Source organism: Platichthys flesus, chromosome 1 (assembly GCF_949316205.1).
Source record: "Platichthys flesus chromosome 1, fPlaFle2.1, whole genome shotgun sequence".
Lineage (NCBI taxonomy): Eukaryota > Metazoa > Chordata > Actinopteri > Pleuronectiformes > Pleuronectidae > Platichthys > Platichthys flesus.
In genome coordinates, this window is record NC_084945.1 from 6,209,854 (window position 1) to 6,281,942 (window position 72,089).

At 42.0% G+C, this 72,089-nt stretch overlaps 2 protein-coding genes across 6 annotated transcripts; both read right to left on the bottom strand.

Annotated features, from left to right (window-relative positions):
- Positions 1–19,626: 19,626 nt before the first annotated feature.
- Positions 19,627–59,488, bottom strand: uacab (uveal autoantigen with coiled-coil domains and ankyrin repeats b). The gene is given in 20 exon segments (XM_062403510.1): positions 19,627–21,950; positions 21,953–21,983; positions 22,420–22,485; positions 22,756–22,908; positions 23,158–25,863; positions 26,241–26,290; positions 26,406–26,436; positions 26,749–26,841; positions 27,065–27,097; positions 27,447–27,554; positions 28,083–28,139; positions 28,630–28,667; positions 29,493–29,674; positions 30,469–30,575; positions 30,922–30,992; positions 31,293–31,350; positions 32,952–33,016; positions 34,238–34,326; positions 37,859–37,989; positions 59,281–59,488. Coding segments are annotated over 20 exon segments (4,302 nt in total). The 5' UTR covers positions 59,329–59,488; the 3' UTR covers positions 19,627–21,765.
- Positions 59,489–63,229: 3,741 nt separating this feature from the next.
- LOC133967965 (mortality factor 4-like protein 1) lies at positions 63,230–71,990 on the bottom strand. Of its 5 annotated transcripts, none has more exons than XM_062403834.1 (12): positions 71,823–71,990; positions 71,441–71,487; positions 70,625–70,692; positions 70,419–70,505; positions 70,217–70,297; positions 70,017–70,042; positions 69,325–69,413; positions 68,564–68,665; positions 68,094–68,182; positions 67,474–67,646; positions 66,511–66,595; positions 63,230–64,041 (listed from the first exon to the last, which is right to left on the bottom strand). In XM_062403834.1, the coding sequence occupies exons 1-12, from the start codon at positions 71,860–71,862 to the stop codon at positions 63,699–63,701; spliced, it is 1,230 nt and encodes a 409-aa protein (XP_062259818.1). In that variant the 5' UTR covers positions 71,863–71,990; the 3' UTR covers positions 63,230–63,698. The 5 variants fall into 5 exon arrangements, 4 of the variants coding, with proteins under 4 accessions (XP_062259818.1, XP_062259729.1, XP_062260026.1 ...); XM_062404042.1 differs by having other exon boundaries at positions 63,898–64,386; positions 71,823–71,985; XR_009924095.1 differs by lacking the exon at positions 71,823–71,990 and adding an exon at positions 64,242–64,386 and having other exon boundaries at positions 63,902–64,041; positions 71,441–71,775.
- Between the last annotated feature and the right edge of the window lie 99 nt (positions 71,991–72,089).

Here is a 72,089-nt window from a genome sequence, read left to right on the forward strand (position 1 = left end):
GGTTTTGGTCTATGTACTTTATGGTTTCTAGAACTGAGGTTTTCTGGAGGTCCTGGGTGTTAATAAGGGGGTGTGAGGGTGGATACACAAACCTTTACTATAAGTGAGAGCATGTTTGGAGAAATGATGAGCTGTCAGGAGCAGAGGCTGGTCTGAAAGTAGATTCCTTCTTAGTCTGAGATACCTGTCAAGCTCCTGCAAGTACTGATCGACATCTCATATTCAAATCTGATTGACAGCCAAATGTGCTGTTGACCTGATTGGTCTGAGAATCTAAATTTCACTGCCACATGCACAGTAAAGTGCACAAGTAATTGGACCTCAAGCCAGATTGAAAAGAAATGTTGTTATCGCAATTGGCATAAAGTGCGATGATTGACATCGACAAGCAAGGGCTGCCGTCCCAATAATCTCACCTTAATAAGAATTCACGAGGGCGGAGGCCTCATTTTCCCCTCCAAGGTTTGTGCGTGTGCGTGTTACTAAGAGGAAGAGTGTGTGGGTACACATTCGTATATGTGCATGATTTTGTGTGAAAGAACTGATGGAGGAGTGGGTGCAGGAAAGACAGACGGCGAAAAACATCAAATATCTTATATTCACTCGTGGGCTGGCAGACGAAAAAATTATTAATCAAAAGGAAAGCAGAAAAGGGTTATTTTCAGTTCTCCTGTGTTCAGACACCAGGGCGAGTGCAAGAGAAACTAATGACACATAAGAAAACAGCCCTCTTTAGTCCCATTAGCGCTACTGGTAATGAAATGAGACCTTTACCACAGCAGTGTAAATTCCCTTCAGCTCCGGGTGCTAACCCATTACACATCTCTACAGTTGCCCTTAATCAGCACTGGTCCAGTGTGTGTGTGTGTGATAAATACTGGTTCATTTAAAATGGATGCTTCCTCTTAGCAAACTGCCAGTTAGCAAACAAACCCAGCCACAGACTCCAGTGAGCTAATTGGTTTGTGACTGGAATCACAAACAAACACACACATGTGAACACGTCTGCATGATATAAAGTATTGATCTAATGACTGCCAGTATAAAGAGACATATTGGTGATAGAGAATATTATGTTAAGAGTCTAACAATTCTCATCAAAAGACCAAATACAGGTCGAGGCATCTGTACTTAAGATGCTGAAAATTCTCTCTCAGGAAGCGACGTCTGGAGCAGCACATGCCTGTCGCATTCCTAATGTTTTTTATTTTTTTTTATATATATATATCTGAGCTATATACCCCCCCCCATCTCCTTTGGCCCAGCTTTTATTGTAACCCCATCTGTCACAGAGAGATAGACATCAACAATTCCCCTTTTATATATTGCAGAAATGCGGCTGGATTCCTCACACGGCAGCCTTGTTTACTCTCTTGTAACATCGGCCTTGTTCCTGCGTCTTCTTTTATTCAAATCTGAGTGCTTGTGAAGATAGGGGAGGACGGATGAGCAATTCTCTGGCAGGATAGGAAATTAAGCTTCCTGCTTTTTATTGGGATGCTGGTGGGATCACACGACGCTGCCGAGGATGTGCGGCTTGTGGGAGGAAGAAGAAGAAGTAAAACCCTGGTGGCTTTGTCACGTGTCTCTCACGTCTCGGACGAACATGTCTGTGAACATAAAGGCTGTGGCTTTCTGTAATTAAAACATTAAAACTGTAAATTATCTTAAACTAACATGTTACTAAGTTATTATTTTATAGGAAAGCTTCTTTTGGTGGTTTCTGTTTAAATATTTTTATTTGCTCATTTAAGTTTTAGAGGCCAACTAGGAATATGATAGATTTGCAATCGCTATTTTATTTAAAAACAATCAGTAAACAGTTTAATTGATAATACACATGTACACACACAATTAGTTGATATCAATACACATGCAAAGACATTACTCGCAGTTACTTTATGGCCAAGGTTTAGATAGTACTATAAGAGGAAAGACACCAGGACATTAAAGGTTACATCCAGCGTCTTGAAAGGAGTTATTTTAATAAATTGCCTGTCACTCACTGAGATGGCAACATCACTCATGCTGCTCACTGTAACATCAGCATTGCCAGGTAGCAATCTGTATTCAGCCACTGCAAAACGATTTCCTAAAAGCTTTCAGAACTATCTAAATAGAGAAAATATCTTTGGAGAGTACAGCGTCAGTGTGACCTTTTCCTTTATAATGACTATTATCCTGGCGTGATGTGGCGACACCGATGACTCAAGAGTTTTACAAGAGAAATGACGCTGTCGCAACGAAGCTTGGTTGTGGGTTAGACTTGAAATGACACAGCAGAGGGCGAGCGGTGCAAAAAAAGGGAAGCTGAGGTCGAACAGAGGCTCCTGGGATTAACAGAAAGTCCAGTAAGGGAAAGAGACATTATGGAGTAAGAAGAGACAGCGAGAAGAGAGGACGCAGATGAGAGGGAAAGGAAGGAAACGAAAAGGAGAAACGAGAAGGGGGAAGTTAAGAGATGAGCAAAGAAGTGGGTGTGAAATGAGAGATGAAGTGGTCATTTTGTTGGGTATTAGTTTAAGCATCATGTGGTTGTGGCGAGTGCACATGGGCGTGAAAAGTCGGTTGTGAAACATGCTGACCCAAACCAACCAAGTTCCGCAAAAGTTAAAAGTGGTTCGCGCAATCACACAGAAACAAGAGCTGAACATTCAAGTTTACGAACATGTTGTGTTTCCCTTTTTTCCTTTTAGTGCCAACACTATGGGAACAATGGGAACAATTGCCACTGCTTGTACTTAATCATTTTTTCATCTTTTAAAGGAGTTTTTCAGGCTTTGTCAGTTCTATTTACTTTAATGTGTTTTTCCTCCACCAAGAAGCTTTTTGTACGTTTGTTAGTTATTTTTCATGAAACACCACTAAACGGGTTTCTATACAATGTTGCCCTCACGTGCACCAGATTAAGCTTGCAGGTGTGTGCACAAGTGCAGCTGAAACTATGAGGACCGACTGTCTGCGTGGACGGTAACAACTTTATGGATGGAAGCACAAGTGAGGCGTTTGCAAACAGCAGCACACACACACACACACACACACACACAATGCAGCAGTGGAGCAAAACACCACGTTAGAGATCTCTGAGGTTATTGGGAGAACTGGTGCAATATAAAACTCTGGCAGGACAGATAACAATATGGTAGGCTGCCACAGTCTGGATAACTAATGGGAGGTACAGCTTTGAAATGGCGAGATGAGCAAAAGCCGAGGCGGAGGTATCCACCATCAGAATCAGGTAGAGTTAACACCCCCCCCCCCCCCCCCCCCCCCCCAGTCACACATTATGTAAGAGCGGAGGCCATAGGGATCAAGTGTTGTATCATCCGTTCATCAATATGATGTTAAAAGGAGGAACATGACAACCTGGTGTCCTGGGGTTTTCCTCTAACCAACTCAAACCACCACACACATGCTAATCAACATAACTCTTTTCCTCACAAGACTGGAAGTGATGGAGCAGACCGACACCATGATGTAACAACTCAACAGGAATATTAAACCCTCCCAACACCACCAGACCTAATTACTTTCTCACTGGTAGGGTGCGATGTTTGCATCACTGAATCTTAACACTTTTTTTCCGTTTCTCAAATGCAGCGCCGGCACTGCAACGAGTACAGAACGCAGCCGCCGCCCCCCCGCCCCATGACCGCCTCTGCAGCCCACCATAAATCCTTAACGACAAACTCTATAAACTTCTCCCGGTTTGAATATTTATGGGTGCCTGTGGTTCCCCAGAGTGCCGTTTTCCGTCTGGGGCTCAACCCATGACAGGAACTTCTCTGGAGCAGCTCTGACCTGTTACAGCTCTCATGGTGGAAAGAGCTTGTGAACACAGACGCGGTGGTCTACCCCGGCCTGGGCCATAAACAAAATGGCCCCCCTGCGGTATAAGAGAAGTAACATATCAGAGTTTATACAAATACCGAACACGAGCATGAAGGAGCCTCTTCCAGCGGCCTGCAGCTCGGACCCCGAGCTTCCTGGCTCTAAGTCTTTTAATCAAACAAGGAGTAAAAATCACTTCAGGCTGTTTCTTCTCATTACCAGATCTTTTTAGGAAGTTCAACTTCCTACATGGTTCAGAGACAGAGCCCAAGCCGCCATTAAAGTTAAACTTCCAGGATGAAAACTTGCCAGTGTCAGGCTACATTCACTTAAAACATACAAGCTTCTAATAATACCCTTTGTAACCTCGGAGAAGAAGACGACCTTGAAGCTGAAGACACATGAGGAGAAGTCGTGAAATGTTAATTTGCACATAATGTTGCCAGAGATTCAGTTTTAACTTTGTAGCAGCCACGATGATCGATGTTCACCTGAAGAACATCGTCCTCTTGTTGGAGAACTTCATATGTCCCTGGTGTTTTCAATATCAAGAAGTGCCCCAAGTCTTCAGCCCTCGTTCACTCTCTTACCCTTTCACGCCACAACTGCCCCATCAAATAAATGCAAAACTGCAGTAATTTGGTCGTAGATACAATTGGCTCAATGTGCTCATAGTGAATGATCCTGAGTGTAACTGTATTTACGGCCTGGACTGTATGAAGAGTGAAATGACACTTCTCACACTGGGGAGCGCTGGACCTTTAAATGTTAAATCAGTTGTAAACATAATGTACAAAAGCTGTGTTTGGTTGATATTATGTTACATGTTTTGATTCGTTCCATTTTCCCATGGAGTCAAAATTAAAGTTAAATAATTGGGTGAATGAGAAGTGCACAGACATGTTTACATCCCTAAAGCCGTTTCCCTCTGGGGCCAAATGTTTTTGTAGTTATTAGAAGAAGATTAGAAGATGAGTTATTAGAGATTAATAGAAAACGTTTGATACAAAGAACTGTTGAATCCTCACAATCTGTCTTTAGGTCATAAATTACAGTTACTCCAGTTTTTTTGGCCAGAAATAGTTTTTGCATCCATAATTTACTTGTGGGTCACAACGGGGGGTCATGACTTCCCCAGACTTTACTTCAAATTCACTACAAACTCAACCATATGTGTCATATCTTTTTGTAAAGGCAGCATAAAGGAGCCTTTTACTTGTGGTTTGATGATGAATTTGTTTCTAGATTCGACTTCACATCCCTAGGAGAACCACTACAGGCCGTTCTGTTCCCGGGGCCTCGGCAGCCTTCAGCTCCTGTGGATAATTTGAGCACAGGAAACAGATCCCCTGCGTCACCTCGTGAAACTCTGACACCGCACAGAGCGGACACAGACGTTTTACTGTGCTCTCACCTGTTTGCAGAAGTGTTAACACGTGGTCCGGCGGAGGCGGCGCAGCCGGTGCTACCGTCTGATCTTAAAAAAACCTCCGACCTCCTGGGTGAAAACACTGAAATAGGTTTTAAAAGTCTCTTAGCCCCAGCCCCCCCACCAACCCCCACTTCTCAGTGCTAAAGTCTCACTTTTCACTTTTTCTGATAACTTTCACTCTTTTGTAATAAAAGTCTGTACCCCCCAGTTCCCTCTCTGATTCATAAGTAATATGTCTTTAAGGGGGAAAACAATACGGAGGTCTGCCAATACTCGGCTTGCCAGTAATTTCCCCGCGGAGTTGGTGGATGTACTAAGCCAATCTGACTGAGCTGGAAGTTAATGTGCGTTAGATTCTGAGAGGAGGGTGGAGGATGCCGGTTGGCTTGTGTATGTATGTATGTATGTGTGTGTGTGTGTGTGTGTTTTAACGTGTTGACATGATTGCAATAACAATCAACCAGATGCCGATAATACTCAGCCTTCACTCCCAATACACTGCTGCTTTTTCCTGCGAAAATCCTTGATCGGATGCTAAATAACTGAGCTAAACAGTTTTTTAAATTCTGTTTCCCATTTGAAATCTTGTGGTAAGCAGCGAGGAGTTCATCAACAGCCAGTGTGTCAGTGTTGCAGGGCAATTATGTAGAGCTGCTCCAGCGAGCGTGAGATTTCCACCGACCAATCATCCGCAGCCTGCACCGACCTGCTGTTTTTGAGCTCTGGCCCACAGTAACATTAACCTTGTAATGCTAACATAAAAGTTCACAGAGTGTGAAAGCTTTGATTGTCCGCTGCACTCTCTCTCTCCTATGGCAGCCATCCCCCGGCTCTTGAGTGGCAGCTCTGACAAGCGCAGGAGGAAATAATTTAAAGAGAGTGCGGTATAATGTTATCGCAGAGTTAGAAAAACATCTCGGTGAAATATATATACAGTGCACTTCAGTCGGCCGGCTCATGTGGAAAAGATTAATGTGTGAATACAGAAAATGCAGGGGTTGGTGTCGGGCGTCTGGGCTCCGACCTCGTCACTCACCGGGAGCAAACACCGCACTCGGCACAGCGGGGACTGGATGGTTATAATCATGAACCCCCCCCACCGACCAAAAATAACAAATTAGATGCAGAGAACCAGAACCAGCCGTTAAGTGGAATCGAGTCCGTGTAGGAAACAAATGTGTCACTGAAACTTTTTCTTTCCTTCCTCCAGTTATAACCTGTGGATGGGCTCTTAAAGGACTGAAGCACAGTGACTGGTTGATGTTGATGTGAAAGAAAAATCATCTTCCTTCCAGGAAAGAAAAATGACATAGCCTTCTCACAAAGTAATATTTGCCTTCATTGTTAAAGTACTCAAGACAAACAGCAAAAAAAAAATATCAACAGGAAAATCAATCTACTGAAATAAACCAGTGTATAAGGACCTTTATGTAAAACTGCTGCAGGAGAAGAAAACACAAAGTTCAAGACTTCGCCATCTATGTCTAGAATTATTTGAATCCACAATATACAACAACAATTTACTTTAACAGTAGTTTAACAATGACTGAACCAGTTTCAAACTGAAAAATCTGTATCTACAAACACACACATGTTGTCAAATCTATACATTGACTGTATAATATCACAAAGCTTTTTTATTAACTCTACCTCCGTCTAACCACACACGCACCAGTTGCCTGTTACACATCAAATAGCGGAGCCCCTTTGAAATACAGCTCGGGCACAATCTACTATTTTCAGCACGAAGGTAGCGAGCAGATCAAACACTGCAGGAGTTTATTAGCATCCAGAGTATCTCCGCTAACAACCGATGGATAAATAATTTATAGCTTTTACCCAACTGATGTCCCACAAGGAGCTAGAATGCAAAACCACTCGGCTGGTTTCTGGAACAGAGAGACTTTTACACACAAGGAACAAACAGAGACGACTTGAAGGTAAAGACTGCATCTGAGTTTCTTATGGTGTTGAGCCGGAGCGACTTCCTCGTGGCCACTTCAGGAACCTGGGAGAGCAGCAGCTTCTCACCGGCAGTGTTTGCCTCCATCTCTTTGTCGACATATGGAAGCTGAAATCCACAAGGCGCCGTGCGGAGGGTTCTTCATGATGATTGGAGCAGATGTTGTGGGACAGGAAGCTGAGGCGTTTTGGACAGAATTTAGGACCAGGACTCTTCCTATTTGCCAAAACTGATGCAAATGTGTGAATCGGTTATCGGTATGTGAAGCTGAAAGCTGCATATATTTGATATAATTTAATAGAAAACAAGATCCGCACTCAGACCACATACCCCAACCAAGGCTGATTGGCTGCTCAATCACCATATTGCATATTGATTTCAGATATATCACATTCACAGAGGAAAATGTTCTAATTTAACCTGTTCGTAGATATTATAACTACACATGCCAGATTTTTTCTTTACATAAAAAGATAAATCCACTGAATCTACATTTTTATTTGGATCTGCACCAAATTCTAATTTATAAGAATCTGTATTCTGAATTATTTTTGTCTCCATCAAGATCCATGAGTTATTTCCCGGGATAACAAAGCAAAATGTCCCCAAAAAATAATGTTCTCAGAATAATTGGCTTCTTTCTTGTTCTATACCAGACAACAGAAAACATAACCTGCTTGGCGGCGGTCACAACATTGTGGGGATAAAGTGTATCCAGCACATGCAGTTGTGAAAACAGTGCTGATGAACATATACTGTGCGTGACAACAAGGAGACATGTTCCCGATGGCAGCATCAGAACAGCAAGATTAAGATTAAGATGCATTTATTAGTCCCAAACACATGCACAGACATGCAAAGGCACACTCATGCAGGTAGGGAAATGTAATTTCTGCTTTTGACCCATCTGGTGCAGGACACACAGAGCAGTGAGCGACCATGTACGGCGCTCTGGGAGCAGATGTTGGGGGAGTAAGGTGCCTTGCTCAGGGGCAAGGCACCTTACCCAACTACACAACTTTATCAACCAAACTAGTGTCAACCCAGATAACTCTGCAATTTGCTTTTCCCGGAAATCAGACTTCATGCAGGGTTAGTAACATAGAGCTGTTAGAATATGTTATACAAGTTGTTGTACTTTAAAATGCAGTGGAATCGGATCAGTACTCAGGAATCAGCCGATACCCAAAGTCCAGGTATTGGAATCAGTATCGAGAAGGAGAAATTGCATCTGAACATCATTAATTACAGGTGACAAATTATTAAAATATATTATTAATGCAGTTTTGTTTTTAAATGTGCAGTTAATGTTCAAAAATCACTGATACACAAACTTTTAACCGCAGGTCGACCTCTTGTTGTGTTAAGTGCAGACGTCAGGACCAAATATCAGCTACTGTGAAGGTAATTATAGTAACTAAAGATTAACGGAGTAAAATTTGACAGTAATGGTTTGATCCCAGCAGGGGATATTCAAGGCCCCATTACCATACACAGGTTTTTCTTCTCAGCTCAAGAATGGACTTCATCCCTGATCACAGCACTGACAGCAGTTCAGTACCTGCAGCAGTCAGCTCCTGTTCCAGCTCCGCTCACAGAAGACTTTAACCACAGAGGTGTAACTTCAACAGCGAGGAGTTTAAATACAAATGAGGGATTAAAGAGGCTGAGAGAGAGAGAGAGAGAGAGAGAACGGAGGTGGAAAGAAAAAAAAACGCACAGCGCGCTAATCTAATTAAGATCTCAATCACTCAATTAGTCTGGAGCAGGAGAAACAAATGGCAAATAAATTCTTTCATCATAACAACCGGTTTAATTGCTCCAAGACGGAGCACTGACATCTGGCATGTCCCCTCCAGACTGCTGAGAGAGAGAGAGAGAGAGAGAGAGAGAGAGAGAGACACACACACACGCACACACACACACACACACACACACACTCACACACACACACTTTGGTACAACAACATGAAGGGATTGGGCGGGCGGGATGACTGTGCTCTCACTGAGCCCTGACTGCGTTTATGAGCGTGAAACTGCCCGAGTGCTCTGGAGCAGCGGCCTGGTTTATCCATCTGCACTTCAGCCACATGGTCAGTGGAGAGTGGTTGAATTAATGGGATTGGGGGGGGCCCGTTTTACTCATGAGAGCTCGGCGTTCAGACGCAGAATGAGGTCACCGGCGCTCAGGGAACGAGGAGATGCGGTTTAAGGTCGACACACAAACATGCAGCCGGGTCGTCAGCAGACAATCCCACAGAGTTTGTGAGGGACAGGAACCGGCGGCCCGAGGTGCCGTGCCAAAGAAACAGCACTTCTCTCCCTCCGCCTCGGCTCCTCCGCCTCGCTCTCTTGTTATGAGTCTGTTTAACCACTTCCTCATGCTGCTGGCACAGAGGTCAGGGTTCAGGCAGGTCCTCTGACAGCCAGAACAGGCTGCAATAACAAGAGTGCTGGAAACAAGAATCCTCTTTTCATTTACTCTGCTTCTCAGCTCCTACCCTTTTTCTTTTTTTCTTCTTCTTCTTCTTCTTCTTCCCACAACCTCTTTCCTGTCCTTCCTCTATTCAGAAATCACACTTTTCAGTGAAGTGCTCTCAGGTGGCCTGGTTATTTACGGCCTCTGTGCACGTCAGCATCTTCTTCACGCTTCATCTGACCCGTGTCTCTGAGTGGAGAAAAGGTCAATGTGTGAAAATCATCTGGACGTGTTTTAGAAAACACCCAAACAGCCGCAGATTGGCGTTTCATGCAAGAATCAGGGCGTGTTTCACAACAATGATGAAATCTGTGAAAACGATTGTAAATAATTAAAACGGTTGAGCGCCTGCAGCGTCACTGATGGATGCTGCTTCCCTGAGCTCATCCCTCATCAGCACAGTCTCCAGTGAGGGTGACGGCACCGTCACGGAATCAATCCACTCGTTCTGCTGCTTTGAAAGTGGAGCTCGCCGCCATCAAGCAGGGAACAGATGGGCTTCTGCTGCCCTCTGCTGGTTACGACTGATGCTGCAGCCGGGATAGAATTGCAAACCTATCAGCATGATATGCACTCGTCAAAATAAAACAAGTAAACCTGCACAAGAAGAGTAAAACCACTTCTGAGAACATTTCATTTTTAAGGGAATTAATGGCACATTTCATTTTTTGTTTAAATATTAATTTACAGTCCGCGTGTTGTATTTGATTAATCCGTGGACGTCATTAAACTGAAGATGAAAGTCTACTCTATTTTTTATGATTTCTAAGGGGAGAGCTTAGTGTTGTTATTCTTTTCTTATTACGTTTTTATGTTGTGTTTTTACTTGTGTGTTATTAATTTGAGAAGCACTTTGTTTTGAGAAGTTCTATATAAAGAAAAGATATTAAAAATGTTGTTGTACGTGAACAAACAAAACGATGTAAAGATGCAGATTTATATCAAATTTTACGGTTAAATCTATCAAGTCTAGATTTCTGTGTCATTAGGTTATCATCAATTGATCTTAGGAATTATTGACAATTGTATTTTTATCCGCTGATGTAGCTGCATCTGAACCTTTCTTTGTGTAGTTTGCATGTCCTTCCTGTGTTGTGTGTTTTTTCTGCAGGTGCTCCTGCTTCCTCACACAGTCTAAAGATATGCAGATAGTTAGGTTGATTGGAGACTATGAATTCAAACCATAGGTGTGAATGTGAGCAGTTGTCCCTGAATGCTGAGGCCCTGTCTAGGATGTAACCCACCTCTCGTCTAATGTCAGATTGGCTCCAGCTCCCCCGACGGATAAGCAGTATAGATAACAGATGGATGTAATATATAATACATCAAATCGGAAAAAACTGAGGGAAACACGGCTTCGGCTGATACCACGTTACCATCTGAGGCATCAAGTGAAAGTCAAATCGAATGGCTCTGACAGGAACTAGAAAAACAACAGAGAACAGATGCAGTGTGGTGCCGAGCGGCTGCTGGGATTAGATGCTGGAGTTGTTTTCATCGCTGAAGTACCAGATGTTTACATTTGATCCTCCGGCAGCAGGCAGCAGCTCACAGTCCCAGAGGGAGCATGTTGGTATTAATAGGTCCAAATTGTGTGTATCATATATAAGTCGGATAAGTGGGTCAGAGATGTGGTTGCATTGACACACCAGCGGGTCGGCGAGCGGCCTCTGAGGTGTGTTTGCACATTTCTGGCGAGGGTGTCCATCGAATGGCTTTGACCTCACAGGTTGGCTTCAATATTAGTTGTGCGGATGATATATAAATATTTCCTTTTGGTCTCCCCAAGGGCGAGATATCTTGGCAGGGGAAAAGCTCTCTCTGAAGTGAGGCCATGAAAGTCAGGTCTGTGAGGTGCCGGCTTCCTTGCACACACCCCATCAACTGTGAAACAAACACACACACAAACACACACACACACATTTGCTCGCTCACACACACGCACGCCTCTACAGATTGTCAAAGACAAATAACCCCGATCAGGAGAACAGGAGCACTTCCCACGAGACTACAAACTGGAATGGAGGAAACCTCCAATCACTGTGAATTTGCATCAAAGCTCAGAGACAAAGAGGCAGTCAACTCGCAACCAGGCCGAGATCACAGAGAGGCAAACACTTCAGTATCCTGCCATGAAAGCAACAATTTGAAGAACACTCTGTGTTTTGAGCCTCGACTCGTCCCTAATGAGGAGAAAAGGGCATCAATTAAATACGGATTCTGTACAGTGGGAGGAGTCGTTATGAGGTTAAGTGACAAGACGTGTCTTTTTCTGCCTGAACATCAAAGGTTATAGTCAATGATTAAAAGAACGTGACATTCACTGAGTGGAAACATCTTAAAATCCAATTAGGACGTCCTCATGTATTTATTTTCTTCAGGTTTTTTCCAGGTAGACTAAAAAAGTGGATCAAGCCGAGAAGAGTTCATTCTCTGAAGACGTATTCAGTTGAGTGAAGCCTTTTCCCACCATCACATAATAATAATAATAGCTTGAATTGATATAGAGCCTTTCAAGAGACCCAAGGGCACGCCTTGACATTAGGGATGATGGAAAAGCTGATTATAAAAGTTTATAAACGTATATCTGACCTAGAAACACTGAACTCAATGATGTTGTCAAGACATAAGGACACTGCAAAACAAGCAGGCGTTTGATGAAGTCCAGAGTTTTATGAAATTAAGATAAATGTGAAGTTGGGAAATGTTTGTTTTCACACCTGAAAGTAGAAAACAAGGTTCATGTCATTGTTATGAGGTTTACTTTTGATCCACTTAGTTTTGGTTTCACATTATAATTTAATGAGCACACTAAAGACTTTTGTCTGACGTCCTGTCATCATCAAATACGTGAGCTGAGTCATGTGCTTGGCATTGATTGTGCGTTATTATAATTAGCTAATATTTTCATACTGTTAAACACATTGTATATTATATTTCATAAGATCATCATTTGGTTTGTATTTGCTTTAATCTTACCATTAAATATAACATCAAATAAATCCAGTACAATCAAGTAAAAAGTATAATATTACCCACTGTCAGTAATAAACCATGAGTATTTGAGCTCTGCCTTCAATTCATTAAAACTTGGCACAAAGAAAATCCAAACATGAGTTGTTGATTCTTGAAATGTACAAATGCCGACGAGAGGAAAAGATGGAGACGGACGTTTTACAGCCTGTTTACATCCTGTGAACTCCTGCCCAAAGAAAAGAGTTTCCCCTCATGTGTCTAATTAGATGCTGTGTGACAATATGGCCTCGTATAACTCGCTCAGCTCTTAACCGCCAACCACCGCGTCCAATAAAGTTGATTTGAAGTCAGTCTGAGTAATTAATCTACTGTAGGCCCCGGCGAGACAATAAAGCTGAAACCACGGCTGGGACAAGAAAGAGTTTTTGAGTGTTTGACCCTTTGACCTCTTGGCTACTGAAATCCCAGCTCTGTTGAGGAAATGAACCCCTGAACCACTTCATCATCATCAGTTCGCTACAAAGCAAAACCGAAAGCCCAGCCAGCGTCAGGAAGAGAGGCGACAAATTAGACCAAGACGTGGACGCTGTACGAAATCAAACAGGGACTGTTGCTGGGTCAGTTAAAGAACACCAGATTTCTATAACATTAATATTTCAAACACAAATCGTCTTTCCAGATATCTAGTTGATACTGACTGTATTAATTCCCATGATACTGCAAATAAAAAACTGTGCAGGCTTTGACAAGTGCGTGAATCTACACACCAATCCGATAGCACGTCTTTAAAGTATATCAGTTTCACAAAGATAAAAACTGCTACTTTCCTGTCCCAGAAATCACTTCATCATCATCTCTCCAAACAGCAGTACTCCCACTGACAGGTTCTATTTTTAGAGCGGAGAAGAAGACGTGATTTCTGGTCGTGTTGCGTTAAAATGTCAGAAATATTGGCAACATATTTCACCCTGGAAAGTCCCCCAAGTGAAAACAGATTTCAGCTTTGAGGTCTTCAAATGGTTTAACCTGAGCCAGGCCGGACAGCAATGATAGTATCCACACTTCTAAACTGGGCTAGTAGCATACAGCTGGTAATATAAGTTATATAACTGTTATATTACGATCAGTACTGTGTAGGGGCCGATTCCTGAGATCTCACCTGAGTCTGCAGCTTTCCTCTGGGTTTTTTTTACGAATCCTTACATCAAGTCACAGCTCATAAGCTTCTGATTAGAAATCCCCTCTTTTCATCCCCTCTTATTGATCTCACATGGTTTGGTCACAGGCGGCAGCTGGTTTTAGTTTGGAAAGTTCTAAAAGACCACTTTACACATCCTGTGGAGCACTGACCGGGAAACAGACGCGGTTAGTGCTCTAACTAGCCGGTGGACACGGTGCAGCGTTTAGAGGCTTAGCACGCAGAGATTTCCCTGAGGAGTTGGCAGAGACCAGAACTTTAAGAGAGAGAACATGAGAGCTCCGTTTACCAGGTGGACAGAGACTGGACACTTCTGCTAACAAGGTTTTCATATCAATACTGAACAGTTAGTAGCGAGCTGGAGTCTTATCTTGGCTGTTTAAAGCTGTGAGACACTCTAGCACATAAACCATGTAAAACAATATGATATCAACTTTTCTTTTTGTCCATAGATCAGACAAACAAGATAAGCCTCTTTCAACCCTGGACTGAACTTCAGATAAGCTCCTGACATTATCCGGAGGGGCTAGAACACAGCAGTCTAAGAACGTAATCGTCCAAATCCGTGTCCCTTGATGATGTGTCGAACATGAGACAGATACATCATTGAGGAAAGAAAAAGAATACAAATATCTAAGAATGTAAAAAGGGGGTGTCATGCATGTAGAAAAGGAGATGACAACTCTGAAAGCCGACAATATTCAACGTTTTGAAGACATGAGCTCTACAGTGGACGTTGAGTAAATGCCTTACGCCTGCTGCGCCACCCCTCATCTGAACGCTCCAGAGATTTCTGTGTTGTTCTGAATGTTTCTGAATCTCCTGCTACATTCTTCATGTGTGAACAAACTCCGAAGAAAGTCCAGACCCAATTGTGCTGACTTCCGGAGTCCACGTCTGAAAATGACGATAGTATTTTAATTCATAAGAATGTTGTATCCTGTTATTTAAAATTCATAGACAAATAGAAAATGGGTTTAACAGTGACCACTCATTCCCAAATGCAGTTTTCATCTGTCCTACATTGTGGGCCCTGGCCTTCCGACAGTGAAAATGCTGTTGAAGCGATACATTCAATTACAGCTCCAGGACGTCAAAGCCTAAATATCCACACAGCTCAATTCTCTATCTGAATGTAAACTTATCCCATTTGACTGTAATAAATCTTCGCTGTAGCTCTGAGGCATCCTTCATGTTGGCGGTCGGTTTTGGCTGAAGTGGCTTCCCAACCAGCACGACATCCCGAGTCACCGCAGCTGAAGACAGAGCCACTCCCAAACGCCAAATATCAAATCAGCGTCAGCCCTCCAGACTCGCAGCTTTTCATCTGTCCTCATCACGGAATCAAACACAGCCCTTTTCCAACCACGCTAACAAGCTCAAGCTAACACCCCCGGGCCCTAATGTCTTTAAGATGACTGAATCAACCAGAAGTGGCCTCTGCCATGTTTCCAAGCACCCAGCAACCCCAAAAGCCTTATCCCATTAAACCACACGCACTGTCTCGTATGTTACGCCACAAACAGACGTGCAGAACTTGGGCGATTTTCCGTTTGAGAGAAAGGGATTACTGTAAAAAGAAGCGGTGGGAAGGATGACAGTTCGGAGGGGAGCGGGAGATGTGGCGGTTTGGGGCTCCATCTGTTTCTCGCTAAGTCAATGGAGGGAGGAAGAAAAGCTGAGCAGATACACTCAGCATTAGTGGTTAACCGACTACTAATGAGGGAGAAGAAAAACATTGGGCTCAGATGAAGCCGTTTAGCATACAGCGGTGTACAATGTCCTTACTGGGTTTCAGGGAGAGACGGCCAACGCTTACGTAAGCCTCATGTGTAATAACCGCCGGAGATAGAAAAGAGGTGGAGGCGTGCGTGAGCGTTTCAACTCGTCCTCACACATCTGTTTTAACGCACGTATCCCAAACATGTACTTCCACACCTTCCACATGACCCAAGTGTCCGGGGCACTCGGCTCTGGTGTAGTCTCAGAATGTAAAGCTTGACCTCCTGCCAGGTTTTCGGGGCTTGTGGGTTTTTTCTTCGTTCCTCTGATCGCCTCCCCCCCCCCCCCCCCCCCCCCCCCCCCCCTCGTCCACCCCCCCGCCGCTGCCCCCTCAAAGCTCTGGAATAAATCCTGGGAAATGAGAGGCCCCGACCCCCCCCCCCCCCCCTCGCTGCTACTCATTCCCAGGTGTGCAAATCCCAGGTCGACACAGGATCAGGCGTTACACAGCCAAAGTGTTAGAAGGAAGAATAATAAATGATGGCGGATCCAGAGTACAGGGGATAAAAGGTGAGAAAAAGGTGAGAAGTGGAAAAAGATGAAGAAACGAGATGAAATAAAAAAAGGCAGAGATGGAGAACAGGCAGAGAGACAAGTGAGCTGGTTTTAGGAATGTGACCCAGGCTGAAACCATTCAAGTCAAATCAGCACCATGTGTCCTCCAGAGCCTTATTATCCCATAAATGAACTTTATTGAGGCAACAAAGTGCTTCGGAGCTCTGCAAAAACATTAAAAAAAGGGCCTCGCCTGTCTCGGCCCGGAGCCAAGAGCGGTCCAATTCCTCAGGGGACTAATGAAAAAAAAAAGAGGGCCCCCCCCCCCCCCGCCCGGCCTCGTGTTTGCTGCCCTCAGCGTGGCCTCACAGGCTGGCCGGACAGTACCGCCTGGGTAATGGCCTATTAGTGACAGACACATAGTTAGCAATTACACCAGGGAGACAAATATGCCACAGACCTCTGGACTGACCTGACCTGCGGGATTAACCAGGAAGGAAGGATGAGAGACGAGAGGTAGAATGGGAGGAAGGAGTGGAGTGAGGGATGGAAAGAACAGAAAGGCCGACACTGCAGCAGCCTATTAGAACTCAAGGGGCCCGAATTGTCCCAGTTTCATCATGTTCTCATTGGTCGTTTGATTATCGGGGGGATGAATTAAAATTGTCAAATTTGCCCACTTACACACACAAACACACCTACACACTCCTGCTCTGTGCAAGGTGCTGGTCTACAGTTTGGGGTCAAGTGTTTTTTCTCCAATGAAACTTCAATTTGTGGACTGGAGCAGCTGGGAAACGAACCAGCAACTCCAGTGCCAGGTTTTGAGAAGAGAGTAAATTTCGGCTGTTGGGCCTCAGCAGGTTAATCTGTCCATGTAGGACCGGAAGGATGGAGATTAAAAAAAAAAACAGGTGAATAAAGAGAAGAAAGGAGGATGAGAAAAACGATTTGACACGTGGAGTCTTCACGACAACAACAAAACAATCTCACGATTACTGCATGTTCAGATAAGAAGGCACAGCAGGAGCGGGAGGAGAGAGGAGCAGCTGCGGAGGTGGAGGACTGCAGATAACAAATGTTCGTGACAGCTCACAGGACTGGAAGCAAAGATGTGGGCGTGTATCTGATGTGTATATAACCACCCGGGCTGCTTCCTCAGCCAGTTTACCACTCGTGAGGCATGTGGTGGACGGCCGGGGCTTACTCCAACATAAATAACATCTCTGATCCTTCTGGGGATGACGAATTTTATAAAGATGGGATTCTTTGCGGCCGGGGAAGGGGTTACGACGGTTAACCAAATGGCCGCAAGTGGATGTATGGAACTGATTAGGACCCTGGAAATGAGATTAAAGAGAGATCTACCAACAGATTGAATTGTATTTGCCATGATTGCTGAGAACAGCTTATTCAGTGCAAACCGCAAAAAAGGGGGAATCATAAAACCGAGAAAGGAGGAGGAGGAGGAGGAAGAGTGCAGGGGCGGGAGGGCTGCCACTTAAACCCAGCAAGCGTTCCTCACCGAAATCAAACCCAGGACAAGTCTTGTATCAATTTGAGGGTGTGTGCCTGTTGTGTGTTTGTGTGAACACAGGATAGGAAGAGGGATTCATTAGCTCGCACTCGTAAGCTTGGAGTTCTGCTCGAGGGTCGTATTAAATGATATTCTTTGTAGCATTAGTAATCTTGATTATCAAAAGCGAAGGCCAATTCCCTCATATTGTACCTTTTAAATGGAAAATTCCCCCGTGCTCAGTCACCGTGCATGCCATGAATTTATCTGAAATGAGCTAACTGAAATAGCCCTGACGTCTGCGCTCAGCATCCTGCTGAAGAGCTTTAATGAAAAATAAATCTTGCGGGGGGAAAGAAAAGAGAAGGAGACAAATCAACAGAGGCACGAGTTCAAAGATAAAAGTGAGAGCTCTGTGCCAAAGAGCTACTCGCTCTCATTCCTGGGTTGATTGTACTTAAAGTGAAACCACATGAACCGGGCTGTTCCCACAGGGGCAGAGTGTGGGGAGCTAAAAACACACATATACTGTATGACCTGGAGCCCCCCCGACAACTCGGCAGGTCAATGCAACATGAAACATGAACTGAATGAGATGGCCGTCAACACATTTAATTCAGAAAGAAACAGTAAATCTGCTTAATCATAAATGTACCTTCATGATTAACAAAGTGGTGTTGTATGATTTGATCCCATTTGATCGTCTGGCATTAAAGAAAACACATCTGTCATCAGATTTTGATTTAACTCTATGAATCCTGATTGGTGCAGAAATGTGTGACTCCACATGTCATCAATTTCAAACCAATGAAATAAGTAAGGACAAAAACACAAAGCCTGAAATCTCTCATGTAAAATAATCTGTGGGCAGAAGTTTCTTTCTTCATGTAGAACAACACGGCTCAGAGTAAAATGCTGAATGAGACCTTTATACAAAATAATGGCCTCCTGCAGCTCGTGTGATTATATTCAGAAGCAGTGGTGCTTTGACGCCGAATAACGTCAACGACTTTTAAAACAAGCACATATAATATTTTGAACTTGTTTGTGTTGCTACCCTCATTTGTTGTGTGTTGTTATTTCAATGCTTGATGTGAAGTGTAACATGTAAAAGATTCTTTACACCTAAACTTGACCTCTAACCTCTCTGAGACCGCTGCTGCTTCTCGTTGGTGATGAATCTGACGTCAGATGGTAGTGGTGATGATGGTGGTGATGATGGTGATGGTGATGATGATGATATTTCTTCCTTGCTGAAACATATCCTTACCTCTGGCAGTAGTTGTTGCTTCTGTTGCTCCTCGCAGCCCAGAGAGAAAAACAACATTTCTTGCGATGCCATTCGGTGTTTTTCAATATCTTGTGTCATTTCAGTTCTTCAAGACAGACGGACACTTTGTAGTGACCTAGCTGTTAGCCGTCAGCTCACGCACCACCGCTAACATTGTCCGAATTTGGTCTAATGGAAGCTACTCAACACAAACTCCTCTGAGGAATAACCGTTTGTCCATTTCATCAGGAAGGTTTCATATCAGTGACGAGTAAAGCCAGACCAAAGCAATCAATCAATGAAGAGTCATGACTTTAGTGACTTTTTATTAACCATGCAGTGACTTATTGTGAAGAGAGTTTTGTGTGAACCTCTAATCTCATGCAATTTGTATGAAAACACTGTGTTTGGCACAGTTTTTACAGAGTTCTGGTGTTTGCGTCATATTTTGTGCAGGTTTATTGCTCATTATTTGTTCCTTTGTCATTGCATTTAACATGAGCATTGAAACGCTGCTTTTTACAACAAAAAATATGTTGAAAATGAGCATTTCAGTGTTTAATTTATGAATCACACCCAGTCCCTGATGAAGCATGCTAGTATTTGCAAATTATTCAATGGTAACCAAGCTAAAAGTTATTTCAGTAGTTCTGTGGTGATGTGATAACAAAATACACTGAAGCATTGTGTAGTTTTCTATGTTAGGCACTTTTATTAATTTTGTATTATTGATTCACAAACGCAAATAATGTTGAAAACAACACATTTAAACAGTTTGGTATACAGTGTATGTATATGTAGAGATTTAACTGGATTCAATTTACAGTTAATGTAAATAGCATAGGGAAGAAAGTGATAGATACCTGAAAAGAATTATTGCTACTCTCTAATATCTGCATGAAGTATAGTTTTCATTAACTATCTGTTGTTGTAAACAGATTTTTTGGCCACAGTATAAAAAGAGAAAGCAAAAACCTGGTAAAGTGTGTTAGCTTTAAAAGACAGGAGTGCGTCAAAAATACTAATCGTTAAAAGGGATGTCTATCCTCATAACAAAGATCTGTTCTAATCCTATCAAATGGATTCCTACAGTAAATGTTACCCTGAACGTGTTTTGTGCCGTTCTACTTCCAGACCTGCTGAATATCACAATTGTCACACTGTAGTACATCAATTAAAGTAGTACAAGCTATGAAAAATATATCAGTGTAAAGGCACAAGAGACTCGCTCAACCATCACAACACCACTACACGACACCATCAAGACTCACAAAGAGCCGGCTCAGGGGAACGCAACCATTGCTCCAGGAAAGCTGCAAAGTCCAAACATTAGGTTTTACACAGTCAAACTCAAGCTGGAACATTTGTTGTAAATAACAAGTGAGTTTGGTTTGAATTAAGAATTGCAAAACAAGAGATTAGTCGTTAGCTATGTTTTTTATATTCAAAATTCATGTCCTAATCATTTCTAATCGTTTTGCTTAGTGTTGACACAAGTGTGCAGATGTTCCAGCTTCCAAAGCGACCGCTGCTCACCCCTGAGCCGCTCTGATTACTACAGCTTCTATCAACCTGGCCAGCCAAGTCTTTCCACTAGAGGACACTCTGGTTTCAACAAAAGGAAGACGTCTCACTGCAATCTGTGGGACACAGCAAGAGGTCTCCACTGCACCTCCACGACCCAAATCCAGCAGAACCTCACGTAACCAGACTTAACTGAGATCTCCATCAAACTGTCGACCATCTACCATAATGGCAAAGCAGGATTTTAGATTTGGATGAAGGTCAGCTTTTGGGGTTATTGTGAAAATGTGCTACTTTGGACGTCCACAGGACAATAACTGCGCCACACAATGTTTAGACTTAAAAAGTAGCTGAAGTGTTACAACAGACATGAACATGGTTAAAAAGGTTGGTTCACATTCAAAGAAACTTCATTGTACTCTGCTCAATTCAAATCCCACAAGCATTTATGAGTATATACATAAATGTAGATTCCCTCTTTAGTTCTACTCTAATGTCAGATAAATCTAACATGAATCTTATTTTCTGAAGTAAATTAAAATTAGCTTTTCTTCTAAATAAAAGTATAAATATCAGTAAAATCTTCTTGATCAAAGTATTTTAAACTTGCAGGTCTACATTCCTTTTTTAAAAAGGAGAAAAAACATTTTTTCATACATTTACGTTTTAATATTTTGTTGTTGTTAAATATTGTTTGCCTCTTATGGATTGGCCACTGTTAGGTTATAAAGGGATCTCTTCATTGGAATAACTATATCATCCAATAGCTCATTGGAAGGTAGAACCCGTGCAGGCTTGTGAGTATCGTATCAAGGTCAACTTGAAAAATAATGTGAACCTACCTTTACTATTCTAGCAAAAATGCTGTTAGATAGGAAAACGCTGAATGAGAGCTGACTGTCATGTGGGAATGTGAGGAGTGGTCTTGTGTTCATGTCCATTTCACATTTCAGCTGATCTTTTCATGTAATCTGTGGAAGGTGACCCACGTTTCAAATGACTTTCAAATATTACGGGTTAAACCCACAATATAAGAGCAGAGATTTTCATTCCGAAAAAGATTTGACAGAAATGCACGGAATTGTATTTTCACAAACTGTACCGGCAACTTTAAAGTGTTTTACATAAACAGTAGGTAGTTGATGAAGTCAAAATGATCCACTGGTTAGTCTGATACAAAGAGACTGGTTTTAAGTAAATTCCAGTTGGCTGTGTTTCTATAGAAGTATCACATTAGTATCAATCAATCCTTTAGTTATTTGTCTGTATCCACAACACAGAGGAGATATCTGGGAACAATCATACTTCAACAAAATGAATTTCAGAACTTTGCTGAGAGACAAACACACAAACACACTGAGCACCCACAGGGGCCACAGCAAGGGACTCTGGGAAAATGATGAATCCAAGTCCGTCGGTAGCATCGTGTTTTGTCGGAGGAAGGCTCAACACACAAACTCCTGCCTCATGCGGATGATCTGCAGTAAGGCCGCCTGGACGTCCTCATCCATGTGACCCTGAGAGACCAACAACAAGGATTCTGTTAATCAATGGGTCACATCTTTGAGATAAAGTTGTTTAATGTATACTCTAGGCTTTCCAACTTAGTCCATCTCCCATTCATTAACATGGAGGATGAGGAGGATACACTAACTACAGTCAGCCAGCAGGTGGCGATCAAGGCCCAATAGCTTTACTGCTGGGGAGCAGTTATGCCCTCAATCTTTATAAGCAGTCTATTGATATAACAGAAATTATTTCAAAAACCTATTTTGCCCATCTGCTGGCTGTCTGATGTTGTTGCTGGGAACAGTTCATTAAAAACCTTCTGAACGATGGAGCTCATTATATTTTAATTGAGACCCTTAACGAGACAAAAGTTTCTCAGTGGTCAGCATGCACTTTAAAATCTTTGAGAAAGAAGTGAGTCAAGTTGGTCGATGAGGATCTTACCTGCGCTGCACTGAGGAGATGAGTTCGATAAATTGAAACCACCTCCCGGTGTTGCGTCTCAGCATCCTGAATGAGCAGAAGGGAGGGAGAAAGACAACAAGAGCATTCAGGGTTATAAATTCAATTTCTTTCTTACTAAGGTCTCACTACTAATGTGAGGAGATTTAAGGTTCTGAAAGTAATAGAAAATAAGAACTTATTATTGTCTCATATGCAGTATTCCAGTCAGTCACTAACAGAGAAACAGTTACCGTGGAGTGAATCTAACTAAGTATAAAGCAGGATATCTTGACGTGATATTCTGTAATACATATATAAATATGGGGGTCCACTCACAGCCAGCTGCTGCTGTAGGATCTTGATCTGGCCGTGGAGTGTGTCGATTTGCTGCGTCTGCCTCTTATTGGGTGCGTTGCTGGTGTACGCCAGCTGGGACAGACCGTTCAGCGCCTGCTTCAAGCGCTCCACATCCGTCAGCAACTCTGTGATCTGACACACAAACACACATAGATAAAACATTTCATATTGGTAGATTTTTCCTCACCACAAATTATAGTTTCTTTTCAAAATCTGCACATTTTAAGTTTTGAAATTTCCCTCTGGATCAATAATGTTTTTACATTTTTAATAGTGGATTATCACAATTTAAAAACTACACACACACTGACTGCACCACAGTATGTTTAAATAATGAAAGAGTCTGTTTATAACTCAGCTGTAATGTCTGTTATCTCCTACCTTCTTGTCTTTAGCTTCAGTCTGCTGAGCTGACCTCCTCTGAAGTTCACAGATGGTGCTCAGCGACTCCTCGTATCTCTCCTTCAGCTCTCTGATTTCTCTCTCGATGGCACGTTCCTTCTCCTGGAGAGCCTCCCTCTCCACCCTGGACTTGCTCTCGCCCTCTCGTGCTCCTGCAGCCTCCTGATGGGCCTCCTCACACTTTTCCGATAAGCTCAGTAACTTGCTGCTGAGGTTGGCCACCTCCTCCTCCAGCTGCTGCTTCTCTTTCTTCAGCTGGTTCATTTGGTCTTCCTTGTAGCGAATCTCCTCCAGAGCCTGTGTGGCCTGCAGGAGCTCGGATTGCAGGGCGGACACATCTTCAGCCCTCTGGGCGTTGTTCTCCTCCTCCTCACGGAGAGCCATTTGTAGCCGAGCGACTTCAGCCTCCATGGCCTCCTCTCCCTTAGTCTGTTGTCGTAGCAGAGACGCCTGATCCCCACGGAGCTCCTGCAGCTCTCTCTGTAGGGCACCAACCCTCTGGGCCTCCTCCTGCTGGGTCTCTCTTGCTTTCTTGCAGTCGGACTGGGCTTGCTGCATGGCGTCGTTCAGGGCTTTGAGCTCCTTGTCGTACGTTGATATTCGGGTCAACTCTGATTTCAGACGCTCCTGGAGATTCTGGATCTGAGAGTTGCAGAGAGCGTTCTGCTCTTGAAGATCGCCTTTCTGACGTGTAACCTCCTCATGCTGTTGCTCTAATCTGACCAACTGCTGAGTCAATTCCTCAAATTTACCCATCAACCCTTCCTCCACTTCCTTGTGCTTTTCTCCAGTAACTAACGCTGTTTCCAGTCTTTGCTGAACAGATTCAATCTCAAGTTTTAGTTTCTCTTTCTCCTGCTTGCTGCTCTCTGCAGCAGATCGTTCTCTGTTGTACTTCTCTTCCATTCCCATGAGCTTGGCATGCAGCTCCTTCACCTGGGCACTATGGGAGTGTTCTTTCTCCTCAGCTGCTGTCAGTGGAATAAACTTGGACTGAATTGCCTCCTGGATGGTATCAAGTTCTTTCTTCTGGGCCTCTAATTCCTGGGTAAGCTTTACTGTTTCCTCCTGCGCCAACACATACATATCTGACACTTCTTTTGCTCTATTCTCTGCCTCAACCACAGCAGCGTTCAGATGGTCTGTGGTCGCTCTGTGGTCTTTTATGCTCATATAGTTCTGTTTCACGTCTAACAGAACCTTTTCCAACTCAGCTTTCAACTTTTCATTTCCTTCTTTCGAATACTTAAATTCTTCCGCACTTTCTATTCCCTTGGTTTCCAACTTCAACATCTCAGCTTTAACACTTTCTAACATGGAACTTAACTCCATCTTCACTTGCTCGTGCTGCTGTCTGGATATATACTCCCCCTCCAGGCTCTGCTTCAGAGTCTGGCTCTGTGTGGTCAGCTGTACGCACTCTTTATCTCTGTCTTCACATTTCTTCTGTAGTAGTTCATGTCTCTTCGTCAGATCGGCATTCTGACACCTCAAAACGTCCGTTTCACTCTGGTTTTTATCTCTGGCAGTTTGGAAACTCCTGATGTTCTCTTGCAGGGTGGCTCTCTCGGTCTGAAGCTGCTGGACTTGTCCTTCTGCTTTTCCGTAACGTTCACTAGCTTCTACTAGTTTGTCTTCCAGCTCCTCCAGAGCTGTGACCATGTTCCTCCGAGCTTCTTCGTGATCCTTTACAGGTATGTAGTACATTTCCAACCTGCTGTTGAGCTCATCAAGCTGTTCTCGTAGGATATCCCTTTCCTCCTCACTCTCCTCCACCTCTTGAATTAGGGCCTGGCTTTTGGCGGTCACATCCACCAGTTTTCTTTTCAGTGAAGCATTTTGCTCTTCCAGAGCCGCTCGTATCCTCTGGTGCTCCTCGGCTGACATCCCTCCTGATCCTCCCTGGGATGAGGGACTGTCCAGCTTTCGATGGAGATCTGCGACTTCCTCCAGCACCCGGTCGTAGTCTTCCCTGAGCTCAGCGAGCTGTCGTTCCTTCTCATCCACAGCATTGGTCAGCAGGTTTTTCATGTTGTCAAATTTCTCAGCTGGTACTGTGCTGCCATGTTTAGTCTGGCTCTCCTTCAACTTGGTTTCCATTTCTAAAAGGGCTTCGGCAAGTTCTTCTCGTTCTGCAGTCAGAACTCCCACCTCCTGGTTCAGACTCTCTGCCTCAGTTGCTAACTGGTTTTCACTGGTCTTGTACTCCTCCAAGGCCTTCTCGCTCTGTTTCAGTCGGTTACGAACGCGGCCCACTTCTGCTGAAGCACCTTCATACTTGGCTTTGACATCCTGGAGCTGGATCCGCAGTTCGTCTGTGGCCTGGCCGCCCATGTGTTCCTTAACAGCGACTACGTGGGCTTGGAGCTGTTTGACCTTACACTCAGAGTCCAGCATCCGCTTCTGGACGTCTCCCAAGGCGTCCTCCAGTTCTTGAATCTGCTGGTCAGCCTGCCTCTGGATGGCGTCTCGGTTTTGAACCAGCTCTTGGCACTCTCGGTTTTTACGGTTCAGGGCGGATTGAAGCCGCGCCGTCTCTTCCTCTGCTGCATGTTGTCTTCTTTTGACTGTCTCCAGTTCATGTCGGAGCGAATCCAGTTCACCAGAGAGGTCCCATCCTACAGCTGGCGGACTCTTCTCTCCGGCTCTGGACAGTGAACGCGACATGGCAGGATGCTGGACCAGCTGCAGAGAAAGAGGAAAAACTAATTCTTACCATTGCACAGCAAGTGTGACAACATCATTATGTTATTTTATTGGAAAACCAGACACTTTATTTGAAAGTACAGAACAGCTGTTGATTCCTTTGTGATAAATTCACAAAAGGTTGTCCTGGTTCGCCTCAGACTTTTTCCCCATTTTCAAATACGGACTGATTAGGTTTGAGATTCAGAACGAATTGAATGAGTCACACAACTCTTTTAAAGAAGGAGACAATGAAACCCATCTGGATCAGGAAATTGTATTAGCAGCAAACAAAATATGATTAGCGGCAAACTACTAACACTGAGTTTTGGTCATTTTCTACATCATTTGTAACTGTTAATCAGATAAAAATGTACCTGATCAGAATCCAAGCTGTGAGTTTGTTTGATCAAAATGTTTTCTTTGCCTGGAAACACAAAAGTGAACAAACACATGATTCAAACCAACTCATAATGTACCTGTGAGGTTTGGAATAAAGATATACATTTTTTCTCTATAATAAAAGATAGAGGGAGACTAACCTTTGATAACAGACTGGCCAGAGTAGTCCCCCTGTGAATGTATACAGATACATACACAAACTTTTTAGACTTAGAGAATACATGTAACAGAACATTTTGGCTGTACCAGTGTAAAAAACGAACAGGACAATTAAAATACATAATAAATAGACTAGATTGATTATACATTTTCTAATAGGAGATGCACTCAGTTGCAAATGTTTTATAATAAAAGTTAAAAACTAAATGAATAAAGTATATTTTAATCTGATCTTATAAATACATCCCCCTTGGGGTTATAGCCTCGAAGCAGAAAACATATATATATATATATATTTACATATATAATTATAAAGTCACTGACCAAAGTACTCCTAAGCTGGACTTTGACAGTCTCCGGGCCTCGAGCCCCTTCCTCTCGATCTTTGGCACTGAGCAACACTTTCAGGTGATCCTTCTTTAAAAAAAAAAAGAAAAAAAAAAGGGAAGTAAAGCAAGGGAAACTACACATGTTAGGAAAAATAAAGACTGATTAATTAATAGCAACAGAACAGGAGCGTTTCTTTGTTGATACAACAGCACCGATATCCTTGGAAGATTGTTTTCACGACCTTGCTTGAGTTAATATATGACAGTATAAGATTCTGATAAAACTCTATTAAGGAGGAAAAGATTCGTACCTCTTTTTGAGTGTCTTCAGATGCCATTTTTTCCTGAAGATTAGAAAAAGAGGATTTATAACTAACAGTACAGCATTTTGGTAAATATCCTCATTCTCTTGTGAATGAAAAGTGTTCTGGTAGCTCATCAATTATGCTCAAAGAATGCAGCATTCTAAACATAGTAAGTGATGTTTTACAAAAGCAATCAGTGTTAGAAGCCCGCTCTGCCTACTCTTAAAGAAACACAGTCCTAAATCCAACATTATTGTTATTCGCTTGGCAGAACCTAAGACTACGAAATGATATATCTCAGCTTCCAAGCCTTGAGTGGGTCCTTCAGATCTGCCCACAGAAAATGATGTGCATTGGAGAAAGCCTCCTGTGGTGGTGTATTGTTTACCTGTGAGAGCTGTTGCTGAAGTATGTTGACCTTATCTAACAGGGTCCTCTGCTCCTGGTGGTACTTCCTCAGACTTTCCTGCAGGGTGTTGTTCTGTTTCTCCAAGTCCTACAACACACACACACACACACACACACACACACACACACACACACACACACACACACACACACACACACACACACACACACACACACACACACACACACACACACACACACACACACACACACACACACACACACACACACACACACACACACACACACACACACACACACACACACACACACACACACACACACACACACACACACACACACACAGGTTTAAAGCTAAGAAACAGTCATAAGTTTACACCTGGCATTAAAACGTGTTCAGGATTCGGATCAAAGGGCGGAGAACATTTCATTGATCTTGATAAATAAAACTGACAGGTTCAGGGGACAGATGTTTCTGATTTTGTGGAATTTTGTGCAAATAGAACCAGTGCATTTAAATATTGTTTCACAGGGGGACTGGTATACACTCTACTGTACTTACATTTTAGTGCAGTGAATTCAAGTACATATTTTGAATGTCCTGAGACTCTTATGAGTGACAATGAAGAAGAGTCAATGTGTGTGCGACACATACGTGTATGATCAGATCCCTTGTGTTAACCTCGGAAGCCTCTGATCGCTCCACTGAGTGCTGAGGATGAGACAGAATCGTTTTTTACAACCATGTTTACAGGTTATAACATTGTCACAAGCTTAAAACGTGTATGGAACAACTTCCACTTGTTATCACTAGATGGCAGTCAAGTTCAACTGAGATACGGGGCAGCTCGACAAAAGAAAAAGACTTTGGCTGTGAGACAATGCAATTTCCTGTGTGTTTTTACAGCAGAGGCTTCACAGTATCTAATCATTTGAATGCTGCATGGGAAGGACTTTGACTTATTAATGTCAACAACAGCTTTGGGATACGAGGAAACCTTGACCTTTCTCCTCTTTAACAAACGCTTTATGGAAACAGAATGGCAACACAAATGTCACGTCATTAGTATTCCTGCTACATGTACACAGGAAGGTCTTTTAAATATGTAGAGTAGTGTGTGGAGGGTGTTGCAGCTTCTCCTCTCTATAGGTGAGGTTGAATGGATGATTTGGGGGGGCAAAGTGAAGGCTGCAGGAACTACCTGTCGCTTCCACTGTTCCATCTTTGCAGTTTCTTTTTCTGCAACAAAGCAAGAAAAGAGCAAGTTCAGATTCCACTTGTTCTCCCACATACAAAGATTTGACAAGATTACCACTGTAAAGTCAAATAATAGTGTTTACAGCTCAGTCGCTCCTGAAAACATGTTCCAGGAAAAGACACAAAAAAATGACAGAAGAAAAGAAATCAGAGAAAAGTTTGATCTTTGTCTCTGAAAAGCAATTTATTTTCTTATGTACAGTGTATGTTTACATTCTGGAAGACGGTCAAATCTAACCTCTACAAGATATTTGAAATAAAGCTGCCTTGATTTTCTGTATCATTTGTATATTTGGTACATTTGTGTATGTATATTTGTTTGTGTTTTAATAAGTACAGTTATCAAACCAGTGGAAAGTGGCTATACACATATATATTTATATATGTGCCATTTTCACTGTATGTATTATGGTTTTGAAAAAGGTGACTCACTTAATAGATGCTTATTACACCACGTAGCTTAAACACAGCAAGCAATAGTCTCAAAACCCTGTTACCCTTCAACTGAGTCACTTCACAGCTTGAAAAATGGAATTTGATTTGAAACAGTCTACTTCCCATTTGTTTAAAATTGAATTTTAAACAAATGGGAAGTGGAAACGAGATGATTTTTCTTTGGCATTATTTGAAGATCATCACAAATGCACACACAAGGCTAACATGTGTCAGACAGAAGTTAAAATTTCAGATGCTGTGTTGCACTCAGAGGTCAAATAAAATATGCTATTCTTGTTCTTTTATTAATTTCAAACTGCTAATGATGTTTTTTTAGCACGTTCTGCCTCAGGTGGTGTTTTTTCCATCTACCTCTGGTGACTTTGTCGAAGTAACTTTTGACCATTGCAACGAGCTCCTGGTTCTTGCTGAGGCGCGCGTAGTGGACTGTATCATGACCCAGGCCGTCGACCACCTTCACGTCAGCGCCGCTTTTCAGCAACACCTCCACCGCGTCCTTGCAGCCGTACTCACAGCCCAGAATCAGCGCCGTCCTGAGGGAGACCAACAACGACAGTTTAGGAGCAAAAACATACACAAACTGTGCTACAACTGTGTTATTGATGTGATTTATGCGTAGCTCACAAAGCAAAGCATCTCAAAAACAAGAATTCACTGTGTACTTTGCTTAACTGAGATTACATCTGGATGTTAATGATTGAATTTTAGAGGACCCTTTTGTTTTTACAAACGCTGGTGTGGTTAGAAACCCCAATAAATATGTAAGTAAAAATGTGTTATTTACTTTTGAGATGTTGGATATTATATTAAATTGAAAACAAAGCATTTAAAATTTTAATCATGTCAATAATAAAATTATTAAAATTAATCCACATGCCAACAGTTTCCAGGACTCAACTCAGCCTTGTGAGCCTGAGATGCATATTAAGTGTTTATTAGTTGACAAAAAAATACGCAAATTAACTACTAATGATCTGTGGCTTCTAGTTTCTGTTGTAATTTTCAATTTCTCCTTTTTAAAAATGATTTATTCTTCCATTTCTACTCTAGCTGGTATTCATCAACAGTCCGACACAGGTCTAGTTAAAATGTGTGTAGGGTCCCTTTTGCAAAATCAGTAAGGTGTGTGGTAAAAGTTCATAGCTAGCACACAATCTGTGTTTTTTTGTGATTTGATGTTCATGTCAGAAAAAGATCAATAGAAATGCAAATAGATTGATTAGTTGAATGTACAGTGTAACACCCCTTGTCAAAACCTGCACCACATTTTGATTCGCAGTGATTAAAATTGATATTTGACGACTCGAACAAAGAAGATGTCTCTTACTTGTTTTGCTTGTCCCGTATGGTGATGTCAGCCCCTCGCTCCAGCAGCAGCTGACAGATGCGTGAATGACACATCTGGGTTGCCAGTACCAAAGGTGTCCTGCCATCCTGGAGACAAAAAACACACACAGGCAGACATATAGATACACACATTTCCACAAAGTCCCACTGGTACAACACAATACAGTTACACAGTGAACGGCTCCATTCAAGGTGTCAATATGTCACTTGCCTCAAAGCACCCAGTTTAACCCTCAGTTTAAAGAAGGTTCATTCAAGTGGACCAGGTGGAGATTTAGTGAATCAGATTGTGTGTTGCTCTAACAGACCTGACATGTAGTGAACTACTCCCACAATGACCACTACACAGTTGGCACACGGCAATGAAAGAAATGTACACGAGAGGAGACCATTTAAAACACTGTGTGAAATGAAGTGCATCATTAATCCTCACAAAATCAGTGGCATTCACAGATGCTCCGCTGTCACAAAGAAGCTTCACGCTGGATGAGCAGCCGGCCATGACTGCACAGAGAAAGAGGAGAAACCACTGCAATCAATTCATCCCATTGACAGTAACACAGAGAAACATGTGTTCAGCAGCTCAGTGCTGGCGTGGACCCTGCTGTATATGTTGAAGGTTTGCAGTCAAAACTAAAAGAAAGCACTTTTTCACTATTATCCTGGGTAACGGGATAAATGATAACATTCAGAGCGGAGTAGGATAAAGCCGAGTTAGTCCTTTTGAACGTTACGTAAAATAGAGTTTGGAATAAAGTTAGTGAAGTGAGTACTACAGCAGAGTGTCAGTGTTAAGAGTCTTACCAGCATCATGTAGAGCTGTTCTTCCTTGTAGGTCCACATTTCCAACTGGACTGTTGTGCTGTAAAAGAACATAGACAAAGGTTTGCGCGTTGATTTTTTCTGGTGTTAAAACATGACGGATTAAAGCATAAACTAGATCTATAAAATAATGAGGTACAACATTTGTCATATATCTAAGAGCACTATTTAAAGCTCGCTCTAACAGCAGCGTCTCACTAACGGCAATAACCTACAGTTGCTCTGTAAATAATTAACATGAAAAGTGACATTTTAGCACATATGAGACATCACAGATTTAAAGAAAACATGTAAGTGTAATCAGCGGTGTACATTAGACGTATTAACACAGAGCAGTTTTCACACAGCACAGTATAATAACAAAGACCCACTAAAAGCCCTCAAACGTAATTTCTTCTAAGTATATAATGATGTTAGTGGATCAAATTACAGCAGGGTCACTAATAATTGGTTCACTGCATTACATCATGTGGCCAACGAGGCAGGTCAAATATGACCATTTTCTCAAAGTGGATAATGACGTTAGCTTGATTTGATTCTTTAGCCTGGATTTTGAAGTTGTTCAAAAGCTAAAAGAGTGAAAAGAAACTTATTTACCGAATCACTCAAGTTACAAGGCTGTTGAATCAGACAATTATTCAAAAAGTCTACTTTTTGAAAACAAAGTAATTATTTAAATGAAACAATTAAATTGTTTCACTGAAGAAACAACTTGATGGCAATGGAACCTAAGAAGGCAACAGCAGGCGAGTCATGTGCTGTGCTGCCATGTTCGAGTCGTCTCTGCAGAACTGTGCTGATGTGCACATGTTGTGGAAGCTTTGAGGACTCGATGCCAACAGGGGCCTGATGTTGCTGGGTAAGCTTGCCAGCGAGCTCTGCCCCCCCCCCCCCCCCACTATAAAAACCCAACTCTCTCTAGCAACAAGGACCAAAAATTAGCTGCCCGCTCAAGTGACAAAGCTTGGGGTGGGGTGGGGGGCTGGAGGCGCTAGAGCGGCAACGGGAGCCGACGGCAGAGCATGGAGGGTCGGGGGGGAGATACCCTATACTTTGAGGGTTTGGGCTGACAGAGGGAGATAGTGGGGGTGGTGGGTGATGGCGTCCAGCTGCTATGTCTGGTGTGATGACGGCACCAAGAATGGACGCCAGGTTTGCAGGAGGGAAGGCTTGTCAACACCACTGACAGCTCGCTGCCAACAGCCACTACCTCTGTTAGATCACTGCCATGTGACAGATAGGGGCGGGGCTACGAGGCTGAGAGAGCACAATATCACAGAGGTAGCCCCCTCATTGTAAACACATAAATCCTAAAGAGGGGCATGGTGACTCAACAGGGCCCACTGTCGACCGATACAGACTGGGCACAGCTGCCAGAGCTGTTGGGCAACAATTATTTAAAGGAGCTGTGACGGAAACTGACCCACCAGTGACTGAGAAGCTGCTCTGTGGGACACATACACAACAGTGGAGATAAACAACACGGCAACATGAACAACAAGTAGAGGAATGGAAGAAAATAAAACCAACGATATAAAGATCAAAAGAATATAAGTTGTTATTATGTGTTGTGTTGTGTTTCCTCACAGGAGTAAATAACAGTCGGGTACAGAGAGTGTTTGTGGAGCAGCGGTTGTTTACCTGCAGGAGCTTCTGCACGCACACCGAGTGTCCGTTTCTCGAAGCCAGATGAAGAGCATTTTTACCTGAAAGTGATAAATGAAGTGAAAATGAAGTACATTCACATCCTCATGTGTGCATGTGTGTATTTTCGGAGCCATATGCCGCAATGTGCAATTATCCAGCTACATACTGTTATACATTGTAAATAACAAAAAAGTTAACCAATTAATATTTCAATATTCCATTTGAGAAGCATTATATTTACAAATATTATGTTGGAGTCACGATTCCATTTCATTACTTGTTGAGAATGTGGTTAAAGCAATTCCATAACTTTTTTTAATCACAATTTACAAACGTGCCTCTAAAAATATTTAGCAGGGAGTTCAATCCCGCACGAATCAGAAAAGTTCCAAACTGATTTAACTTGATTAAATTAACAAACACTTCCAGCTTCATTAGGTTTGTTTTCCCTCTGGAAATGTCAATGGACAAATTTAAAATGCAGCAGTTGACAACTCCTGTTATGCAAAGATAATGTGATACCAATTTATGATCCTCATTAGCAGATGGAGTAAACCAATATAAAATTATTGATATAGTTTAATGAGCAAGAAATGAAGTCTGTGTCTGTGCAGTGTCTGAGGATATCGGTTAATAGTTTAATAATTCATTATAAATTAAGCTTACGCCTCTTTTTGCTATTGGTTGTAATTTATTTAAATAATCATGCTCATTGATAAACATAGATGATCCGAGTGTGACAGGGAATTTCAGCAGCTAATATGGAAGAAGGCAAATGAAGGAAGAGAGACTCAACCCTTTTAGATACATGATTTTTTCCCAGTATTTGTGTGGAGGGAAAGTGGTAACGTTGAACAGTAGCTGTTTATTCTAGGTATGACATTCATTTCAATTATTTATTTTCGGCATTGAAATGGACAGACATCACCACTTTAACATTCCTCTTTGAACAGCGTTAGATTTAATTAAGATTATTCTTCAATATAAGCTGCCATGAAGAAAAGGAACATGCTTGCTAGCAGCCCTCTGTGTAGTTGATGAATAGAAAGAGACTGACAATGAGAAAATATGGTCATGAAAAAAAAAGGTAAGAACAAGGGACACAGAGCGGTATACTTTTTAATCATTTCAAAGAGAAGTTGCCATTTCTGCAATGTGCATTGAATGTTTAAGTAGTTTCAGTATGAACTCTTTGCTACTGATGTGATGGGCATGGACCAAATATAAACACAAAGAAATATAATATAAATACAGCTCCAGGGTACAACTTTGATCCTCACCTGTGGCATCAGTCGCAGTGACATCAACGTTGTGTCCCAGGATGAGATTGAGACAGTCTTGGTGTCCTCGTGTCGCAGCCAAATGAAACCTAGTAATCAAGAAGATAGATGGAGACATTTTAGGAAAGGAAATACAGGGCGTGCAGGCAGAGTGAGGTGCAGCGGAGGGCAAGGGAAAAAGGGATAGGGTTTAAGAAAAGGGGGTGAGGGTGAAACTTAAGGACAAGAGGGCGACTGCAACCGTCTGCCTGGCTCCTGGCTATCAGCAGGATCTGCAGTCTCAAAGTAAATAACCCTCAGGGCCTGTATTGACTTTAAACAAACCAGGAGCAACTTGTCTGCTTCCTGGTGTAACCCCCCATATTATATGACTCAGCAATATTATAAAATCATTTGGCAAAGTTGCACAAATACTACAGCTTGCCTCTGTGTTCACAGTCTCATTTGACCAACAAAGTATGAGCTATTAGTCCTAAAGTCCTAAAATGTTATATTTACGTTTTATTAACAATAAGTTCATCAGCTTGTGGATCATGTGGTTCAGTTAAAAGAACCAGAGAAGTTACTTAATGTACAATGACATGTGATTGTTTATATTCCATGTTTGAATCGCACAAAGTCGGCATATTCGCATGTTAAATACTAAATTAAGTATTTTCCAACCTGTATTTCATCATCACTTTTGACTTGAAACATTACCGTTCACCTCCTCTGATTTAACCAGCAGCAGCATGGCCGCCACAAGCCATGAAGCTCTGCAGAGCACTTGTGTGTAAACCTATCTCAGTCTGTCGCCCGTCAAGTCACATGAACCTGTTTATACTCTCACCCCAAAGTATCTGCCAAGGAGACAGCTAGGCTGCCACCTCAACACTGGCGCGGGTATTAAAAGCCGTGTTGATGGCCACAAGATGCTGGTTCTCTGATGAGCAGCGGAGAGTCTTGACCTCTCGGTGCAAACAACAGAAAGGAAGCAGACCACAGCTCCCCAAGTTCTGAGGGCAGAGCTGATGTGAAACATCAAGTTCATGAGCCACAGCACTTTCCAGAAAGTAAATGAGAGAATGTTTCTAAACAGGGTCAAATGTGCATGTATTCTTTCTTAATTCCCTCTGTCCAAACTGCTCCATCATTGTGGCATATTGTCTGTAGGTCCAATGATGGCTTGATGTGCCACTCAGTAGCCACAGCATCCATAAAAGTTGTCACTCATGATGAGCCCACACTTCACTGAATTCCGCAGTAATTTGAGAACCCCATTGTCTCCTGCATCAGCACAAAACAGCAGAAAAGCAAACAACTGAAGAATGGTACAATGTAAATACATTTTTGTGGTTTGTGGGGACGGTTCCTTTTGTGGTTAATAATCCTTCAAATCTTCGTTTTAACAAAAAGTACTGCCCATAATCCTTTTCATTAAAGTCCATGTGTGTTGACTTTTTTGTCTTCATTGGATTTCTAAAGTAGTGTCAGTGTGCCAAGAGCACATGCACATATGAAGCACTCTGACAAGGATAGGTTTCATCATGAGGTTCACCGGGATTATCAACTTTAAGCAAGATTAAAGTCTTTATCGGCTGAGTTGTGAACTACACCCGAATTAATATCAAGGATTATCTAGTATTACCCATTAAAGACAAAACCTGCACATCTTCATGAGATCACGCTGAAATCAAAGCTTACTCTTGTTATTCTTCAAAGACACTTGCTGCTAACTCTGACAAATAATGGGCTCGCACCGGTATCTTTAGTCAGTGCCAGTTACACGCTGCAGGGCCAAGAGAGTGCTGTGATGTCATGTGGACCTCTTTTGCTGTGAAGGTCGTGCCAGCTCGCTTTATGAAGGTCGAGCCAGCTCGCTTAGGCAACTGCACAGAATGAGAAGGTGTGATGGGCGGGCTCACCTCATTGGGAGCAAGCTAATGCCACGCAGAGATGTAAAGCGTTTACTCAGCTGGAGGCCGCGATGGAACGGTTAGAGCTGAATTCATTAGCTGAACACAGTGAGGTTAATCTGGGACCCACCAAATTATATATTGGAGGTAACAGTTTGTAATTAGTTGCCCCGCAGAGGTCCGTGATTACATGGGATCACCATTCGACATTCCTCTGAAGGCGTTTGCAGCAGTCAGAATGCCACTGACACATGTTGGTCTGTGTGTGGCCCACTGAACTATAAGCAGACTTGCTGAGTTGCGATTGTGGTTCACTTTTGTTTTGGGCAGATCTGGCAAGTGTGCAACTTCTTTCCATAAAAGTCCAGTTAAGGTGATGCGTCGATTTTAGTGTGAACTAGCTGTGGTTTGTCTGCCCTGCAGGGGAACACTAAATAATGAGTGCAACTGTGTTTAACTGCAACAACAGTCTGTCTTTGCACGGTTGGCAGCCTCAGGTTCTGGATTTAGTTCTGACAAATTCCAGCACCTTATAATGGGACCGGACATTTAACAGGTTGTTTGTATGATTCTGTTTATTTACACCCATGCATGTATACAGTCACTAGTTTGTTTAATGGTGTGACAGGAGAATTTCACACACAGCTGAAAATACTTAGAATCTGCTGTTCCATAGTTATATGCTTTAATAAAGCCTTTGTCAAAATAAACCTGAAGCTCAGGCCAGACACCAATGACTTCATTTATCTGGGGATTAAACTGGGGGCGCCCGGACTCCCAGAATGCTGCTGCTGGAATCTGTACCTGCTTTTTTAAACAGCTCAGTGTATTGTTTTTCCCAAGGCTGGGTTATTGTAATCACTGATAGGACCAAAATAAAGGTCAGCATGTGATACCTGAAATATCTGTGGTTTTTTGGAAGCAGCATCAGTGAATTCCATTCACATATTTCTGTTAGCTTGACCTATTTTACCCACGCACCTTTTATCATTTCCAATCCTATCTTTCTGTTAAACCTCCCCCTCTAATAACAACTTGTGTATGGTGTTTATACAGGAAAGAAACAAAAACAAACCTCAAGCTTGAGGTTCCCATTGAAAAATACAATATAAATATGGGCCTTCAAAATGTCACCTAATCCCTATAATGGCCTACAGCTGGGTCTAAATGCATTACTTGGTGTTGCAAGCACCACAGTGGTTCTGATCCGAAATTTGCAGGGAGTCATTTCCTGTGAGGACTACATAAACAGTCTCAGGCCAGTGTGGTCAAGCCTTCAGTGGCCACAAACATTCTTTACATAAACTCCCACACTGACCTCCAGTTAGAAAGATGGACACCAACAGGGCCATTTCTGGATATAAAAATGGTCCCATAATAATATGCAACTGCAAAGGCTTTCACATGAAGTGCAGCTGGATGAAGGAGACAAATGGGAATTTGGAGCAGGCAGGATTTATTGGGATTTGGAGACTTGATGTCATAAAAGAAGGTATGAGGTACAACATGTTTTTAATGTCAGAGTGACCTCATTGTCAAAGCATTTGGGAACCAGGGTCAGGAATTCGAAGTGAGGCGTCCACTGCAATGTTTGGAATTTGTGACGCTTAGCATTTTGAGATTTGGACATTTTCAAAAAGAAATTGCAGAGTGAAACAACTGTTGGCAAATGTGTTTGTGTCTGTAGATGGTGACAGTGTGTGTGTGTGTGTCTGTGTTGACTCACGCAGAGCGGCCTTCCACGTCGAGCTTCGTGGGGATGATGCCCTTCTTCCCGAGAACAGCAGCCACCTTATCCACTTCGCCCCGTTCCACCGCCTTCATCAGCCGATCATCATACTTGTTCCAGTCTGTGTTCTGACAATGATGATAAGGAACCATCAGACATGCAGTGGGTTTGATGGCGTTTCACAAACCAATCAGATGAGCCAAATACATGTAACAGCACTACTTTCCACTTCTTTAAGTGGACTAATTAACACAACAGTGACAAACACAAAGTCAAGATCTGACACAAAAACAACAACAGACATTATGGCAAGGTGATTTTGTAGCACAACAATAGACTTGTGTTAATACAAAATGTGCCAAAAATGTGCCGTAATGCAGATTCACTAAGTTCCCTGATGAGTGACAGCTACAAAGCATGGGAACAGAGTACTCTTAAGGCTTCTGGGAACAACATTCAAGTGGAGTGCTTCATAATGGAGATCAAAGATGAAATGACATACTGTTATCACTTTGATAACATGCACATTATCCGGTAGTTAAGAAACAATTAACGAGTCACCAAATTGATCCAAAGATGATTATTGCCCCATTTGCCTCAAGAATAATTTCCTCACTGCATTACCACTTTGTTAAAGCACAGCGTTCAGGGAGTTGAGTTTGTGATGAAAGCACTAGACACAAGCAACACTAACGGAGGTTACCGACAATGAATACCTACAAAGTGCATGGAGGTGCATTTCAGCCAGCGGCTCATCTTGGGTGAGTGGAGCTGGTCCTTGCACCTCGCTACTGAAAAGGACGCCACTGTTCCGGTTTACAAAAAACACAAATTGAGAAAAATTGAGAAAAACAATATAAAAAAATCCCCTCAGTTCCTCAGTGCACTCAGCCAGTGAGCACAACAAAAAATGGATCTGAAGAGAAAACGATGACAGTCTCCTGCAGTGGAGGTCCTCCTACGGAAGGCTCAGCCTCTGGAGTTCCCCGCACTTGAGGCAGCGAAATTAAGTTGGCAGGATTTTCTAAGCATTCCTGTGTTGCTCATAGGCTCTGCCTGTAAGTTCATCACTGCACAGCAGTTTGGTTGATGATGGTAAAAGGGAGGAGAAGGAGGAGTGGAAGAGGAGGAAGGAATAGAGGTGGAGAAGCAGATGGGCCAGCCCTGCCAGCCCTGGGACCTGCCCTGGCCGGCAACTGCAACTCCTCCTCGGGGGTAAAAGTCAGCTCAGCCTGGCTACTGCTCGCCTCCCCCAAGTGTCTTGCCCTCTATTCTTGCCTTTCTCCTCAAACCTTCTGTTTCTCTCAGTCTTCTCTTGTTGTGATGATCTTCCACTTCTTCTCTGAATTGTCTTATATCAGCAGAAGCTGTGAGCTTGTTTATCAGGTGAGATCTTCAGAGCTCCTCTCTCTTCTCTTCTCTCTTCTATGACTGGTCTCCAGCGTCTTCACCCGACCAAATGGCAAGGTCAGTCAGGCTCAGTGGGGTAAATATGTGAGCTCTCCCAGGTTTAAAATATCACCCCCTCCCTGGTAAACAGCGGTGGTGCAGACAGCCCTGCAGACTGGTTACCTCTTTATTTTTTGACCCTCCAACCTTTCTGTAGTGACTGATAGGAAGACAGGGGCTAAGAATACATTCTGGACATGCCTGCACCGTGAGTAATGGTGATAGTGCCCATCACTGCTGCCAGCATGAAACAAGGCCAGCCAGAAAGACCTTGCTTACACCGCCACCCCCCGCTGTGCTCCCTGTTTGCCTTCATCTGAAAATATTAATGTCAGAGGGGGATTATGGTTTGCACATTTGAAGTGGTTCTGGCACTGACCCTCACAGGGCACTACTGGGGGAAAAGCTACCTCGACCCATCCATCTAAACAGAGTGGTGTGGCTCCAAAGCCCCCTGATCCTCGCTGCACAGTGGCAAGGTTAGATGTCAGCTGGTTTACAACCGTCTGTCTGAGACTGCAGCCCGACCATAAACTACACTGCCGCTTTACTTACACTAATACCATACAGTTAACACTGCAACAGCACAACTTTAATTTTCAATAGGTAAAAATATCACAGGAAAACAGCCAAAGAGAAGCCACCAGAGGATAGAAGGGGTGGTATAGGGAGACCTGTTTAATTTACACACGGCATCAGCTCTTTGCAGGGTTGTGTTACTGTCCGCTGCCAGACTGGCGTGAACAGAGCAGTACTGATATCCACAAACATGCAAAAAGACCTCCTCCGCATGACCCGTCACATGAAGAAGTAGGTGTCAACTTACGAAAGCTGCTCACCCTTGCATGGAGACAAAGGCGCCAAAATGGCACCTAGCTACGCGCATACTGTACATCGGTCACGTAAATATCTCACATGGGTGTGCTGTAAGTGTGTGTGTGTGCGTATTTGTTTGAGAATCTGTTTATGTACTAGTTAATAATAGTGCTGTTAGCAAGCTAGTGTTGCCACTAAAGAAGTCACTCACTTATACTGACAAAATCAAATTTATAATTGGTGATATTGATTATGTGTGCCATCACAAAATATTTGGTTTGGATTGTTTGTGGGTGACGTGGTCGCCGAGGAAGCGTTTATGGATAAGATGCCCTTTGTTTTTCAACACCAAGAAGTCTTATTTCATATCCTGGCGTCAATATGATGTCAACGTATCTCCCTATTTTACTTTCAAATGCTCCAAAAACATTCAAGCAGTCTAAATTCTTAATTTTTTCTAACAAACATCTGAGGTGTATGTGGGGGTGTTAAATATACTGGGGGAAACGTTTTTACAATGTAGATTCCTTTGCAAAAACATGGTAGTATACTTTTTATAAGTGGAAAAGTATTATTGACTATCATCCATCTAGCCATTAATAGAGGTGGGGTTTAACCTAGATAGGTCACCAGCATATCACAGGGCCAATCTACAGAGACAAAGAACTATTCCCACTCGCATTCAAACCATTGGTCAGTTTAGATTCTCCAATTTTCAATGGGAATGTCTTTGATGTGTCAGTGCTGTTTATGATGCACAAGTTATTACGATACATCCTGAGTAGCACATGAATGGTTGCACTAAATTTCAAGGCAATCCATTTAATTGCTCGCACATATTTCATTAAAAACTCAAAAACTAAAACCTTCATCATTGTGGTTCATCCTATGGGCACCATGAATATCTAGAACAAATCTCTAAATCATTGAACCCACTGACAATCACTGACATCCATACAGCCACGTCACTAGTAAAGAAGAACAGAACCAGTCAATGCAGAGAAATAAGGGCGTTAATAGGTAAAAGAAACACAAACTAACTTGGACCAGCCACTTCTTCTCTTCACTGCATAGTATTCTCTCTAATGTATTATGATGTTGATGATGAAATGGTATTCAACCCTCGCTGTCTGCAAACATTACCTAAAGCTTCTATTTTAAACACTGACATTTGGGACAAAACATCAGCTGACATTCGATGAGCCAGGTTAGACCTCTACCTGTCCTCACACACTATTCTTGGTGTCTGGTAATACTTCAGTTACACACTCTTGCCATCTTCACTTCAGGTTCTCCATCACTTTTTACAAGCTGCGACTCTTTCCAACACCTCAGTTTCCTGCCTCTCTAAGCTCCTGGCCAGACGAATATGTCTCAGATGTCCCCACAGATGAAATCACCAGTAGAAAATACCATACTGGTCATATGATAACAGACTGAAGCCAAGACCAAAACATAAAGCTATACAACAACAAGTCATGTGATAGCGGTGTCCAATGCCAAACGGATATGGTTTCATAGGATGACGACTTTAAAATGATCGTGAACGTAGGAGACATCTGTGAAGAAACACCATGTCATGAAATGTAAACCAATGACATTTTGTACACGGACGATATTAGTATTTTAAAGTACTTTAAAGTACTAAACGACCTTCTGAAGTACTTTTTTAGTTTTTCATTTCTTTTTTCTTTCACATTTTTTCATCTGGGTTTAAAGATGTCACACAAAAGGAAGCTAGCATTTTCACATTAAAAGTGCCTGAAAGTATGAGTCAGTGATGATGGATTATTCACCCACAGTTCTTTTCACTTGGATTATTGAACCCTTGAATTAATCTCAAGGAGAACGTCAAAGACAATGTTGTTTTTCTCAGAATCAGCACTATGGGTTTTGTAGATAGATCGATAGATAGATGGATACTTTATTAATCCCGAGGGAAATTCAGAAAAACTATGTAGACATAGATTCATGGCCTGAATGGGCAAAAAGAATGTTTACAGCAAATAACTAGACTGGCACTCAGAGCACATACTTCCACCGAGCCCGACAGTCCTCTTGAATCCAATCATCCTGCAAAAAATTGCACACTCAGAGGTACGTCGCCAAAATAGGCCTTATAGTTTTCATCAGAGTTATGAATTATTCTCTGTGAATTTGTGAAAATGACAAAAACTCAATCTTCAAGAAAGTAAATAAAACATTCCTGGATATGGCCCTTTGCTGGGATCCACAGCTAAATTTAATGGGGTATCATTTCTCTGTCCATGTCTAAAGTTTCCACCACATTTCGTGAAACTCGTGGTGGCTGTAATAACTCTTACAAAGTACATATGAGCGCAAGATGGATATCTCACATAAAACTTGAAAAACATGAAACCATCCTTCAATTCTCTTTCACTGGGCTGTTTCGGTGAGAGGACAACTAACGATACACAACCGATTGCTGAATTTGTATTCTCAAACTCTTGCCAAACTCCCCAAAATGTCAACTCGCATGGCTACTTAAACTAATCATTATGCTGATACAAAATATAAGTAAAATAGAAAGTGTTTTAATGAGCAGGGCTGAGAATTAGATCGGCATAAAGAAAATATTCATGCCACTTAAAATCTACGACTATGGCCATGCAAGGGCAACATTTTATTTGTCAGTGCAATATTAAATCAAAACAAAACAGGGAACTCGTATTTTTGAAAGTGATGACAATGCCTTGACCCCATCTTGTCTGAATTCATGATAGTCCGCTCGTACATCTTCTTGCAAAAATTATGCTTTGCCTAACAACAGCTGGGTTAGTTTATTGGTGTGAGTTAAATTTACCTAATCCAAATAAAAACCAGTTCAAACAAAACAACAGGTGAGAAAATGTCCTCAGAAGTCAGGTATTCTGACGACATGTATCACGTCTCAACATGAAGCACATAAATCATCACCTATAGTTTAATGTGAAGATGCCCTGAGATGACACCACTTATCTATTTATATTTGTATCCTCAGAGATACCTGTTTGTGACATTTAAATAGCCGCGTGCTGTGTGGATGCCACAGTGACAAGTTGATTCATTGGTGAAATATACCGTGGCAGTGAAAAGCCAAAACTCTAGCTGCGTAAGTGTTAATGAGAACCTTAAGGACCGGCTCAAATACCAGAAAAGTGTGTCACGGAAATCTCCAGAAATTACATGAGTCACAACTCAGTGGAGTTTAACAAACAAAGAAGGAACAAACAGTGCAAGTCATCTATTAAGAAACAAGGGAATATAACAGAGGGAGAGATTGCCTGAAATGCCCTGAAATCTAATATGTTGTTTCAGTCAGCCATTCCAAGAACAACTGCTGAGTAGTGGACCACAGCTATTATTATATAATTTATTTTTTTAGGAAAATGTTCTGTTCTAAATACATGAAACTCCCTCCAGACTACTGCTGCCGTCTCACAATCATCAGGCTCCTCCTGGGACTGCTGTTAGCATTAGCAGTTTTACACCCATTATCAACCCAACGTGAACCCCCCCTCTAATTTGTGACCACAACCCAGTGCATGAAGGGGCGAACTGTGCAACTGTCTGGGCATGCAGAGCGTAAGTGAAACCCCTCTGGGGCACATGCATTGACAGCGGAGGAGGACAGACAGAGACAATAAATGTGTAAAAGGACAAGGGTTGAGGTGAGAAAGTGGCAAGATACAGCGCGCTTGCAGTTGATCTGTCATTAAAGAACAGGTAAGTCGAAGCCTCAGAATGAAAGCCCATCTTGAATCAGGACAAGCCCACACTGATGGTTCAGACCAGGTGTCCTGAGGAAAGAGGCACTCTCTTTTTGGTATGTACATGAGCTACTGGCGGCATATCTGGGCGGCTGCTAAACACAGGGACGCTTTTGCTGGGCAGAATGTGGACTAGATGCAGGACACACAGACAGACAGACACGCCATCTAGTGGTCAACAAGAGGAAGGGGTTACCAATGATTGTCTATGGTGTTGAGATTTTAGTCAAAATGCTTAATGCTGGATTTAAAGCAAATATGTCCATTCATCCATTATCTATAACTCTTATCCTTTCAAGGTTTGCAAAAGCTGGAGTCAAGGTCAGCGGACATCGGGTGGGAGGTGGTGTAACCCTGGACAGGTCGGCAGCGAATCACAGGGCCAACATATAGAGACAAACAACCATTCACACGGTTTATTTAGAGACTTCATTTAACCTAAACCCAATCTGCTTGTTTTTGGGGTGTGGGTGGAAGCTGCAGCACCTGGAGAGAAACCCTGCAGAAACATGCAGACAGGACAAAGAATAACCACCACAATGCTGCTCCTGTAAAGCAAATATATATTACAAAATAATTTTTCAAGAGATTGTGACCCCTGTGCCAACCATCTAAAATCGTCTCTGCAGTTTTATGTGCCCTGTCAGCAACAGAGATTGTGTAAATATTCGCAGGAGTTGCAAACTAATTTTTGGAAAGATGCCACTGACCTGTTAAACTGTAGCAACACTTGTGAAGGCACCATTATGTGATTAGGAACAGGTCCCTATAAAAAGTTGTTAATGTTTTATTGTTTCTACATCAGTGAATCTCAGTGGTGTGCCTTAGTAAGACGTCCACGAGCAACAGAAAACTAATCTCAAAGTACACCTTCGTACAAACTGACCTGAATTCAGCACAAATTCAAAACACACGTTTACCAAGAATGCACCCTCTTCGACACACCTTAAAACATAAAACGTAAGCCAATTTGTTTTACAGTTGCATAATAAGAATCATAAAGACAGGTCTGTTGTAATGTTACAAAGAAGGACACAGGATAACTTCTCATGCACTGACTCTACCCAGAGCAAGCTGCCCTCCAAATTGATAAAATGATAATATCGGTCTGTTTTGTGACAGCTGAGCTACCTCTGAGCCTATAGAGAGGACAATCAAATATATTAAACTGATTTACAAGGAGTTTCCTATTCACCCTCTCACTTTTTCACCTTTTAGTGAAGTTAGAGCCCCTCTCGTCTTTGCTATTTTCCTCTACTTCCAACACCCAACACCTGCTGCCGGGGCAGGAGCTCAGCTTTCCAGCAGCCCAAACCCTACGAACTTTGCCCCTGGCAACTTCCAGTAAAGACTCTCATCAGGATCATAAAAACACAGGAAGGCCATTATATTGTTTCTGAAAGACAGTTCTAGAAAGAGACTTTAGTGAGAAACAGGTCAAACCAGTCCAGAGTAAAGTGGAGATACAATTTCTTACAGTAATAACTCCTCACCTCTACCCAAAAAACATTTAAAGGGATTATAATGAAAACTTATTGTGTTCATCAGACCTTTAAAGTTTACTGAAGAATGCGTGAAGAGAGAAAACATTAATGTCAACGGGGCTCCAAGGGCTGTCGACACGCTAAAAGCATCTAAAAGTAAGTGCACATCATGTCCTTCATCAAATGGAGTTCACTGAGACAAAACTAAATCACAATATGCAGGATAAATTTGTGTATTTCATGGCAGGAGGATGAGTTTACAATTTCAGGAAACAAATTTAAATACTGATTTAGATGAAGAATGCCTGTAATTTATTGCACTCTACAGTGGAAATGAATTATACAAAAACATTGATATAAAGAATGGATCAATAAGATGCTACCAAGTTAAAAAAAACTAAATAAACCATTTAGCCCACAACCAAGATGGATGTTGGTCAGATGATGGGCTCTGGGGATGTTGGTTTCTGGTTCTGACTCACATAAATAAACATCTACATGATGAACTGGTAGAAATGTTTGCTACGTCCAAATACCCACTAACCTTCTGACTTCCCCATCAACCACTAATGCATTAATGTTGTATTTGACAATTAGCAAATGCTGGCATGCTAAAATGCTAATGGTTTGCATAGTATCCGTTGGACCCCTAAACCGTCTCTGTGAGCATGTTCACAGCATTTTCTTCGAAGCACAGCTATAATGGATGTAGTAGCCTGGTAATATTAGGACCAATTCCAGAAAGTGATATCAAATATCTTTGTCTTATTTTTTACAACGTATTACTAAATGTTTTAGAGAATCTTAGTCACCTGTACCGACATTAAAAAGAACACAATTTGAAAAGCACTTAAGAGCAAAAATAAAACTGGAGTAACTTCAGCTCCTGTGGAATAATATTTGAATGTGTCAGCAGCTTATCTGACACATAGTAATACCCATCATTAAAATAGTGATGTCCGCCAGTAGTACTATTAAAACAAGAGGGGTTATGGGTTTGGCTGTAGATGGCTGCTGATAGATGATATTATTTCAGCTGGTCGGATAATGTTGAGATAAAAGAAAAGAACAAGGTAGACAAAGAGCCCTGGGGCTATAAAATGATTTCCAATCAGCTAGTAAGGAAGTATTTAGGTCTAATGCAAAAATAATGTACTAACAATGTACTGCTTTTGTTTAAGAGCTATTATATTTCAAAATACTCTTACTGAGGGTTAAGGACAGAGGATGTCACACCCTGTTAAAGCCCTATGAGATGAATTGTAATTTGTGAATATGGGCTATACAAATAAAATTTGATTGATTGATTGATTGAAAATAAGGAATTCAAATCAGTATCTTTGAATCCACAAGGAACCATTTGCACCACGTGAGCTCATACACGTGACAGTGACACTTAAATCTCACGTGGTTTAGGGGAGTGTTGTGAAGAATGAGGGCTGCTGTTTTAATCTCACCTGGAACAACATGAAGTGGTATTAGGGATAACAACACAGGAGTCTTGTGCCTTACATGCCCGTATTTGGTTAAATGAGGAGCTCTATGGGCATGCTGCTACTTGGCCACAAACACTGATGATGAGGCTTGTTTGGCCAGCACTTACAAGTCATCACACACACATGCAGGGTGAGGAATGTGACTGGGGGGGTTGGTCAGAGGGACTGAGCTTCATAAAACATGATATTTGTTCATAGTCTCAAGGAACGTATTAAACAATAGTTGCTCAATGCCGAAGCTCAAGTTTCATTTGCTGTGTGGTAACAAACGATTTTGGTCCGGTTAAAAACTTTCCACTTAGCCAAAATAATCAAGTGTGTCACCAGATACTGAACACAATGGAATGGCAGATGAGATGTGGCCTAAACTGCATTAATCCCATTTGTCAAATCTCGAATACAACAACCTCTGAAGTGCAAAATAAGTTGTTAAGAAATAACATATTAAGTGTGAATATAATAGGAACTTAAGTGTTATTAAAGTGCTGTAGAAATTCAAATTCCCACAGCACAAGATCATGTACAGGTCGCTATAGAGCAAGCAGGAACATGTCAAATGCTCCACCTATTCTTTACTATGACCGAGTTCTGAGTCAGCAAGAATATCTGGAAAAGTCACTTCCTGCTTCTCAAGATACTGTCAATACATGTGGCGCAAAGGAGCACCCGACAGTCAAATCAACCTGCACTCCAGACAAAGACAAAGCTGCCACATCAAAGATATAGACATTAAGCGCATTAAATGCAACTATATCCATAAACTATTGTGTCACTCAGTGTACATTCCTCCCCCAAGGCTGAAAAACAATTCTAGATGTGATTGTCTTTTCTTATAGTAGAAATATAAAAGACAAAAGGGAACAAAATCCTGTTTCCCCTTTTCAATCCATGTCTGCATCATAATTTATCGAGTTCCTCCCAGGCCCCTTCCCTCCAACAGGTTTGGTGGAAATCGATAGAGTAGTTTTTGCATAATCCTTCAATAAATAAACTAGCAACGTCATCTGTCCTACATCTCCGAGTTCACCACGGATTTACGGCACGTGGCCGGTAAGGACAACCAGGTGGCGGACTGCCTGTCACGGGCTGTGGCAGGAGCAGTCCATCTTGGCCTGGATTACGGCAGCATGGCAGCGGACCAGACCACAGACCCAGACATACACATCCTGAGGACCTCGACTACAGGTTTGAGGATAGAGGACGTCGTGTTTGGGGAGGCTGACACAACGCTCCTGTGTGACGTCTCCACAGGCAGTCCTCGGCCGCTCGTGCCCTTGGGATGGAAACGCCGCGTTTTCGATGCCATCCATGGTCTCTCCCATCCTGGTTCAAAAGCGTCGCAGAGGCTGGTGGCGGCTAGGTTTGTTTGGCGCGGCCTCAAAAAGGATGTTAGAGACTGGGCTACCACTTGTCTGGAGTGCCAACGGGCCAAGGTACATCGGCACACTAAAGCACCTTTAGAGTTGTTCCAGGTGCCAGAGAGGCGGTTTGACCATGTCAACGTGGATCTGGTTGGCCCTCTGCCCTCCTCTCAGGGGTTCACCTACCTGTTCACCATGGTTGACAGGACCACCCGTTGGCCTGAGGCTGTGCCACTGACGTCGTTGACAACCGTTGAGATGACACAGGCATTTTTCGGCACCTGGGTTGCCCGGTTTGGCACCCCATCGGACATTTCCTCTGACCGGGGCGCACAGTTCACGTCCGAGCTGTGGAACACGGTTGCCCAGAGCCTCGGAGCAAAACTCCACCGCACAACTGCATATCATCCAAAGGCTAATGGACTCTGTGAGCGGTTCCACAGGTCAATGAAGGCTTCTCTTCGTGCTGGCCTCAAGGATTGCAACTGGGTCGACAAGCTCCCGTGGGTGATGCTGGGCATCAGGACTGCGCCAAAAGAAGACCTGCAGTCCTCATCCGCGGAGCTTGTTTATGGCCAGCCGCTCCGGGTTCCAGGGGATTTCATTCCTACATCCACCGTTCCTTGGTCTGCGGTTCCCCAGCGGGCCACGCTACTGGACAATGCGCGGCTTTTCGCACCTGTCCCTACTTCCCGGCATGGCCTCTCTCAGTCGCACATCCCCGCTGGGCTTCGGAAGGCGGGGTACGTTTTTGTTCGCCACGATGCTCACAGAGGACCGCTGCGGCCGCCCTACGAGGGCCCATTTCGCGTGTTGGAGGTGGGGGACAAACATTTCACAGTGGACATGGGAGGCAAACAGGAGAGACTCTCCATTGACCGCCTCAAACCCGCCCATTTGGACGTGGCTAGGCCCGTTAAGGTGGCCCAGCCCCCACGACGCGGGCGTCCTCCAGTCCTGCACCCACCCCCTGTTCCTTTGCCTATCAAACGTGCCACGGTAGTGATTTCTCCACCCCCTGTAAAACACAGCCATTTTGGCCGGTTAATGCGACCACCTCTCCGGTGATATGTTTTTTGTTGTTATGGTGAATTCTGGGGGGAGCTGTGTAGTGAATAGGGGACTGACATAATTCACCCTCACGCTCAGTACAGGCACAGTCGGCGTCAGTCTCCTACGAGGGCGATGACGTCGACCCCGGGGCATGCCGGGTGACGTGATGACGTCAGGATCCAGAGGCATGATGGGAACGTGGTGACGTCTGAGACCCGAGGGCATGCTGGGAGGTTAAAAGCCATCTTGTTTGTTATTGTTTTTTGATGCTAATAAACGGAATTTGTGTGTCCAACTTGATGGAAGTTGCCCCTCGTGTTGCATCGCAATTTCCACAAACAAAACAAAAACCAACTACCAGAAAAATAACCCAACAAAACGACGCTAGTAAAAACCCAACCTCCTTGTCAGAGGTGATTAAAACATAGACGACAGATTAAATAGAGGATAAACGTGGCATAATGGCGGATGAAATACACCCAAGAGTAGGATGAACCTTTTGCTTAACCCTGACACAATAAACAGTATTTTAATCTTCAATGTGTAATACATTTCCATCAGAACAACCTAACATCTGCTGGTATTTTCCTTCCCTTTTCATATCATGCATTAGTGTGCAGGTCTAAGCAAGATGTCATATTTATAATGTAAATGAGATATTCTCAAAGACAAACTCACTGCACAATGTATGCTGTCGAAGTGGAAGAGGAATGCATTGCAATACATTTGATTCACTACTGTGACACATACTGCAGTGTCCATTAATACTTTGATAGATTCATTATATAGTGTGTGGCAGCCGGCCACAGTCTAATTAGACTGTAGTGGTCCGCCACAGTTTCATAATGAACCGAAAATATTCTTTAGCAAACTGTTTTGCAGCATTGCTTCGGGAGCATTTCTCACTCCCAGTCCCAGTACATGTTGTTATAGTAGTTATAGTTCCAGTTTTGGGGACATTACATTGATTTAAATGCCTGGAAATTTACTTTAACCTTATTTCAACCACTGACCTGAAAAATCATATTTTTCTTAATTGGGTATACTATCTATTATCTCCACGAACTCAAAAACACATTACGGTAGTTTCCATGAGTCTAAACTCAGTTTAATCTTAATTACTGTACAACAGCTAACAGATAACGTTACTAAAGAATGACTTGATAATTAACGTTCTGATAAATTCACATAATACAACACAAAGTCTAAAGAGCAAACTAACCCCGACAAGTTACCTAACCGTTTTAACCAATTAATATAGTCAACCAAGGTTGTGTTTCAGCCAGGATAGAAATTGTTTGAACTATTGTTTGCCAAGTTCACACCTTTCTATTAACAAAATGTTAAAATCATATAAATTAAACCCATCAGTCTCTATAAGCTTGGGCAGTTTGTCCTTCATTCTGCCAAAAAAAAGAATGCATGAAACCAGAAAGGCTGTCCAATGTTACATCAGCGTTTGTCTGACCCATGAGTATTTGCTGGGATGAGAGCATATTGACCAGTGGACGGGAGACTGCAGCCCAAGCAGAGACGCTTGTCTGATCTGCAGAAAGACAGAAACATACAAACACACACACAGTGCACAGCTTGATGAGGCTTAGTCTGAGCCATTTCATCAGCAGATTGTCCCTCATCAGCAGAATCGTTGTGCCCCTGTTGCTCAGCACGCCTCACTGTACCGACGTGTGTGTGCGCTGCAGCCCACCCAATGTAAGTCAATAAGCTCAGCCCCTCTAAAATGCCCCCCTCCCCCAACACTGTAATCTCTCTAATCACTAGCCCAACACACACTCAATTGATACTAACGATATACGGACATAGTGAAACCATGATTTCCATAACTCAAGCATGACAAACATGGATACAAACAAAAGCACACACACACACTTGTTACCTGTTGGTTATTACAGAGTGATCTCTCTGGTCCTGCCCCTCGCAGGCCGCCTCTGGAGCCACATGGGAACACAGACCGCCACCATGACCTCATGGCTCCCCTCCGGAGCCAGACTATAATCCTAAAAACACAGACCATCACGCTACCACCCACTATACAGCCGACAAAACATCCAACCCCAAACCAAACTTGAGCTGATCCTGTCTCCCAGTTTGTCTTCAACAGTGAATATAAATAAAATGCCACCGTCAACAAATGCATAGAAATTCCTGTTTAACGGGGGAAACAGCAAATCAAGAGGAAAATAAACAGAATACAAATAATAATGGAGATTGTGGCACATCATTTGTTACAAGAATAATAAACTGAACACACATTGTTATTTATTTTTTGCTCATGTGGTTTTTCAAATATTTCTGAGCATGGCTGGAAAGGACTATGACACAAGAATTTCTTTGCTAGCAACTGCGGCATGGAATTGTTATTCAAATGATAAATAAAGCCTTGAATCTTGAAGAAAATGTGTCCAATGTAGATGTGTATGGTACAAAAATGAATCTGTGACATCTGACAAACTACCATGTGCACTTATTTCCACTTAAAGACAGATTATTTATTAGCAGCTATTTTCATAATCAAACAGTCTTTGCAGTCTCCTAATCTCTGGCTCTCACAGACTTTATTAAGGCTAAATAGTTTAATCGGTAATGAAAAAAAGGGAGATTTAAAATCTGATGGGAATGTTCCAGTAACAATGGGCACATTCGTGCAATTTTGAGTCTTCCTCATATCAGACTCAAAGATTTATTTCCACATACTTCATTTCTCAGGACATTTGAAAGCTGAGAGCCTGGGTTCCATTTACCTAAAGTGTTTTGTTTACTCCAACTGGTAGTTGTCTTTTCTATCGTTCATTTCAAAAGCTCACCTGAAAGCATTACTTTGAACAAATGTATCGAAACAAAGGTATAGAAATATCTAAAAAAAATAATGAGAGAGTACATGTATAAATTATTCTATTGTTCCATTTCAGACATTTAAGGCATGAATGGTAAAAGTGGGCACTGTGAGATCTCCTGTATTCATGTGTGACAGCAGTCCTCACTCCATTGTATAGAATGAACGTCTTCCTGACGGGGCCGCAAGCAGAGTAGTAATTTAGTCTGACAGTCACTTGTCACAGGAGATTTGAACAGCCTCGTTGTCTGACCTCGGATTTACTCAAAGGAAACCTTCAGTCGATCGCAACTCAAACCCCAAAAGCTAACGAGACCTATACTTTGAAAATGAGCAAAGAAAAGGGAGGAAAAGAGGATTTTTCAAATCCCAAACCTCACCCCCATCAGCAGAGGGTTAATACTGCCTGCTGGGTGTCTCCCAGTTGAAGCCAAAACCCTGCTAAAGTAAGCTTCCACTAGATAATGCTCAGTAGTTACTCAGAGCCTTGGAGGCTGATCAACAGTATGAAAATAAGCCCAAGGCTGCAAAACATACAAGTTCCAACACCAGGGAGTTTTTTGTTATGAACAAACAAACTTCTCATCTTTCTGTTGAGTTTTGAAAATAGTGTTTACTTTTCATTATAGTGATTAAAATAGTGGTTCCCTGATTTTATGAAAGCAGTTTTGAATGTTGCTGAGAGAAATCACATGCTGCCATATGAGTCAATTTGTTATAAACACTAATTCTCAGTTTAAAAATGTATGCAAGCATGACTGCTCTCCAATGAAGCCCAAGGACCTTGATCGCAACCTGGTGACTGGCTGCAGTATAGGTCATAAACCTGCCTCCTCCATGTTAGTGCATGAGACCACTGACTATATATCAAGATGGACAACATGTCTCCACTCTATTTCCACTACAGAAATAAAGCAAAAACAGTGCAGAGTAGTGATCGGCTGATGGAGCCACAGAACCAAAGTCCCACGATACACAATCTTGACCAATCGTGAGTCGCAGCTGTCAATCATGATGTTTTACTGACTCTTGCTCCAAATGCACAAGATGGCAGTTTGTATCCAATGGATTTGGGCTTTATTTCTAGATAGTGGGCAGAAGTGGAGAAGAGTGGTAATTGTCTGAGGAATATTTCAGCAAACTTCGTAATCTTATCAGACACACAACTACAAAACAGCTAATAGTGATCACAGACATATGTCCCGGGGCCATCATGCTCCCTGCACCCATCCCATCTCTTCTTTTGTTGTAAAAAAAAACAAAACGACAAACCTTGAAATCAGAGTCGTTCCAGCTTCCCAACAATACATTCCAACTGCATCTGGCTCCTCTATCCTACTCTGCCATCATCAACAACGCCCAGCCCTGCTCTCTGTTTTGTAAAATAACACCACTTTGCGGGAGGGAGGCTCTTACATTTCAGCCTAATGGAGCATTACTACGGGGGAGAGGACAGAGGAAAGACTGGGTGTGATCAATAGGACAAAGACAAACACCAAACTTCGAAATAAAAGAAACTCAAGAGTCCATCATTAACGAAGGAGGTGATGATGTGAAGACAGAAACCGAGAGAAGCCTGACGCTAATATACTGATTCTAGTAAAGCCACAGTTGTGACCTCTGAGTATAGTAGCAAAAATCAATGTCAATTTCTGATACAGAGTGAATCAATAGCCCAGCTGCACAACAGCTGTGCGTCACATATGCCACTTGAAGCTGTAATAAGCAGTGAAGAACAAGGCTGGGTACTTTGGTGGGTCAGAAAACACAGGAATTAATGCTTTATTATATATTTGGCCCTGTCATTACACTATTCTGTGTCTGAATGGAAGAAGCTTCTCATTATGTGACGGTTCCACTCATCACTGATGAAGGCTTCCCAAACCAAATTACTGTGTCTGTGATCAGACTTTATTAGCTTGAACGTTAATGGAGCTGTAAGCAGAGTATTGTTTTCCCACTTGTCTATGTGTGTGTGAACATTTTTTAACAACGTGTGGGTGGATTTCCATAGCTTGATCAGACTGTTACTTTGTTTATCAATGTTAATTTCTCAGGCCTGCTTTAAGAAATCAATAAAATACTTCAAAAAATGCACATCTTGGAATGTTAGAGAAAGTGAAAAAACATTTAATGGGGTCTTCTATCTGAGCACTACCACATATTTGCTACCACAAAACTTAAGGCAAACATGTGGTTTAACAAAAACATAACCTCCTTTACAGAGGTTAGAATCTAGCATTACCTGTCTGATATGAGTATATGCAGCTGGTGAAGCTCTGTCTTTTTTCTGCCTTAACATAATAACTGCAATATTAAATCGAGCACTTTTCTGATATTATCCAAGGACACTTCAGTGTACAGTCTGGAGGAGGCGAATATCAAACCACCAACGACCCACTCTTCCTCTTGAACACCAATATTATTGTGCATGTAACATAGTCGCCAAAGTGTTGCTCATTGTGGGAACTGTTTGGTTTTCTTTTGAAACTTAAGGTCTCGACATTATTATGTTACGATGATTACAATCAATTCTACATTTTGCCATTGACTTTTGTGTGAAGGACTTTGTTGCCTCGTTTAGATAAGTGCTATACAAATAAAGCTATTATTATTAGTATTATAGCTATGCATTAAATTGTTAGTTATTATTGAATCACACAAATGTAAAGTGATATTAGTACAAGTGCATCTATGTTCAGAATACAAGCTAAACCCACTTGTGAAAACACTTTTTGTAATACCCAGTAGTCCCTCCAGCAGAGTGTGTTGCTCCCAACACTTTGCAGCTTATGACAAGACCAGAGTATCATAGTAGAGCAGACAGTGGTAAAGTGTGTTATCCTGAACATCCACTGGGCACGGCTGTACCAAGCTCCAGAAATGTTACGGCTGACAGAGCCAATCACTGGAAATCTGTCCAACATGCCAATGTCCACAAGAAGCACAAGCGGTGCTCTTTTCAAACGTACTGCCAGACTATTTATGAGCTTATTCTTATCACAGGAGGTCAATATCTTGCAATGTTAGGTAATCCTTTCAAATATTTGTGGATCAAGATAAAGCTGAAGCAAGATTCGCACCAGAAAATAGATGATATGCTCTTTGACCATGACCTCATTTCAAGTTAACTGGTGTTATAAGACCTGACATTTCCCCCCCCAAAAAAAACAACACAATACGCACAACACAGAATCAACACAGAACAAGTTCCTTTGTCCCATTCACCTCCAGTGGTCAAATCCAGAGCCCTGGTCGGGTTCAGCAGAATCCACTCATCACATTCAGATCCTAACTTCACACACTTCCAATGATGACATCACAAAGAGGATTTAGCGCCAAAGGAATCTCATTTATATCCCATCTACTCCTCCTCTATTATTCAACTGTCATTTGAAGTCTCTCCTGGCTGACCTGCCGGTTGATGTTCCAGTGAGCAGATGGTCACTAAGATCTGGAGATTTTGATCTTAAGAATACAAATTATGCTGTGAAAACAGGTAAGGCCTTGTGAAACCAGTTACCTTCTCTATTTAGGTCTGGCAAGGACATGGATCAGTCTACCTTAGAAATACCTCATTTCACGTTGACTAAAGAATAGATAAATGATGAGTACAGACTGAAAAGCCATTTTTTCTGACTTCTCTCCCTAAATGAGACAGTAGAAAAAAAAAACTACAGCAGACACACTCCAGCTCTCCTTCAGACAGTAGGGATATTTGCAGGGACAAGCAATGACAATGTGTGACAACTAACTTTTCTCCTTCTTGATCAAGTAAGTGATTTATCTTCAAATCAATGATCACTTCCAAAATAAGGGCATTTTGTTTTACAGTATATTTTAGCCTATGTTCACAAATCGGAATTTGTCTCATAGGCCTGTGCAATAATAATGCATGAACTGGGACACCCTGAACTGGGTGTCTAGGTCCCACTGGCCTGCTATTCCACATCCTCATCCAATACTAAATATTTAGTATTATTAGAAAAGAAGGTTTCGGTGTCAAGGAAAAACTGAGTTGAGATGAATCACTTCAGGATGGGAAATGTGCAGAGAGGGACATAAAATACCAAATAGCTTCATATGAAAGAGACTCTAAAGGAAAGATGAATATTTCAGGACTCCTCTCGCCACCTGAGAGTATTTCAATTACACAAGATAATGCTCGTCATGAGAAGCCTTTCGATTATTACACGAAGTGAGAAAAATAGTCACTTTTACACGGCTGGTGTAAACCTGAGACTAACCTACAGGTCTCCCCCTGCCTTTATATTCTACAGCTGTTATGGAATGTGTAGGAATTCTTGTTTCTTTCCGCTACTTTAAAGTGGTGTGGCAGCATAGTTACCAGTCTTTGGCTAATATTAGTGCATGTGAATACTTGGAGCATTAATCCGATTGGAGAATAAGAGACAGAAAAATAAAGCAAAGCACACCTTGGAAACAAAGTAAACTAAAGTGTGAACAGGAAGGTCATGGCTCCTTCTACGAAAGCTATATCCAGAATAATTAATACATCTGATCAGTGTTAAGGAAGAAGACACTGTTTCCTAAAATGTATTTTCTCTTTACTAAGGGTTTGTTGTACACACAATAAAAGAAAGTCCCCTTGAATTCCCCTGAGCCTCACCCACTCGGAAAGGTTTGTGTAATACTCTCAATTATTAAATCACCCCACCAGGAAAGACTGGGTGAATTCACCTCTGTAGCATTGTGTAACAATGCATGAAGCCTTCATTTACAACATTAACAAAAGGGCTCAATGCTGTCGATGTAATGGCTTGTTGCCAGGGGTGATTTATTCATCTTGTACGAGCATCAAAAGGTTTCAGGTTGACAGATGAGGTGGTGATGGGCTGATGTGAGATTTATGATGAATATTCAAATACCTTTGGCAGCAGACAAATCAGAACTAAGTAAGAGTGTCTTCAATTAAATGTGTGTGGACCTACAGGGAAGTCGTACTACGAGCTCTCCATTTTTTTCACAGGAATGCAGCATGGGAATGTTCTGGAGTCATCTCTCGGACCTGAGTGAATGTCGTTCTCACTTCCTGCAGCACAACAGTTTGTCCTGAGGCGTTTTTTTTTTTTGTTGGAAAATGCTGCATGCCAGAAAACAAGCTTTTTCTGCTTGAATTTCAATCGTCTTAGTATCTCTGCTTCTAGGCAAAAGGAGTGAGACAATCATCAGTGCAGACACAATACCTTTTTATTCCTGAAAGGCCTCATCCCCCCCTCTTCCCTAAAAAAGGCTCAAATAGTTTAACACACACACCCTGTCTTTGTGTCTTTCTCATGCTAACTGCTGTGAGCTGGGTGCAGTTCCAAACGCCCACTGCATGTTGAACCGTGCAGATTTATAATGACCGTCCATTAAGCCAAGGTAATAGGCCATAGCTGGATTGTGTAGAATTAGTTATACATTATAGGCTGTGATGGGGTTACTTAAGCTAGCTGAAAAGCATGGACCTAATAGATCTGCTATACTTCTATCACTAATTGTGCACTGTTATTAATTCAGGACTCTCGACATTATAACATCTTGAGACAACTTTAGAGCAAATATCGGGGTAGCATTCCTGGTGGGACTTATGAAGACCTGATGATTAATTAATTGAAACAATTTCTTTAAAAGTAAATAGGACTTTTCAATGTAAAAGTTCTATATCTTCCTTCTGTATTTTACTTTCAGGATTACTGCTTTTTTCGTAAACTGCTTTTAAAGATGCATTGTTTTAATATATAAGGCATATTATCAGAAAAAATAGCCAGTGTGAGTTTTATTCTATTATTATCTATACGTTAATTTGAAAGCAGCTCTGTATTGCTGTATTTCACTGAGCTCAATCTTAACTATACTATATATGATTATGATATGATAAAACAAGTAAGGATATTTCATCCATTTGTTTTAATCCATTGACTCATTAGGTTTCAACTAGGATTTAAAACAGAGACAGATAATGTCACAACAGCCAAAAGCTTAAAGTGACACTTTCACTACTTGTGAAGTAGTCCAAACTCAAAGTTAACAAAAATAGTGATGAATTCTATTGATTAATGAAAAAGCAGCAAATCGTCTCATTGCAATGGAAGAAACAAAGTTGAGTTTCCACTACATGTATGTTAATATGTCAACTCTAGTAGTACACTGTGTACTGTTGGTAGCTGGTTTCATATATGCAAAACTCTTGAATCTGCTTTTACTAGAAGATTACAAATAAGTGAAGTAAACAAACCATTATTCCCACAGAAAGGTGGAGAAACAATACTAGTAATCTAACAGTTATTAAGAGAAATAGCTGAATAGCTGAGTTACTTTCTACATTATATTATTTAATAATATACCGTTTGATGATATATTATTACATTTTCTAAAACAAGATTTATTTAACATACTGATTGTTTTCCTGATTGAATCAGGGAGCTGGACTAAAACTGTGAACTTTGCTGAAGAGGTTCCAACATTACTCAGGAACAACAAATGTTGTGAATCGGCCTGGTTACTGATAACTCAACCTCACAATAAATGAAGAGTGGAAATAGCACAGGATTTCAAAAGTTCCATAGATCTGGATTTCTCGAATTGAATGCGAGTTTAAACACTTCAGTGCTTCATCACAGGGCAGCAGAGAAGTTCTCACATGTCACATGAGTTGGTGTGAAACTTGGGAAGCAGGCAGTTTTTATGGAGCTGGGTTCATTCCCAGGGTGTTGACAGGACACAAAGGAAGCCTCAGTGAAAGAGGTTTCGTTTCTCCCACAGGGAAGCTCAGGGTTCAAACCTGCTCATATGGGACCTGCACTCCTTCCTCTCTGGTGAATAACACCACCGGGATCTGCTGCTGTACATGAAGCTCGGGTCCACACAGTAAAAAGCTGGATCATCCTCCAGCGAGGGGCAGGTGCCTGAACGGCCTCAGCGGGGCCACCGTGGGAACGAGCCCGCGGTTTGCTCGGTTGTTGTCGGGGAGGACGGGAGGGGTGGAAGGGTTGGAGGGGGTCAGGGTCTCCAACAATAACCACCCCCCGGTGTTAGAACCCACCGTCGGGTCCGAGCTCGGTTTGTCAACACGCGGCTGCTCCCGCGGGGAGAGCCGCGGACATTAGCGACAGAAACAGTGTTTCACTTACTGTGATGGTCACTTCGTGCTTCTTCAGCCGGTACTTCAGGCTCTTCATTGTGGAAGTCAGCGCCTCCGCTCGTCAGAAGCTTCCGGTCGGGAACTCGCTCATAAGTTAAGGAAAAGTCTTCACACAAAGTTCACACGAAGAAACTTTCATCGGCTCCTGTTTTCCTCGCGGAGCCAGTTTCACCTGACGCCCGGCCGCAAATCCCCGTCGCGCCTCTGACTGGCGGCGTCCCGATCCAATCGAGCCGGGGGTTTCTGCGACGCTGTCTGGCTCCTGTCCAATCAGCGGGTTATGAGGGCGGGACTTCCTGGTGAAGTGTCTTTGGGAGAAGTTGTAGGCAACACGGGAGAGAGGAGGAGAAGCTGGTTTGTGAGGACTCAACACATACCTGAGGACCTGAGGACTCAACACACACCTGAGGACCTGAGAACTCACACACACACCTGAGGACTCAACATTCACCTGAGGACCTGATGACCCAACACTCACCTGAGGACTCAACATTCACCTGAGGACTAAACACTCACCTGAAGACTGAACACACACTCTATACACATCTGAGACCTGAACACACACCTGAGGACTGAACACACACTGAACACACACCTGAGGACTGAACACACACTGAACACACACCTGAGACCTGAACACACACTGAAAACACACCTGAGACCTGAGGATTGAACAAACACTGAATACACACTCAGGACTGAACACTTATTTCTAACACATAACCTATAGACTCTAACAAAAGAGCAATGAACTTTTCAATAAGGGAGGTAAACTATTTCTCGCCTTTTTTAATTTCTCTCCTTTGTATTGATGTGAAAAATAATAATTTCTCTAAACAAAAGCACAAGGAAGGTGCATGTAAATCTATGAGCAACCTGTAGGGAGAATACACCAAAAAAAAAAATCTACAACTATTTCACTATTTAACATAATCAGCCTTTATCATGATTATGAGATGAGTACATCATTGACTGGTCACATCTGAAATATTATAATAACCACTGAATAATTTTACAAACTAGAGACATCCCTTTTATATCCAAGTCTCCTTTTATTTCACAGTCACATCACATGTATGTTTAAATTGACTTTTGAAATAATTGTAGATCTTTGAACCACAGAGTTTCTTCTCTTTGCATGTATGCAAACAACATGCAGCAGATACAGGAGAATATTCAGCTGTAATCTAACGTTATATAGATGTTTAATTTGTATTCACTCTATTTAGACAATTGTTATTCAAAGCAGGAGATTTTTTTCAGTATTATCAATATTCTGATGAACAATCCGTCCACCCTTATTGTCTTGTGATTAAATACTAAAGATGTAAAATTATAAAATATCTTGAGTGTTTGATAAGATAATAAAAGTCTGTTTTGAATATTAGTGTCATAAATAAACTGTAATCAATTCAATATATAAATGCAGAAACATGTAAGGAACATACATTCTGCCAGTGAACATAAACAGAGTAATATGGGAAAATTCACATTCTGCCTTGTTCTCATTTTACCAATGATTGTTTTATACATTGGCCCTTCTGCTTTGATTATATAATTAGATTTGTTAAGCAGAGTTAGGAAAATAAAAAAACAGGTGGACAAGGCTTTGGGCAGATAAAGCTGCCCCCTTGTGGTCCCTAATTATGAGCTTGAGCTTAAAGCACTCAACTACTGTAAGGTAACTTATACTTTAATTGAGTATTGTCTTTCTCTTTTACTTTATACTTGTAATGCGATACATTTCAGAAGGCTGTGTTGCACTTTTTACGCCAAAACATTAATTTGACAAATGTAGCTACTCTTCAGATATAGATTAATAATATAAAATACAACCAACAAAAAAGCTATGATGCATTATTTTAAAGGATAATATATGTCTTCATATTAATTCACAAGTAATTATAATGCAGCGTATATCATTACTTAAACCTTAACCTATAGCTTCACTTGTAAAGGGCGGCTGTGGCTGAAGGTTGGCAGTTCGATCCCCAGTCGGACCCTTCTGCATGCCGATGTGTCCTTGGGCAAGATGCTGAGGCCTGAATGCCCCCCCCCCCCCCCCCCAGAACAACAAAGTGCTGCGACTAGATGCACTGTATGAATGTATTTGTGAATGTAAAACTGTACTTTAAAGAGCTTTGAGTGGTCATCAAGTCTTGAAATGTGCTATATTAATACAATATCATTTAAAAATATTTGTTATGCCTCAACCACTGAATGATTTGATGTAAAAAACTAAACTGCTTAATTTGAGATGTGTTACAATGTTTACTAAAAAACTTACGATTGAATGACTCTATGTAGCATGTTTAAGTCAAATGTCTGTGTCAATCAACAAATGGATATCATGGTTGTTTATAACAACATTCTGTCTCATCTCTCCGATTGTATATGGCATTGTTTACTTTGAGGAAACATTTAACTAAATTCTACTGGCCCTTAAATGGGTTTCTGTGTTTGTCTGTGACTCCATAGCAACGGTGTTACCACGGAGTTACCATGGAATTACCATAGAGTCACCATGGAGCTGCCACTGCTGCTCAATGCGTCCAGGCTGGAGGTGCACTGACCTTAGGATACTAATAGGACTGTAACTCACAGAAATGCAGACATTGTTATACAGGTCCTAACAACTGATGAATGTAAATTAATGTTTCTTACATACGCACAGTGTGTCCATGTTTAATGAATCTATACGTTCACGTCTGAGTTAATGAGCCGACTGAATGGTTTGATTCTGTGTGAAATGTAAAATTCGTCATTGAAAGAAACAAGGTTAAAGTGGGTGTGCTCCAACTGTCAGCAGATTAAAAACCTGACAAGTCAAAGTTCTTTTTCCTCACCTCTGATCATATTGCATTGCCACAGAGCAGCCCTTTGATTTACAACACTGCTGGAGTGTCCTGGCCAAATAAAACCAGAGATAATCAGTGAGTTGCTACCTCAGTCGAAATCTTAGGGTCGAGGTAAACCCACCAGTCTATGGTATTGACTGTAAAGTGCCGCAGGCGTGCACTGATTAATTTGCATATACTTTCTAAAGAAATGTCTCTGCAGACCTGGAGAGAGGAATGACCTGCGGCCGGTTGCCTTCACATCCGTCTCCATGAAGGGTTTTTAGAAGATGTTGCTGTGTGCAAACCCCACATTATAATGCCAACTGTCAGTGCACACACGGATGGAACTTGGGGTTAATCCAATCCTCGGTCTCTGGATTAATGATTTTCTGCTGAATTGTACCCAGGAGGGCAGATTTGACACAGCTGCATCATAACCCGAGCTCATACATGCAGGCCCCCCTCAGGTCTGGGTTCTGTCTCTTCAATACCAAATCCGCTATATATACCAACTAGAATGGCACAGAGGAGAGCACATACCTCCACTAAGTCATGTGTGGAGTGTCAGTCTCACCCACACATTGCTGAAGTAAACAAATGAAACCGCCTCGGTGAGGAAACAAAAAACCTAACAACTCATACTTGGGTGGTTTCGTGGAACCTCTTTGGACGGTGTTCAGACAGTTTCTTGTGACCAATGCAAAGGCAATGGTCACAGATGTCAGAAGAAGCAAAAAGGTCCCACTCACCATCATCAAGAATACTTTCGTTGAACTCAGTGACTATTGTTTTCATGGAAAATGAATAGTTTTCATGTTAATCATACATCTTTCAAGACCGAGATGAGTTGCAGAGCCGGATCAAGATGGCACAAAGAGTTACAGTGTGACCAGATGTCAGCTGCTCAGTTGTGGAAGGACCTCGAGTTGTTAGAGCAAGGGAATGATTCTGCGAAGACAAACAACCAGACTTGACAAGTCTTTTGTTCCTTCAGGAGTTTGAATTAAATGAAAGGGGCAGTGCAAAACAAAGCATTTGAGGGTTTTTTGGACAGGGGCATGGGTAAGTCACTTGCATGAATCAATGAAGTAATAATAGTTTGCCTTATTTAAACTTATTTATTTAGGATACAAACAGAACTGAAAAATAAGATCTTACTCCACATGTAACTAAATATATTTACTCAAATGTTGAGGGTATCATTTTCCCAAAGTTTTAAGTAAATTAGTAAACATTGATAATGTCATGGGGATGAATTCCTTCAAAGTAATCCAAGAGATGCTCCCCCCACGCTGGTTTAACAAAGGGTTAAAGTATTGCTATGGGTATATTGGATATTTTCACATTTGCACATCTTGAGGATTATGACTCCTTCACGTGGCACAACCTATACATTTCCTGAGCTGAACACATGTGCATGAAAGATTGATGTTTCTGCTCCTGTCTTGACAGATGAATATTAAACCATGTTCCACAGGGTCTTTGAAGTCTTTGATGTGCTGTGCTGCAGTGGTGAGCTGTGTGTTGATGCCACTGTTAGCTGTTCCTCCAGGTTTTTCAGCTCATTTTATCGGCAAAAACACATGGAATGAATCCAGAGAGAACAGCGATGACACAAAATAATCGACAGGACAGGAACAAGAGGACAAAGTAAAACAAGGCAGAGATTGTGTAGAAACCTTTTTTTTTTTTTACAAATCGATACAAATACACAAGATAGAGATACAAAAACAGAAACTGTTGAATGTTGACCTTGTGATCCAGCATTTGATTGCACCGGTGTGGCAGAAGAAACACTAATAAATACATGCATGCAACAATAACAAATATCTGATGGAATGCACCAATTACACCAAAGAGCTGCTTGTGGAACAGTGACTTCACAACAGTGAGAACATTGTTTCTTGAGTCTTTTCAAAGAAGTGAGAGAAAAAAAAGCACAAAGGGGGAAAAGAGAGAGAGAAAGAGAGGAAGGTTCAGCAAGGTTCAGTGAAACTTCAAATATTTGACAACTGTGATAAGCTCCTGAGACCGAGGAGGAGGAAGCGCATCATTCAAGTGAAAAATCTCATCCTGCAAGTCTGCACTCAAAAGATAATGGTTATTTTACATGTGTTCTGGGCGACTGGGAGGATGAGTCTCAATGAGGAGCGCTGTGTGCTGGGAGCTCTCAAACTGCCTTGCGGTGGTACTCTGGGGGTGCGACCTCGTAGTCACTGGCAATGAACAGGGTGGATGAATTCTTCACCAGGTACCTGGAGGACATGTAGAATTTGTTGTCATTGTGGGGAGGTGGTTATGATTATTGCTGGAGACAGCGACAAATTTGTTCCTGTCATCATTTCTGAGTTGTTACCAGCCACAACAATTATTTGTGTTTGGGTTCCTGCCTTTTCCGGACAAATTTGCACATATAAACCAGTTATTTTAGGGACAGCTTGTCTGATTGGAGACTTTTTTCATCAGTAATTAAGGGTTAGACAGTGAAATCTATCTCAAGATGCTTTCAGACATGAACTAAACTCCACAGGGGCTTGTATGTGAGAATGAAAATGTCAGAGTTCGTCCGGGTCGCAGCGAATGAGCCGATGTGAGAACACAGCAGGAGATCCTCCGCTAGATTCACTGTTAGCGAGTCAGTGGGTTGATGATGTTATTCAGAACAAAAGTCAAGAGAGCTTTTGGTGAGAAGGTGACGCCAGTGTTGATTTGCTGTAAACAGAAAGTAGATCTCCACTGTTGGATTTGTAAATTACATCCTGCTTCCTGCCTGCAGAGATGTCTGTGTTGTTGTGAACGTGTCTGAGCCGAGAAACTCCTGCTGAGTTGTTCGCGTGTGAAATTTTGATGACTCCCTCCGCTTCATCCATGTTTGCGTTACATTGTTTACATTCGATCTGGTTAGTCTCAGTTTCACATATAATTTGTTGAGCTGGTTTCATATGACATGTGTACGTCCTGTCATCATCACCTGTGGGCTACATCTATCTATACTTGATGTTGATTGGTTTACAGTTGGCCTCGCTGTTGAGGAATCTTTGACCATCCTCGCACATTACTGTATATGCCACTTTATATTTTATATCATGTATATTACACTATATCTTAACAGGTGAATGGTGAGTGTCTAATTCCTCAGATACTCCCTTCTCTCTCTTTGCAGTGCCTAAGGTCAGGTTATAGATAAAGGACCAACCAACAGTGCATTGTAGCATCTACTCTCATGGACTTTCATATCTAACTCAGATGCCCCAGACAGAGAGGCAGCAGCTCCAACTCCAACTCAAGACGTAAGGTCATAATGTGATTTAGGAATGCTAACTTTAGGCTTAACTATCCAATAGTGTGCGAACAGCTACATGTAACATAGAGAGTGACAGCAATTCTAGCCTTTCATGGACGTGTTGTGGAATGGGTGACGCAAGTAGACGGTGATATACTGAGATGCTGTGGGAGACAACTTGGGGGTGACAATGGCTCATGTTACTCTGTTGCCGTTTGAATATTGTTTCACCTCCGGGTCTCCCTGATGAATCAAGTCTACATTAAAATCTTCTGCACATCAGCTGCTGCCTGAGTTCTCCTTTCACCAGCTTCCAGAAAACGACCATAACACTTGCGTCTGACGTGTCCAATATGAAATAATGAGACTGAATTAACAGAGATCTCTGCAAATGTTCCTCCTTTTTTCTACATCTACTCTGTGGTGTTGCTGGGTCATAACAGCACAAACGAGAATAGTGAGTAAATGTATGCTGGCAGATGTAGCAGTGTACTAGGTGAAGAAAGGAAAACCATTCAATCTGGTGCCAGAGCTAAAAAAGACTTCACTTCCACATTTAAAACAAAAAGAAAGGTCAAGGTCATTTTGGCTATTCTGAACTATTCTGTGCTTTTTAGTTGCCAATTTGAATGTATGTAAATTGTAGTAATTTATCAGGGTTCAAAACTAAATTTGAACCGTTCCTAAATGTCACGTTATGCCCAATTTCAACCACTTGAGAATATCTCAAACTTTTGTCATTCAAAGAATTTTCTGCTTTACAAGACACAATCTTGAAGCTCAGTTTTTGTTTTGATTCAGTTTTTACTTCATTCTTGGAAAGTAATCCATCATCACACAAATCAGTTGAAGCCATTTTGATATTGCATTTAATGATGTGCCCAAAAGTTATATCAAACTATAATAAAAAGCTGTTTCACAGTCGCTCAGAGCAAAATATGTTTTCCAGAGCAGAAAATAGATTTTCATGACTTGTGTTTTGAGCATTTGCGACAAGCCTGGCTGCACTAATCTGAATGTCAATGTAGCATGGCATTCGAGATCTGGCCAAGCATGTCATGGAGTCTGTGGTGGTGTGGTGGGATTTAAAACTCACTTGAGGAAATCTTGGAGGTAACTGAGCAGCAAAGCCAGGCTCTTCTCGTCCAGTGGAGTGTAGGCCAGCATGGCTCCGATACGAACTGTTGGAGGAAAGAGTGTGTGTGTGAGGAACAACGCAGGAGGAGACTCCGAATTTTTTTTAATTTGTGAGATAAATATTTATGGTGAATAATTCATCCAAACTTCTATTGAGGTGTTCTAAAAGGACTTACCTATTTAAAACTGAGGCATGCCGATAATACTGTCATATCGCTATAAATCTGCTTTATAGATAAAAAAATGTATTTGCAGTAACACTGTTCTTTCTTTTCACTGCATTCGTGATATGCACCACATTGGCAGTTTATTAGGAAAAACCAGGTTGAAAATCATGAAACCTATTTTCATGAAGGTTGTAAGTGTTGTTTATTGGAATTGTTTAGAAAGGTGCTTTTCCTAAATAATAGAAACGCAGTGCCCGTTATAAACCTGATTGTTCGGAATGGGCTGTTTACTTGGCCTGTGGTGATGCTGATTGCGGTTTTCTATCTAAAACTGTTAAAGGGACCTGCAGTAATTGAGCTGGAGTAAATACCGGCTGCATGATTCAATCCATAGAGCCATGGGGCTGCAAAAAGAGCTCTTCACCTGTTCACTCTGAACTGAGAATCAGTTTTCGTGGCCATTATCGTTAAAACCCTGTTGCTTCAGTGATTGTTTATGAATTAACACATCTCTCTTCAGTTTCTGTAGAGAGCATTCACATTTTTCTCACAAAGCGTATACAAGAACAACACAACTGTATTCTCCCACAACTACTGTACCTACTACTGTAACTACTGTACCTGTATAAGCAGGAGTCCAATTAAATATTTTTACGTACTATAATGAAATAATACATTGAGTCACTCCTGGCCTTTTGGCCATATGGCATTGTGTGTGAGTTTGTTTGTGTTTTTAACTGTTCAGGGATCCTTACCAAATAGCCGTAGCAAGTGTGGAGCTCCGTAAACCTGCGACATTGGCATGTCTTGGTGTTCTGCCAGGATCTCAGCATACTGCGGCCTCTCGAACTTGTAAAGCAGCTGCGTGCCCAGCATCACGTTGAAGTACTCACGAATTCCTGCCACCACTTCGTTTACTGCATACTCCCTAAGTAAAAGGAGAAGAGAGGAGTGACGTGTTTCTCTGGGGGCCGGCTCCACTGAGACGAGAGATATCGCAGCTTCTACAGAACCATCAATCATATAGTTTTGAAAATTTGCCTGAGATAAGAAATCGGTCAAAGCTGACTTCACAGTTGGATTTATTTACTTCAAAGTTGTGTAATCGTTGAAATGTGACGCTGCTTTGACAGTTCAGGGTCTGATTTGTTCACATGAATGCATCAGTCTTGGCCAGCAGCATATTTGATATTTTGACATTCTGGCGTTGTGCTGGGAAAATTGCTCATGTTTGTTTTGTGTCGTTGTGGAGGAGAATGCTTGACCATATTGTGACACTTGACGTGATGATGTGGACACATGTAGCGATGCTTAGCAGGTTTTTCTCCATTCTTGCACATCATCTGAAGGGAGTTGGAGTGTTTTGTATTCTTACTTGTTGTCGGAGTTTCCTTTTGATTTCTTATAGTTTGCATAGTCCTCCAGGACAGTCTCTATATTCTTCTTAGCAGGCAAATGAAATAACTGTAAGCAACAGAAAAAAAAAATATTTATCCAGATCTTTCATTTCACCACATTGAGAATGTATCCCTGTGAGGGTGAGATCTGTTAATGTTGTATGATTGATTTTACAAAAATATGAGATAAGGAATAAATCTTTATTCTAAGACCAATTTAGCCCAGTTGAGGATCGATATTGGTGTCCATGGAGTGATTCACTTCCTGGTCCATTCTATAATCATTAATAACAACGGTAAAGGGTTGTTAATTCTGTATTTCAAAAGCAGGACAACCATATGGATTTGTAAACGTACAGTTTGACGTCATCATGTCATCTTAGCTGAAGTAACTATAGAAAAACCATGTGGCCGTGAAGTGTTTTCGTGAATGTATGTTTTTTTCCACCTGTTTCTGCCGAGTGATGAGGTCCCAGTCGTCCACCAACCAGGGCTTCAGCTCCTCAGGGATCTTTACTTTGACCTCCACACGGTTGGTGAACATCTCCTCCTGCACACAAACAATCACATTTTTCTTTGTTGCTTATCACAATGGTCGCTTGAGAACGGCAGTGTCTGTCCTTCACCTCCCCACGGATAAAAATAAGAGCAGCAGATGACCTGTATGATAAGAATGAAATCCACGAGGATGACAGTGCAGAGAATAAAGAATCGTACATGTGGTGCACTTTACTATACTAAGTTGGAAATATGATTTCTATAAGCAGTATACAAATAAATATTATTTTACAATAATGACATTTTCTCCATTATATTTCTTTTTTAATTCATTATTGAAGAAAACAAACATCTGAGGGTGAAAAAGATGTTATCAGGTAATCTCTGCAGCAGAATTTAAAATGTTCCATCCTGCCTCTGTCTGTCCGCACCACCAATCACCTGAATCCTGCAGACAATTTGTTTTTGTTGTGCCTGAGCAGAGAAGCCCTCTGCTGTGTTGTACATGTGTAAAAGGTGACTCAGTTCTCTGCAGATCCACTGTAGGGCGTGTGAAAACCACTTCAGGAGACCAAGAAAGGTACCAACACTTGATGCTGTTTCTTTTTTGCTTTTTACAGATATACCGAAGCCACTCTTTTCTCCTCAGACACAAGTGATCACATTGTTCCATGTAGTTCCATAGGGTTAACATTAACGGATGATACATACACTCTCCACAGTGGGATCGACCCGAGCCCTCTTCTTCCGTGGTCCCTGCAGCGTTTCTCCGCTGCTGGTACCTTCACCCGGCCCTGGGGCTAAGAAAAAAAAATACCTCATTATTATAAATCCCATAGAAATTTATGTTGGGATGGGATTTAGGGAAAAACACTGAGATCAAAAGCTTCTTCAATTACTGAGCAAATTAATACCAAATTCCCCAAATGAGACATTGCTTTTGGGCTTTATGGATGAGCAGGAAAACAACAACGTGCTATATGGTCTGCATTTATATTTTAAATTATAAATGAAGCAGCACGATCTACTGCTGGGACCTCTCAATATGCTTTATTTTCACAGATTCAGTGTGACATGAATCACATACAGATAAAAGGTGGTTCATCTGGAAAAAGTCAGGATGTAATAACATTATTTCTGACACACTGAATACAGACTCATTGTACCTCACTATAAATACATGAATGCCCAAAATAGCAAATGAAAACATCATCTAATATCATCAAATTATGAAACGTCTTTGCCTATTTTTTAGCTTGGTAGAATGGCCAATGAACATGTTGTTGTAATATTTAAAGTGAACTGTCTCATGTTAATGACCATGCAAACTGTCCTTTGCATTATATAAACCAAATGTGGCTTAAATCCACTATGAAGATGTCTTGAAAAAACCTTTTACTTACTCTTCTGTTTTGCCTTTTTCACTTTCCTATGAGCCAAAAAGAAAAAACAACATGGTGAGGGATGACAGTGCCTCTAGTCATCCCAAACTGTAAACATGAACATTACTCCACTCAATCGTTTACATTCCATTGGGCCAACACTATTTCATCTTAAATATGTGAAATATGTTTAATTGATGGAAAATAGGATGGACACTTACAGATCAACATTTTTCTGCTGCACAGCAGCAATCTTCTTACTTGGTGCTAAACCCCTCATCTTTCCCTCAACATAGTGGTCCCTGTAGAGGAGATAATTAGGATCATAACACAAATACACAGGCTTTACTTTTTCAGCCCATAAATCAACAAAAAACACATTCACCAACTGATAAAACTCTGTGAATATAAATGGAAACTTACTTATTAGCCTTTTGAAGCTCTTTTTGTTTCGCAAGGTTGCTGTCCACATATTTGAGAACTCTGCTTTCAGGAACCCATTCATCCCAGCTGCAAAAGAGAGAATAAAAGAGAGTCTAGAACTGACATCTATCACTCTCACACACACACGTCCTCAAACAGGAGAGGACGGACAGAAAATAGAATTATATTTAAACCAAGCTGCTCACTTTTTGTTCCATCCGCTGTAATGAATGAAGTATTTAATGTGCTTTTCCTTTATGCTGATCTTTACACACTGTAAAACAAGAAAACACACATACAGGCATGGGTCAATCATTTGTTTTGCAGTTAAGTATTACCTCATAACACACACAGTAACTTTTAGATCTATCTTGTGAGGACACTCGTTGGCTTAATTCCTTAAAGAGTCCAATGTTTAGTACTTATCCCAGCTTTAGCCCAAACCTAACCTGAATTTGAACCCTAAAAGCAAGTTTTTAAGTTTCAAGTTTATTGCAAGTGGGTCACAGAGGAAGAACTGTCCAAAATAGCATCACTCCATAAGTTCATTGGGTCAAACTGGTCCTCACAAAGATGTACCTGTACAAGTACACACACACAGGGGGAGAGAGAGCCTTGTACTCCTATCTCAGTGAGGACACACGTTGACATCATGTATTCCTAAATCATGACAACTACATGCCTATAACCCCAACACTAAAATGAAGCCTTCACCCTAGAACAGCTCATTGAAAGGGTGAGGACCGGCCTAAATATCTGATATGTGTATCCTCGATCTATAGGGTTTGTACTCGATAAGGTTTTCAGACAGATATAAGTACAAGTACACACACTCAGAGGCTGGTAATGACACAAATAACTCTGACCTAAACCATAGAAGCAGGTTTATACCTTAAATAACCCATTAAAAAAGTGAGGACTAATCAAAATGTCCCCAACATTTCCTCCCTTCGTGTTTTGGTTCTAATTCCAATAGTAAAGTACACACACGTAGACACACACACACACACACTGTAACACACCTTTGCCTCGTAGAGCAATGGCCCATGAAAGCACAGGACTCTTTCACCTGCGAGGAGGGAAACACAACAGTGAGAAACACATAGCATAAACAACATGCTAGCTAGTTACCCAGCTAGCTGTTAGCTTGACGTCAACGTCCGGTTTCCCCCCCTCTAGCTTCGTTCCCCTGCGACGAGCTTCGACACACGACACGGTTAAGTGTAGTAAAACCGATCATCCGCTGTTGTGTGTAGTTTTAAAGTCGTTGTGTTTTGATGGGGAGACATCAAAGCTCACAGCAGCTCCAGCAAGGAACAACAACAACAAACCCGCCCCCCTCGGATCCATCCGCGCGCTCTCTCTCTCTCCCTCTCTCTCTCTCTCTCTACTCTCCCTACGCACCTTCTTGAAATTTGGGTTTCGGCTCCTGTTTTGGCGCCATTCACAGACTCAGCGGGCCGCTCGTCTGACGGGTCAAACCGGTGCATCTCCAGAGTCCATGTCTTCCAGCCGCGATCACTCCCGACATCGGAGCCCAGAGCGAAGGAGAAGCCGAGACTGGCCTGCCCACCGCCGGGTCACCTGACTACCCAGCCCCGGGAGCGGCGCTGCGTTCTAGAGCCCCCCAAAAAACCCGGAAAAACAAACACTTCTTTTGTTCCCGCTGCG

Bases quoted from the DNA above. Each gene is read 5' to 3' on its own strand.
- LOC133967965 (XM_062403745.1), bottom strand. From the start codon at position 71,536: ATGTTGTTTATGCTATGTGTTTCTCACTGTTGTGTTTCCCTCCTCGCA. The intron at 70,043-70,216 runs GTAAGTGTCCAT...TTTGGCTCATAG, and splicing joins CAGCAGAAAAATGTTGATCT to GAAAGTGAAAAAGGCAAAAC. The intron at 67,647-68,093 runs GTAAGAATACAA...CCTTTTACTTAG, and splicing joins AAAGGAAACTCCGACAACAA to GGAGTATGCAGTAAACGAAG.